Consider the following 70,160-nt stretch of genomic DNA (forward strand, 5'->3'; position numbering starts at 1 on the left):
GTACACATCAGGATCTAACTTTTGCAAAGCCTTTAAGCAGTGACACTGGAGATGTGGGTGCACAGATGAAGCTGGAAATAAGCTGAAAACTGAAATAAGACTTTGCGGAACACCTTTTGGGGACTGGTATGGAATTTGAACACGAGCCTGGTCTAAACTCAGCTTTCAGGTTTAAGGCCAGATGTTGGTTGTTTGAAAGCATGGGAGTATAATCAGGGAAGGTTTGAGCCAAACCCAGTTAACAACTGTGAGGCAACTGATCCTTTAGTTTCGCTTTTGATTTCCTTGAACAAGCCTTGGTAGCGTTGTTGTTGTTGTTATTGTTGTAATTATTGTTATTATCGTTATCGTTATTGTTGTTATTAACCTTTCTCATTACTGTGCAGACTTGTTTTCATAGGAGTTGCAAGGTTTCATACCATAATTATTTAAACAAACAAAAGCAAAGCCACAGAACCATCCAGCAACTCTGAAAGCAGTGTTATTGCTGGTGCTGGCTTATGTTTAATTTGCCCACTAGGTAGTGAAGTTATTGAAAAAATTAATGTGTTGGAAGTTGTACCACAGAGAGTGGGTTTTGCACTATGGAAATCAAGACTTAGCTGTGAGAGCCTCCAAGGTGAGTTGAGTGTTGGAGTGGTGTTCAGCCAGCATGAGCAGGGGAGGTGTGCAGTGCAGGGAGTGTTGTTAGCAGAGCAAGCTGAACAGGCAGGATGTTCATCAGCAAGCTTTGGATGTCCATAACATGCTGTAAGATGGGGAATGTCTCCTAGCTGTGTGCGCATGCACACACAGACCCACACCTGTTCTTTAGTTGAAGCCACATTTTAAACTCTTTTGATTAACAGCTTGATACAGAGAGAGCAGTGTAAGTTGTGTTTCTTTTTAGTGCCTGGTGTCTGAAGGTTTGGAGAGAGATGAATCCACATTTAAAAATTAAAGTCTCTGAATAATGCATTGTGCTGGAAGGACAAGTTCCTGGAGCTTGCTCCTGATTTTGAGTCTCTGAGATCTTTGGGGAATGTGGATACTTGGCACAGATAATGGATGCTTGACTTTTACAACAGGGCCTGCAATACCTAGAAAGATACTTGAAAAGCTGAATTCACATGGCTGCTACCAAGGCTGCTGAACGTGATGGTGTTTGTGGTGGTTGCCAAAGAATAGTACGAATTCAAAATATCCCTCAGAGCTGTTCTTGCTTTTTTGTATTTTCCCAAGGTTCTTTGGTGTGAACATGGCCATGTTGCTGCAGCAGCAGCAAGCCTCTGCATGTTAATCCAGTACATGAGCTACATTATGTTCCTAGTGTTTGCCACAAATCAAATATTGAAAACACCTTCTCCAGAGTGTCTGATGTAAGAACGGTTTAAGCTCCTTCCTTGGCTGAGCACAGATGAAATGGGGGATTGGTCTCTGAAGCAGTGTGATGTCACCTGATGCTTCAGGAAGGAGAATTGCTGAGGTTGTTGAGATTGTTGAGATCCCTCTGCTGAGTCCCCTGCAAAGCCTTCCACATCTCTGTCCTCTATGAGTCACGCTGAGCCTCACACGTGTTCCCAGGCGGCGTGATGAGGACTGTGCCCATCTGGGGGACAGCTCTGCCTCTGCAGAACTGCTGCCAAACTCAGACTCTCCAGATTTTGATCACTACTTCTGGACGTTTTTCTGTCACCAAATGACGTCTGCTCAGTCAAGCCGACTGTTGATGTTGTACCCTTTTCTCTAAGGTCTGCCCAGGTTGGTTGGTGTCCAACACAGCGAGCTGCCTGCAGCAGGGCTGGCTGTGGGTGCTCGGAGACTCCAGCAGAGGCACTGTGCCTTTCAGGTATGTGAGTGGGTGGTCCTTTGCGTTTCAACTTCAACATCTCATGTGTTGCATGGGGTTTTACCCTGCCCAGGGACAGTGACAGGAATTCTCCTGCAGGCATCTGTCCCAAGGTCTACTCACTTTGTTTTGATTTCTCCACTTTGATTTGGCATCAGGAGCTGCCCTACTTCTGAAATGCCTAAATTTGTATGTCTCTGATGGACCCTTCTGGTGGCTAAAATCAGTATTCTAGAGCTATATCTATGCTGTCTTCCACTGCTGAACAAGTACGCTGCCAGAATAAAACAACCAGCACCTTATTTTATATTTTGTTTATTTTCCTTTAACACCCCCCCCCTTTTTTTAATTTATTTTTTTAGGGAAAGCCTAAAAGCTACAGGTGCTGTAAAGGGTGTAGCTCATTTTATGGGCTTCACTATTGGAGTTCTAAACCCAATTTCTTTCCAGAACACCTTTTTGCAGGACTCATCATGTAAACAAGAAGCCAGCTCAGCCTGTGGGCCACTGTGCTATTTCCATGCCCCCTGGCTGGCTGGGCCCCGTGAGCAGGCTGAGGATGCCTGCTCCTCGGCGACTCCCCTGTGGGGGTAGACCACAAAACACAGCTTCTGGCCCCAGCAGGTGATGGACTCTGTCAAAAGCAAATGGGGGTGGTTAGTGGGGATGCTTGAACCCTTCCAAACCAAAGCACTGCCAAGGCACTGCCACCTTTGAGCCAATGTGGCCTGCCCCGAGGGGCACTTGGCCTGGCCACCCCCTCCGGCCGCCCCCTCCAGCTGCACAACAGCATTTGGAAGCAGCAGCAGGATAAGAGGTGACAGCTTTAGGGACACCCATCCAAAGCCCTTCCCCATGGCAGGCTGGCAGGGCCAGGGTGGGATGGCTGCCAGCCCTTCTGGCACTGGGTTGGCCCTGTGGCCATGGTGGAGCCTGCTGGTCTCAGGGAGCTGCTGGCAGCAGAGCCTGGCACAGCCCATGCAAACCCTCTGGTCAGAGCAAAGGGTTCATTTGAAAGTCCTCACCTCAGAGCAAAACAGTTGAAAGCCAAATACAGCCAGAACTAAAAGACTGAAGTGCAGTTTTCCCTGGGGGTGAGTGACAGTGCCAGGCTTTGTCTTGAGGCTGTGAGATAACTCAGCAGGCTATGCAGGGCTCCTGCATGGGATGTGGTGGCACAGTGGGAGGAAAGCAGGGCAAGAGGAAGGCAAAGCTCTCAGGCATTTGTCCTGTAGCTTATTTAGCCTTCCTGTGCTGGAAGTTACCCTGCTGAGTATGTGCTCCAGGACAGGCTGCTGTGAGCAGCTGTGAGGGAGCTCAGTAGACGGAGAGCTCCCCAACAGCAGGAGAGGAGGCAAACAAGGCAGGAGTGAGCAAAGCAGCTGCTCCAAGGCAAGTACTTTGTGTCCAGGTGCTGCTTTTGACAGAGAGCAGTGGTCAGGCTGGTGTGGGCAGTTTCCCAGCTGTTTTAGTGCCCATGTGACAGAGGCCCAGCATGTCACTGCAGCCCTGGGAACAGCCAGCAGCTCAGGGAGTGCTGCCTTACCTATTAGCCTATTTACACACTTTGGTTTATTTCTCCAGTAGACTCCAAGGAAGAACACTGGCACTCCAGTCAGAATGATAATGAGTCCAACTCCGCAGACGATCGGCTCGGAGTACAAGCTGAAGATCAGCAGAAATGCCCAGAATGCCAGGTAAGTGATGGGGATGAGGAGGTTCACCTACCAGGAGAAAGCAGAGCAGAGCATGACTGTGAAGAGCAATAGCAGTGGCTGAGCAGTGGCAGGGGGCTGTGGGGACTGCAGGCAGAACTGCAGCTGCAGGACCCCTGAGTGGGTCGTGCCCCCCTTCCCTTCCTCACTGTTGTCCTCTCTGCCCATGCTGGCAAGTTAAGAATGCCCGCATGTCCTGTAGTGGCACTTGGGGTGTGGTTTGGGGACTTCATACATCACCACTGCACCAAAAAATGAACTGTTCTTCAAAGCAGGAGGGTGGAGGGCTTGGTGTGCCTGCCCCACCCTGGCACTGCTGTTGCAGCCAAGAGATTTAGCTGTAACATTGTCACCTTGATGGGTCTGTAGAGTCTGGGTTTCCTCCAGCGCAGCACGATCAGGCCTATGATGGTGACTCCGTAGCAGAGGTAGTTAATGAATGACACGTAGTTGATGAGCGTGTAGGTGTCCCCAACCAGCATGATGACAAGAGTGGCCAAACACTGCAAAGGGAGAAGCTTCACGTGAGTCATTACCAGAGAAGGTAGCTTAAACCCAACAAAAGCGAGCAGAAAACCCATGGAAGCCTTTAAACTCCTTTTGTTTGTGGCCCCTGCTGGGTGTCTGCTGCCTTCCGCAGCTTGGTGGTGTCCTCGGTCTGTGCACTGGGTCTGGGGCTCAGTGGACATTCAAGGATTCCTCAGGGCATGCTGAGGCCAGAGCCCAGCAGGTCTGATTATAACACCTGGGGTGCTGGCAGAGGTGCCCCCTAGCAGGCAGGCAGGGCTGGGAGGACTGGCAGAGCTTTCTGGCTCCCCACTCCACCCCTTTCTGCTGCGTGCTTTAACAGCTATTGAAGGTGAAGACTTCAGACAAACGGAAGGTTTCCTGCAGCCTCACAGGGTGGGCTCAGTGCATGGCATCGTTGCAGGTGCCCTGTAGGAGCTCTGCCCTTTCCCCCCACTGGCCTGCAGCTTGTGGTGCAGATGACCATCACCATTCATCTTTTGAGCATGCCTTGGGTTTGAGCACTGGCAGGTAGGTGGTAGAAATTTCCAGGCCTGCACTCGTTTGTGCTGTGTTTCCGCTGAGCTCAGTAAAGCCAGGAGAGCTGGCTTGGGCACCATTGTGTTGTCCTCAGGTCCTGCACCACACCTGCCTGCCTGCCAGCACCCCAGGAGCTGAGCCCCTGCCGGTACTGGTCCTATGAATGTTGTCTGCCAGTGGCCACACCTTGCAGAAAGCTAAATATCCAAACGCCTCCAGAAAGCACTCAGGGTTTTGGTTGGTGTTCCTCCAGGCCCTCTTTTTGCTATGCCTCTTTTTCTTAATTAGCTTTTTCAGTGGCAAAGTCCTCTCGGGTGGGAGGGCTTCTGTACCACCACAGTCAAACAACCCTTTAGTTCCTCTCTTGTCCCTGGGGCTGCCCATCAGCAAAGCAGCTTCTGAAGCCAGTGAGTCCTTTCAGCTGATGGATCCTTAAGGACAAAGGAGTTCTGCTTCATGGGCACCAGCAGAGCACAGCTGCCCAGCTGGAGCCTGCCATGGGGTCAGTGCTCTCAGGCTGCTTGGAGCAGGACAGGCTTTGGGCAGTTTGCCCCAAAACTCTGCATGGATGGCATGTGAGGTGTTTGTGATGGGGTACTGAGGCCTGGACATGTCACAAAGTCTCAGATGGATCTGTAATCTGTCATAAAAGTGGAACATGCTAGGGGGCTGATTTGGTGGAATTTGGTCTGGGTGTATTGTGCCAGAGTTGTGGTTAGAGCTGGGAGACAGAAGTGTGCACTTCTGAGAGCATCTGTTTTGATATCAGTGGCAAAGCTGCACTTGGCAGCAGCTGATGCAGCTGAGATTTCAAGCAAATGCCCTTCAGGGAATTTGCTTTCTCAGGCCATGCAGCTGGGGATAGCAGTGCTGGGAGTCATTTTCCTCTTTAGTGTCCTCTATGCTACAGTAAAACCATCACATGTTCTAGCTCCACTACTGGAAAGTCTATGAAGCATCCTGCTTCAAACTGTCCCTTTTGTAAGTCCTTGAGATGGTGGAACTTTCTGCTGCATAAAAATGGAGAGAAATCTTTTCAGGTGACATCTTGTCTACCTGACATATCATTCAGGGTGCTGTAATCACTGCTCCTACTTAATTTTCTGGCCCACAGAAAAGACCCCTGGTCCTCAGAGCACTGCTCGATCATCTCTCACAAGATGTTTTGCTTACTGAGAGTAAGTGAATTTAGCAGTACTTTGTCCTCTCCCTGGGGTCTGCCCAAGTGGGGTCAGCAGTGACTGTGGGGATTTCCAAATGCTAGTGGAAAGCAGGCAGAATTGGTCAAAAGAAGTCATCTTGCCTTAAGTGAAGTATCTGTATCAAAAGCCAGTCTCTGCCTCTGCTGTGGGTAGGCCGTGTGGTAATGAGCTGAAACTGCAGCTGAAGTTGGGTAGGAGGGAAAGCCTCCAGGCATTGAGGGTGCTTGGGAGCAGCAGGGAGCCCGAGGGGTGCTCCTCTCAGGGGCTTCTGGAGCTGCTCAGCCAGCAGCAGCACTACAGGCAGACTCACTTCTCCTCTGGGCTAAAAGGTCCTCTCCGGGGTTTCTGCAGCTGCCCTCGCTGTGATTCGGCATTGCTGAGAGCAGGCTGGAGGGCAGCCAGCAGGGCAGGCAGGACTTACGCAGACCAGCAGGGCAGGGATGGGCGTGCAGCGCTTGACGTGGATCATGGCAAGCAGGCTGGGCAAGTGGCCTTCTCGGGCACCGGAGAAACACAGCCTAGCAATAAGAACAGCAGAGCTGAAAGCACTGGGTGTACAGCAGCCCCTTCAACACCTGGCTGTGTGCCAGCTCTAATCTCAACTGCCGTGGCAGGATGCTGCAGCCTCTGGCTGCTAGGCTGTGATGGGGAGGTGACCAGAGACTGCCTGCATAAGTAACTCTAACCAGAGCCTTCAGGAGGCCTTTTGTGGCTCATGTCATTGGTGAAAGGACCTGCTCTGAGGTGCTGTTACCTCTGAGGAGGAGAAGGACCCAAAGCTGTCCAGCCCCTGTCTGCTAGCCAGCATTACCTCCTTACCCAGGGTGGGATGAACACTGCGCAGTACTTGTGGTAATCAGCCATGCATAGCTAACGCATAGAACCCCTTGGAGATAACATTTACAATGTCAAAAGGGGTTTAGATGTTTAACATGCCTAAAGATTTCACTTTTAAGTACAAAACCTGTTACTTATGCACTCAGATCTGACACATCTCATTATACTCAAGAAAAGGGCTGGGTTAAATATCTTTCCCTAGGTACTTGAGTCGTTTCCTCAACAATTTAAAAATAATTTTTAAATTAAATTCAGGGATGTCAGTTAATATAAGTGGACTTTGTAGAATGCAATATAGTTGACTTTTCACATTCTGGCCCTACCAGCAGCAGAGTGTGTGCAAAGCATCCTGCCTGAAAGGAGTTTTTCCAGCACAGAAATAAAAATGTCTGTAGCTGGGAAGAGTACCAGGCCCTAAAGCTGCTCTTTGAGCAAAGCACAGTTTAGTTTGTAGCTTCTGGAACTGTACCAATGTAAAATTTGGTTCCACGCCGAAGCCATTTGGTACTCTGCATCTGCACTTTCCATAGCTTGTAAGGATTATTCTGCAAGAGGCTCCCTGATTCAACATTACATTTGCTGATTGGAAACAGAGCAGTTCACAACTAAATGTATCCAACACACCCAACACCAGCTCCTGCTGTACATCCAAAATGTCTAGCTAGCATTTCTTCAGTAAATGAAATTAAAACAGCCCCTCCCCAAATTAGATAATGGTCATAAAATTGTACTCCATCTAACCTGGATGAGGTAAAAAGGTATCCATTTATTCCTCCAAATGTAGATAGGGCCACTGAGACTGGCATAACCCAGGAAAAATAGCCCAGTAACTTTTCACCAAATGTCTAAAGCAACAGAAGGCAGAGAAACTGAAACACACTGCAAAGCACAGAACTGAAATCAAAGTGCAGTTTAGACATCCAGGGAATGGTTTACTTACTACCGCCACAGCGTTGGAGGACAAGAGCTCTTGGGGTGACATGGCAGTGAAATATGCAATGTTGGTGAACGTATACACAAATGTCACCAATGGGATGGATATGAATATGGCACGAGGTAGGTTCCTAATAAAAGAATTGGGAGGGTAGAGAAGAAATTATACTCATGCACAGTGAGACCACAACAACCTGGGGGGAGGTCACCCAGCTGGATGGGTTCATCTGGAGGGGAGCAGCACTTCTGCTTCCTCTTGGACCGGCTGCAAGCTGGAAGAGGCTAAAAGTGCTATGGAATGGCACCTCTGCAGGGGGGCTCCCTGGGACAAAAGTGCCATGTACTCCCCTTGGGCCTTGGGATATCCTGTGTTGAGCAGCATGCTGTTGAAACATGAAACAGGTGTTTTCTCAGAAGCCCTGGGCACCAGGGGGAGGATAAAATGCCTTGTTTTGTTTCAGCTTCACCTTCTCTGAACAGGCCCAGGGTCCTGTTGATCATGCTGGCTGCTTTGGCCCATGCCATGCTGTAAACCTGGTCTCACAAAACACTGTGCAGCTTACAGTGGCATAGCTGTGCTTGGCCAGCCATCCAGGGACCTCCTTAGAGGTCCACACCTGAGCTGCTCTGTGGCTAACACGATGTATTCTTCTCTCGGGGACAGCTTTGGAAAAAAGTTTTTAAAAACCTGTTTAGCCTTTGTGATTTTGAATAGATTTAGTAAAAATGGGAAGTGGTTTTGATTATCAAATTATTCTTTAATATTCTTGTTTCCCCTTACAGGCTGTAAAAATAATTTCTAAAAAAGGCCATTCACTCATCTTTCTCCTCCTTTCTCCACTAAGGCCAGCTGAGCCTTAAGTCATAAGGTTTCATTATTCAGCTTTGGAATTGTGGTGTTCCATTAAAATGTTGATGTTTTACTGGGGGAACACGTTACCACAGTTTGTTCGTTCCTGCCAAGACCGCTAGATGTGCCCTTTGCCACTCCCCAGTGTGGGGGCATGTGCAGAGCTACTCATAATGCTACAGCTTGAGTCCCTTCCCACCCAGCTTGTGTCACAGCTGCAGCTCCTCCCTGGTTAGCTTCTGTGTGCATTGGGTGCGTAGCAATAACCAATGCTCCAGGAGCTGCTCTTGGCAGTTGTCATTGCTTCATCAGATCAGAAATGTTGAAACATTTCAGCTTTGCTTTACTAGACTAAGATTCACTTTCCCTCCAGCTCTCCCAGCCTGCTCATGACAAGTCATTTTCAAGCCCCCTCCTGTACCCAGGACCAGCAGTTGCCCGATGTCGGTCGCCCTGGCAGGCAGATGCCTGAAGCTGCACCATGTAGCAGCTTTCTAATCTTCTCTTTCAGGTGTCTATGGAACATCCCCTTTGGGTGAAAAACCCGAGCAACTTCCAGCATAACTCCACCTTTCTAACAGAAGTGTTCTCCCTATAGGTGCTTATGTGGCATCTCATGGGTGGTTCCTTTGCTCCTACAGAAGCACTGTGTGACTGGGCAGTGCCATGAAGATCCTGCTTTCTCTGGAGGCTGCTTAGGTTCAGGTGATGCCTTGTGCAATATATTTTTAATTTCAGTAGTCCTTTAACTTGCCTGCTTTGTATTCTAAATAAAAAAAATATCTCTCTCTCCTTGGGAAAGAGTGATCCCACAGACATGGAAAGACGTTGCTGCAGCTCATTAAATGATTGCTGTTACCACATGGCTCCAGTGTTTCAGAATTTCAACAAAATGTGGATAGCATGGAAATGGATACTTGCCTGCAGGGATCAACCAGTTCTTCTGTTACATAGTTCAAGAAGTTCCAGCCACTGAATGCGAAGGACCCTTGAAGAAAAGCTAAGGCTAAATGCCCCACAGATGGAGTCATCCAAAAGTTGAATGCATTACTTGGTGTCAGCTCTTCATAGTTTCCTGCACAGAGAGCGCAAGCAAGAGGTTAAGCCCCCCCTACCTTTTGGAGGAATTGAGGTAAACTTTTGCTTTTGATTATTTTTTTTCTTTTGTTATTCCTTATTGGATTTGGGAGTTCATGTTCTTCTTGTTGCCATGGGCTGCCACTGCATTTGCAGTGCTGTCTGTGGAGGCAACTGGGCAGTGCACACAGGCATCCCTCACGGCCACCCGTGCTGCTGCACCGGTGTCACTGCTCTGAGTCGTGGGACCCTTAGCCAGCATGCACTGCCCAAGGACAGCTCCCTGGCAGGGTGAACTCCTGCCTGGGGTTTTCTTTCACAAAAGTTTATAAGGTATAAGCTGCTTGGAGGGCTGGAAGCATTATCAAGATGGTAGGGCTATTATCACAGAGAGAACAAGCTTCTGCTTTCTGTAGATGTCACATTTCATCTTCTTTGATCTGACTCATCATGCACACGATAAAAACTCTGAGCCTCCTGTGTTCCCTGCTTTCCATTATGTTGGTGAATCAGTGAGACTTTTTTTTGCCTACTTGAATGTTATAAGTGACTTTTTGTAGGAAATTTGACTAGTGCTCAAAATGAAGCAGGTGTCTTCATGCCCGGGGCAAAGCAGAGCTTATTTGTTTTACACCCAGAGAACTTCAGATGTAAGGAACATACAAGAGATTAAAAAAAAAAACCAGTAACTGGTCTGACACATCCACAGCTGCCTTTCTTCTTTCTATCAAAACTGACAAGGCAGGCCAGAAAAGGACTTGTTGGAGGAGATGCAGCTTATTTCCTGCTGTGCCATCCTTTCCATGGCTGTGTGAGTGTACAGCCCTGGCTAAACCCAGCACTCCTTTGGGCTGCTTTGTAAGGAGGAAATAGTGCAGTGAGTGCAAAAAATCAAGTCTTAGCAACAGTACCATCCCCGTGTTAGAGCTGTCTCAGAGTACCTTTAAAGATCTGTATGAAGCCCACAATAATGATAAGGGCCAGGGCTAAGAGCTTTCCTGCTGTGAATATATCCTGAATTCGTGTTGCCCATCGAACGCTGGAGCTGTTCACCCAGGTCAGGAGGACTGGAGAGCAAAAGACTGAGTTCAGTGAAATGAAATTATGTTTATTTAAGAAACACACAGTCAAGGCATTGGAAACAGATCGATGAGCAAGCTCCCTGTGGGGAGGTCTGGTGTGGCCAGGAGGGAGGGCGAGGAGGAGCGTTGCCTGTCTTGAGGAAACTCCCGGCTGCTGGGGCATCCCCGGCAGCCAGCAGCCTCCCTCGCTCCGGTCGGGGCTCGCCTCAGCTTTGCGCTGTGCCCGAGCCGCAGCTCCACGCCGAGCGCTGCGGTCCCCGCGGCTCTGCTTTGCCCTCGCAGGCTCCGTGAGCAGCGAGTGCAGAGCTGCCGCTGCACTGCTCTTCCTGGCACGCTGCGGCGGCTGAGCGTAAAAGAAGGGCTCAGATGGTGGTGGGCCATCCGTGCCAGGGCGTCACCTCCACTGGTGGGTGAGCCGTACTGGGCAGCCGCGGCTCTGCGGGCAGCACAGAACTGCCCCATCCCACCGGCTCAATGCTGCCGCTTCTCCCCGGACCCTCAAGGGGTCTGGACGCCGCTGTGCCCTGCTCCAGCCCATTGTGCTGGAAAGGGACTGAGTATCCTGCACCGGATATAGTGGCTGCCTGGGGACCGCCCCGGGCCTTTGGGGTTGTGGTCCCTCGAGAGGTCCCACATAAACCCAAAGCAAGCTCTGTGCGTGCGTGAGAAGCAAATACTCACGTAAACACACCATGGAGAGAATCCTTGAGGCATTGTAGGGGGGGATACAGTTAGGGAAGACAGGCTGCAGGACGTAATTGGAGAAGGTCAGTGCAATGACGGCCAGGCTGGTCGGGTACATGATGAGCACTGCGCTCCACAGCAGCAGAAACCTGGAAAGACAAGAGGAAACACAAGAAAGTTCTGGGGGTAGCACATGCTCAACTAGGCAGTGCTTTGGTAGAGCTCCTGAGGCATCCAGACCAAAAAGCTGAAAACATTCAGTGAGCAGAGTGACTCTGAAAACAATAATTTGGGCAAAATTGGTTCTTGCTTCTGTGTTGTAGTATGTAGTTCTGTGTTACAGCTGGTATTGGGTAGAATGTGGTTTAATGGCAACATGAATAATTCATTAGCTTTCTGACACTCAATTTGTTTCATGCTGGATTGAAATACGAGCAGGACTGATGGCACTAATTAAAGGAAATGCAGAATTTCAGCAGGGAGTGACAGAGTTGCACCGTCTGATGGGAAAATCATCCTTTGGCAGATGCACTACAGCTTTATATGCTGGACTTAATGTTCTTTGCTGTAGAAGGACTAAATCAGAAAAGGAAACAGGACTTTTGGAGAAGCAGGCTTTTTCCCCCTCAGGGGAAGCACAATGCAGGCTCCCAAGGGTCCCTTTCAGCTTGAAGCTCCACATTTGAGTGTCAGTGGGGAAATGGGCACTTCCCAAGTGGAAAACTGAAGGTGTTGGTGAGAGGTCCCTACTGCTTCAGACCTTAGGTGATGGCTCACCAAAGTGCAGCAAGGCACAATCTCAGCCTGGCTTTGCTGGAAGATAGGACTGAGTCCCACTACTTTGCACCAAAACCTGCCTGGAGGCCTCTTGCCTAAGGCAGCTCTTTGTCCTACAGGGCTTATTTTCTTGGGAGAAGAAATAAAGTGTCTTTGCAAAGCAAGAATGGGAGTGCTGCTTCCCTTCAGGTGACCACGTTGTGCTTTTGTGATAGTGCTTGTGCACTGCAAGCCAGCAGCTCACCAGCTGAGATGCTGCCACAGCTGAGCTGGGTGCTCTGGGAGAGGAGAGCATTGCTCTGCTCCCAGGGAATTGCTGGGTAGGGACCAGTCAGCAGGCGTGTGGCTTCTGACAGCAGTGGTGTCACCTGATGCTTTCTGGCACTCAGTGCAGGGTGAGCTGAGGAATGACCAAAGCCAGGTCCAGCTGTATTTCACTTCTCATGTGCTTTGTTTTCTCCCCTGGAAAGCATAATTATTTTGTTTTTATGTGGCTCTGATATGTCTGTCCTCCCTGACAGTGATGTTCCTGGGACAGCCTTTGTGCCCCCTGTGCATTTACAGCATTTGCTGCTCTGAACAGCTGCAGTAAGTGGTGCAGCACTGCCAGCAGCTCTGGTTTATGGCAAGAAGCTTCAGCCTGGCCTCCCTGGTGCGTGAAGCTCCTCAGTGGAGGGCACTGATCACTCATGGCTGGCAGAAGGAATGTCACTTGGACACAGCATCATTTACAGCATTGCTCCTTCCTGTCATGGGCTCGGTGAGTCAGAGAGGGAAGTGACAGAATCAGTGTCCTTTCCTTGGAAGGCAGCAGCAGCAGCTTCATAGGGGCTATTTGGTATTGCCAGTGGTAACAGAAAGAACGGTTTTGCAGAAGAGTTTGAGAACCCTTCCCTGTTTCTCAGGTGTCTTTTCCACACAAAACACTTCATGTAAATAGGTTTCCAAATGACTTTGTAGAGAGAGAGCACTTACCCTGCTAGCCCACCAAAAATCTCCATGACGTAGGAATAGTCCCCTCCGGATTTGGGGATGGTGACTCCCAGCTCAGCGTAACAGAGCGAGCCGAGGGCAGCCACCCCGCCGCCCAGCACCCAGATAATGAGGGCCAGTCCCACTGAGCCAGTGTGCTCCAGGACCCCTTTGGGTGAAATAAAGATCCCCGAGCCAATGATGTTACCTGGAAAGGACAGAGGGTTTGCAGTGAAGTAAAAGAACACGAGAAATGCACTTTATTAAAACCCCAGGCAAATGACCTCACAGTCCACGCTTGGCAAACAAGAACAGCCCCCACACCCCCTCTTACTGCTGCACTGTACTTTACTGTACTGGGGAGAGTGTTGCCATTTGTAGGCAGCCAGGGGCAGAGAGCTTGTGTTCAGCTCTCTGAAGGGCAGCAAGCCCTGGCTGAGCAGCTGAGGTTGCAGCCAGCAGTTTGTGGTGCAGGCTCAGCTTGCACAACTGCCTGCTGCCACCTGCCACGCCTCAGAATTTGGTCTGAAGGAATTAGAAGCATCTTTGCAATGAAGATTTTAATCTCTTCCTGAGAGGTATCTAAATGAGGCCCACCTTCAGTGGGTTTGGAAGGTCAAAACATCCTTCTCCATAGCATTATCTGTAATGTAGGAGCAAAGTGTGCACTTGACTCCAGGGCAGATTTAAAACTGTGCTTGAAAAAGTTATCTTTAAATTAATTGTTAATTAATGTTTTATATGTGCAGTATCTGTACTGATAGATACCCATAGATTTTAAAAGGCTATGGTGAGGTGGCTGGATTCTCACTCAGTGTGGACTTTGTCCTGCTGTGCTGATTTGGTTAATTAGCCTGCGAGCCAGGGCAGTGCTGGGTGTGGAAGGGGAGTGATGGTATCAGAAATGCTCTTTGCATGGGGCCGGGAGAAACCATTCTGCAGGAGGTACTTCATAGCTGCTCAGGGGTTTGAGGGAGAGGTTTTTATCAGTTTTGGGACTTCCTGAGCAATGTCTAAGCAGCACTTTTCCCGAAAGGCTGTGAAGACCCTGCTGTCATAGGGCTCTGCTGAAGGCTTCTTTTAGGAGCTGGCATAAAATGCTGATTTCTAAAGCTGACTCCATAAGCATTTCCTATCAGTGCAGTCACAACAATAAAACATTGGTTGCTGGTCACTAAAGAGGTACTGTTACCTACACCTGGGGTCTGCGTGTCATCAAAGCTCTCTTCTCCTCTGCTTTACACATGCTCTACAAATGCTGACATTATAGAGCAGATCCCTAAATGAACCCAGATTGTAACAGGGAGGTGTAAGAATGGTGGCAGCAGGGAGATTTGCAAGGGAAAGGGAGCAGCCAGCCCTGCCTGCGTGTGCTCTTCCCTCCTTCCTCTCCAGAGCCCATGGCCAGGTTGAGCTCAGTGGCTCCCAGTCCTGAGACTGTAAAATATGATGAGGGATGGAAGATTATTCTGGAAAGGAGTTGAACAAGAGAAGATAAGTCTGCAAATGCACAGACAGTGTTTGTAGGGAATAGATTTTATATATGCATGGGATGCTTCTTTTAATGTCCATGATGCACACATAAGGATAAGCCAGAAATAAATGGCTTTTAAGTGGTTATGGAGGAGATTGATGGCAGGGCTCAGGAAGATCTTGTCAGTGTTGAGATCTTTAGTCATGGAGGAAGTCCCCAGCAAGGACCAAGGCATCCTGTGACCTGCTATTATGGCTGGGATGGAGAGCCATCAGAACCAGCAGCACTTTCTATGCTTTAACAAAACAAAACAACAGCTGAGGAATGTGGGTGTTATCAAAACAAAATAATTCCAAAACAGCAATCCCATTAAATGTGTCCATCCGTTAGCTGAACTAGCACAGGGAGCCCTCAGCACTACTGCAGCATTAATCATGGCAGCTTGCACTGAAGAAATGGGTTTTGATGTGGGTGAGCTGCACAGTATTATTCATAGCACTACTAGATTTGTCCTGGGTCTTCCCTACTGCAAGGATGGCTAGAAGGGAGTGGTGAAATCTTTCAAGGAGATAGATGAGAAGTTAATCTATTGCTAAAGCATGCATGATACTTGATACAATTGAAGGGGCTTTTTGGTCTTAGTTTCTCCTGCTGGCTGAAGCGTTTCAAGGTATTTAAACCAAACAAGTTTCTCTGGAAGGATGCTCGTGCCCTGCTTGAGAACTGCAAAAGGAAATACCTGCCCTAGGAGCTGAGGCACCGTCTTGGCAGTCTGTGGTACTGCTGCAGCTGTTAGCAGCTATGCATTTGGAGGAAGGCCTTAAGCTATAAAAGACCTTTCCATGTGATCCTACCTACAGCTTCTTCTCACAGATGCATGTGCCTGAAATACCGCAGGCTGGGGAGGAGCCAGTGGCATCCTGGGGAGCATGTTGAGCTTTGGACATACCTATATATTTGAACCACAACAGATTTTAACTGGCTCAACATTCCTTCTGAGCAGCTCCCGAACTGGACAGACAGGGATGGCCCAGAGACGGGATAACCCATCTTTGAGTCCCCTGCTCCCCTCAGGCTTTCTCCTCCTGCTCAGAGCTCTTTTGCCTTAGCTCAGGTTTGCTGCTGTTTGTAACGTGGCAATGAGCTGGATGTGGACCAAGTTCAGTTTCTCCTACCAGCCACACTTTGTCTCCACTGACCCAGTGGAAGTGGGTCCCACAACAGGCTTTTGGCTGAACAGAATGCCTGAACTCCTCTGTCCTTTCCAATCTCCGGTGCTTTGCTGAGTTATGTTTGGGATCTTTTGTGTTTGTAATGTTTAGACTAAGACGTGGCCCTGGGGTGGGTTTCCCAGGCCAGCTGCTCACACGTGCAGTATGCAGCTTTGCTTCTAGATCGGTGCTTTGCGTAGAGTGAAACCATTCAGGAGCTGTGGTACCCACCTGAAAATTAGGGCTTGGGGCTTTCCTGACAAACCCAGAGTTTGCAGCTCACCTTTGGCTTTAGACCTAGCAGTGTGCATTTGTGGTCAGGCATTGATGCTATTCACCATAGCTATGGGAGATGAAACTCATCTTTTAAACAAAAGCTGAGTTCTCATTAAAACACTTCAAGAATTGCACTTTGAAGGCAACCAGTAAATATCATCATGCTTGTGAGAACATAAAGGGGCCTGGTAATACTTTGTATATTCACTTAGCATGCAAAGGCCTTAGAACATCTTTTAACTACCTGCAGCACACAATCCACAGGGACTGTAAATAATAATGCATTTTCAGCCTGTTGAAAATATTCAGCAGTTCTTCAGGAATGGCCTTTCTGTGACTGTATTTAGAGACCATACTTCTGAAAAAAGGAAGCAATTTCCTGTGTGGTTGGCAAAGATAAACCATCACTAAAGACTGCGTGTTTCTTTAAAGATCCCTTGTATGTCTGAAATTCCAAATGGCTCTGTAACATGGATAGTGTCTAAGCAGCTCCTTGCCCTCCTGAGTGAAATATTAACAACAAATTCCCTGCCTTTTCCTTTTTGGCTTCAGGCAGGTGAATCTCTTTGTGACCAGTGCAGTGAAGGACTGCAGCAGGTGACATTCCCAAAAAAAACATGCATGGTTCATGAGTGTAAATCCTGCCAGAGTCCTGCTTCCTATCTGCTGTCCTCTGGTGATGGTGCTCCAAAGTTTGTGGTGGGTCCTGTGGCACTCAGTGGCACACTGCAGGTGATGCCACGGGGAGATGCCCTGTTCCCAGGCAGGCTCTGGCAGGGCAAAGCCTATGCTGTCTGGGTGTCCTGCCTGCTCCAGCATCACTGCAGAGCTGTGGCCTGTTTGTTGAACCATGGCAGGAATTAGGAAGCCAGCAGTCAGCATCACCAAGGATGATATCCCCAGCTGTATGCTGGGTGTTTGGTTGCCACAGGTGTAACCCGTGCTCTGAGTGGGTGTCTGGGTAGCTATGAAGGACGAGGCCAGAGTTCTTTGAGTGCCAGTGAGGGGAGCAGAAGCCACTGCTTGTTGCTGTTTTATCAAGATGCAGAAAATGAGATTTTGATTTTTAAATGCAACATTTGAGACCATCCTGGTTTCAGCTGCAGCTTTCTCTTGGCGTACTGGTATACTGGGAGGCATTATACTGGTGTACTGGTCAGGCATTGGAGCAGGCTGCCCAGAGAGGTGGGGGAGTCAATATCCCTGGAGGTGTTCAAGAAATGTGTGGCCATGGCACCTGGGGACAGGGTTTAGTGGCCACGGTGGGGTTAGGCTGATGTTTGGACTTGATCTTAGAGGGCCTCTTCCAACTGAAACAGTTCTGTGATTCTGTGGTTTTATACTGTATCCTCAACAGCAGATATAGGCAACATTTCACTGACAGCTGGGAATAGAGTAACAATAAATTGTCAATTAATTAATTAATTAATTAAAAGTCTGACCATCCTCTCAGGGCTCCCATGTCTAAGCAGACATCATTTAGGCCCATGGGATGACAGTGTCATTGCTTAAACTAGCTCTCTGATAAGCTCATGCTGAAGTTTGCTTCCTTCCTAGGAGTTAGTAAATAAATATATCTTCTCTGAGTATGAGATACTGTAAAGATTTAAGATTAGTGTTTAACAATAACAACAGCAGCAGCTTAGTCAAAGGAATTGTGCTTTTCACATTGTTTAAGCCAAATTAAATATGAGGTGGATTATGTCACTAATGGTGATGGTGTAACTCATTGTGGATATTTATTGATATATTTATTTAGCAGAAAACTGCTCTTGGCTGAGCTCTGCCCTAGCCCAAACACTGGCAGTGCCTGCAGCATGAGAGCTGCTATCCACCAAAGCTGTGCAGTGGCACTGAACAGGGTGGAGAGGCATGAGGTGCTGCTCAGCTCCTCTCCATCTCATTAACACAAGTGTAGCAAGAGATTTTAAGTCATTGTCCCCCAGCCTTTAGAATACAAAGGGTAAAGGAAGTTGTGAATCAACAAAGCACTCAAGTCTAAAAGAGGACTGGACTGGAGGGACTCTGTTGAATGAAAAGCAGCACATACTGTAAGTGCAGTTTTTCTAACCTCCAGTCAAGCAGGAATTCAGGCTCTGTGGCAGTGTTTTAGGTATTTCACATAATAGCCTTGATTTTTTTTGCTTTTAAATAGTATTCTGAAAACTCTTAATGCAGAATGGATGAAGACTAAAAGAATCTATAGAGCTTTGCATTAAAATAATAGCCATTTAACTTTACACACGAGTAAAACCCAAAATTGCTGTAGCAGTGGAGTATGAATGATGGCAAAAGAGAAAGGGCTATAAAAATGACAGTGGTAATGTCTACAAGGATTAGCATTTAACAAAATTAAATGGTCTTAAAATTTGACTTCAGTTCAAATATTTATGTTAAAACCCCTAGCAAGAAAGAACATGACCAGTCATTATAAACTGCAATTCCAGCATTCCAAGTGGATTTCACTGAGCTAAGAATTTATAATCTGATTATGCTACACCCAACTCTAAAGATTTAAAAAAATCAGGCTACTTAAAATACTGACAAAAGTATTTTCTTTAACAGATTTAGCATGACATTATTTGCTGTTTGAGCACTAAAGTACAGGTGCAGTCCACAAGGACTTGAAGAACCAAGTTTTTCTAACACTGCAGTTGTGGCAGAGCAGAAAATAGTCAAATAACTGTTTCAGGTAGAAGCTCACCACTAACTGACTGCTGGGGTCTGGCAGAGGCTGGCATGAGCTGTTTCCATCCGGCTGTTAGGGTTTGCGATTGAATAAGGTACTGTGGGAATTTTCGAACCATTTCCCTATGTGTATATTAAAGTTTAGTAGCTGTGCGCTGACCGGAGCTGCGGGATCCGCAGAAGGATGCTTACTGCGGGGCTTTTACCGACTCGAGGTCCGGGCTCGGTGTCCCGCAGAACCGCTGCGTGGAGGGAACACAGCCGGACGGTAACCCCGGCCCGTGCCCCCCCGGTGCGTTCGGCCAGCGCCTGTCCCTGGGCCGGGCCGGGCCGGGCCGAGCTGGGGCGGCAGGAGCGGTCGGCCGGGGCAGTGCCCCCAGCTGGGGAGCAGCAGGCACGGAAAGCGGCGTGGTCTGCCTGGCGGGGCCCTGGGGAGCGGTGTCGCGGCTGGCACCTCCCGTTTGCCACTCTCGCCAGTGTCAGTCCCAGCCTGCCCTCACGGCACGGGCAGCCCCTGGCCCGGGAGCAGAAGCCCCGCTCCTGGCTGGAGCAGGCTTGACTGAGCCGATGGGCAGCGCTGGGGAGCGGGCAGCCCTGGCAGCGCCGGCTGTAGGGGGTCATTCGGCGGGTGCGGGGCAGCCCTGTGGCAATTCTGTCAAAAAATCCCAATCCAAGCAAATTTGTGAGACTTGCTGACTTCGGCCTTCCCGGGACCTTTAATACACCTGGGGCCGTTTGAAAAGTTCCCTAAAACGTGAGCTGCTGGTCTGGCTCTGGTTGAAGGTGCACAAGGGGTGCAAAGGTGGGGGGTGGGGGGTTTGGAACCCCTTCCCTGGCCGTGGAGAGCAGCCCCAGCGGCACCCAGCACCCTCCGAGCCTGCACAGGGGCCACAGAGGTTTGGTGCTGAGCCGGTGCCTGCCGCTTACCACACTAGGTGGCCTGTGCTCAGACTGCTGCAGCCCAGCTTCTACCAATGTGCTCAGTAGGTTCAAAACAGAAAATGTGTTGGTTTAAAACTTCTACCTTTCTGAAAAGGGATGCTTTTTTATCTTCTCTTTGTAAAACTGGTGATCGTTTGTCAATTGCTCTTCTTCTACAGAAGGCTAACCCAGAGAGACTTAATGAAGAAAGCTTTTAAGCCTCTGTTTTGGTATTGTGATCACCACAAAATAATTTGCCACTTGAACAGCACTCAGAAGAGGTGGCACTGGCAGGTTCTGACTACCTGTAAGAGGGGCACATCTGCACTACAGAGGCTTCACTGCAAAATGTGAGGTGGGACATTCTCAATACAGTACTTGAGCAAAATGCAAATGCTCCCTTAACCAAAACCAGCACCATAAACTCTGCTCTGATGCTCTGGCTCACAGGCATCACACAAGAGCTCTCCCAAGCGTGCAGCTGGGCACACACTGGGTGTGACTGATTAACTCACAGATCTCTCTGTTCAAAGCTGCAGAGCCCAGTGGAACACCTGGAGGGAGACATGGCTGTCCCCAGCCCAACAGGGCACTTGGAAGGAGACATGGCTGTCCTCAGCATCCAGGACTGGTCCCCACCTCTGCAATGCCTCCCTGTGCTGGAGACTAAAAGTGTGGATGATGTGTGCAGTGGACAAACCTGCACTAAGGTAGATAAGTGGTGAGGGGGTGCTGCTGCTCAGGCCTCTCTGGAGCATGTGAAATAATGAAGTCAGAGGTCTGCAAGTGCATGGCTTGGTTCTGTTTGTTTGAGTGGCACTGCTGCAGTATGTGTGCATCAGAGCAGAAGGTAGAGCCTGCGTGATAGCATTCTTCTTGATGCTTCAAATTAAAAAATCCTTTTGTCCTGCTAATCCTTTCATTGGCTGCAGGCTCTGTCTGCTCTTTTCAGGCACACAATCTACTGCTTTATTTCCTGTTCCTTGTTCTGACTCTGGTACTTGGTCTGATTTCTCTATTTCCTTAACTTCTGACTTGTTCTTTCTCCTCTTCCCTTGCCAGTGTTAGGATGTGTGGGCTGCATTTCATTACCATGGAGAGCAAGCCTCAGCTGCCAGGACCCTTCTCTATGTGCTGCAAAGAATACCACAGATAAGAAAGAAATACTGGAAAAAGCCTTCTTGGAGGGTCTAGGAGGTACTTTCCTTGGTGTCTTCTCAGAGGAGGAATGATGAGTAAGTTCCTGCACACTGACAGTAGCATGTGTGGTAGTAAGGCTGCATGTCCAGGTGGGGATTGCTACCATCCCCCTCTATTGAGGTTCATATTGCACGCTCCCCTTTCCTGCCTTCTTCCCTGACACCAGGGACCTTGAATAGGGTTTATGGCAGGGTAGTGCTGCCAGCTGAAGTTATGAGGGTCCCAACAGAGCTGGGGAGCAGTTCTTTTTGGTAGGTCCCATTGCATTGCCACTGACAATGGCATGGGGCTGTAGGGAACAGGGGCTCAAACTGCTCCCTGGACTGTAGGGCTTCAGCATGTGAAGGAGCTACTGAGACCCTTGATGCCCAGCTCTCCTGTGGTGTTAGAGAAGGCTTCAGACCTTCCACTAATTTCCAAAGAGAAACTAAATGCCAAAGAGAAACTAATGGTGATCTAAGAGGGATGTACATGAAACCTCTCTAATGTTCCTGAAATCCCTGGGCTGCTCTAGTTAGAAAGTGCAGCACTGCACACTGCTCTGTAAATGGTGCAGCTTTATGCAGTATCAGCCCCTGGTACCAGCCTGACATCTGTTTTCTGTGCTCTCTGCACCTCAGTATCCTGAGTTGGAATTTTACCTGAAACAGCAGAAAGGTGTCATTAACCCACCCCCCCCAGGCAGAAGTGGGCAGTTTCCATGCAGGACTCCTGCCCTGCCTGCATGCTGGAAGAGGTGGAGGTCTTCTCTAGGATACTGTGTGACTCGTTATTACCAGACAAATCCTGACTTTAAGGAAAGCACCTGAGAGTGGAGCAAGGTCCCCAGCACCATGATTTAAGAAGCAGATGCCAGCCCATGCAGCTGATTTAATGTTGGTTCCTTGGCTGAGAAATCCTGCCCGTGACAGCTGTGCCCCTGGGATGGCTCTCACAGTGCCTTCTGCACCTGCAGTTATTTTCACTATTTAGCAAAAAGAAAAGCAATCACAAAATGCTGTTCTAAAGCTCCCCACCCTAGCTTTAGTTACAGCCAAAGAGTTCAGCTGTGTTGGGGAATGCCTTGGGTCAGACAAAGTGTGACAGATACAGCTTTTTGGCAGCCCAGGCTCCTCAGCCCTGCTCATGGCAATGGCAGGGACCCTTGCACCATTTTTGAAGCACAATTTGTTTCATAGAAAATGCTGGGGGGAGGGTGTTATATATTTTTTCCTTCCTCTAGTTCTATTACTCTTGATCATTGTGACTGAGCACAATAAACAGATGACTTCAGTAGTCTGGAAAGTTTATCAGCAACTGCTGCCCGGTGGGAAAGCCTCTTCCCATCCATTCCTGAAAGCTGTCAGTCCTTGTGGGAGTGTCACCATTTGCCTCATTAAAAAGATGCATTAGAACTGCAGTATGCACAGTATGCTAATACAAATGCACAGGGGAATCTGGTTTACTTAGAGAACTCGAGACTCTAGTGGAAAAAAAAAACAGCCTGGAAGCTACCACTGTCCCCCTGACCTCCAGCCTGCTCTCCAGCTGCTGTGGCACCTCCCTGCTTACCTTGCACAGCATCACTCTGCAGCTTTTTGTTCTTCCTTGAGAATTACCAACTCTGTTTGCATGCACTGGGGCCCTTTCAGTGCTCAGCTGTGGCTACCAGCACCCACATGTGAGCCACCTTTGTCCCAAGGCCCTGCAGCAGCAAAGGGACACGCAGGGACTCACAGGGCAGCATTACAGGAGTGAGTGGGTCTGGACGAAAGACACTTCGAACTGATTTGCTCAACTGTAAGTAAGGCAAAACTTAATTTTCACCCTCACCCCTGGTTTTCTCTCAAATTCTTGAGTTTTATGCCTCCTGTTGGGACTCCACTAAGATGAGCTCTGCCAAAGTGTACTCAAATTCAGGCCAATTGGTCAATTTTTGGACTGTGCTTACGTAGCTTCTGCAGAACTGTGACAATATTATAACCTGGGATCCATACAGAAGAGCATCTCTAAACCAGACACCAATTGATCCTTAAGCCCTGAAGAGATTTAAGCATGTTAAACTTTAAGGTAAAGCTCAGCCTTCAATGGTGTCCTGAGCAGTAAAGGAGTTAAATGCTGACAGCACCTTCCTGAATGGGAAATCCAGGCAATAGATTTAAATCAAAGCAGTATGACCAGAGCAGTAACAGCCGTCCCAAGACACCAACTGTTGTGCTAGAGCTCAGGTTACACCACTGGGAAGAAAGATGGATCAGGAATTTGCTGTGAGCTCTGCTGCCACTGCCTGGTGCCTTACACGAGCCTTGTTTTGGAGGCAGATGCAAACAAGGCAGGAGCTCTTCAGCAAAGTCTGCTGCTCTCGCAGGTTTCACAGCTCTGTGATGGGAAAGAGTCCCTCCTTGCCCCTGGATGGAAACATTTGCTTACCCAATGTCTGGAGCACACAGCAGCATGAAGGAGCTGAATTAGCTAACCTGCCAAACACAGGTTCATGCAGACCTGAGCTGCCTGCCATGGCCATGCAAGGGGCCTTCGTGATGTGATGCTCCCTAATCCACTCCTGCCACCGATCAGAGAGGTTTGATTGCTCCTGTCACTAACACCAACAGACTTCTATGATTCACTTCACTGTGATCCTGCAAAGTAGGTTTTTTTAATAAATGTCACTTTGCAGAAGTTTTTCTGTTTGCTTGGGTTTTTTTCAGTCCTGGTGCTTTTGAGCAGCTAAATTGCAGCCAAGAAGTCCCAGGACTACCTCAGAAGGCAACAAAGGGAAAGGCAGAGGTTTCAATAGATGCTGTTCTCAGAGACCTGTTCTCAGAGACCTGTTTTCAGAGACCTGTCTTCAGGGAGGTCCTCTGAGTTGGTGCCTGGAAGTGAACTTGCTCATCTTGGCCTTTGCGTGCTGCTCTTCCTGTCTCTGAAACTGAGAGGACAATCCCTGCCCACTGCAAAGGGAGCTGGGCTGCCTGAGAAGCTTCTGTGCCCTGCCCATGTTTTTGGTGAAGTATTCTTGTTACCAGATTTGTACTAACAGAGACTGGCCCCCATCACTTTGATTACTGAGAACACAGCACACTTGTCCTGAAAGCTGCAGGGTCTGTTCAGACTCGGCTTCTGCCAGCCCCACCATTCTGCAGGCAATAATGGACCAAGCTGCCTTAACTGAACTTAGGGCCTGATCCTATGAGGCAGTAAAGTCTTCTGCTCTTGCTCAGTAGGATTTGAGAGACTTGGGACCTGTTAAGAAAAGGGACTTTAATCTGCTGCTGGGAGGCTGATGGTGCAGAGTGCAGCTCCTCCTCCTGCATGCACTCCTGGTGCATACAGGATTTGGGTACCTTTTGTAAGTCTGCTTAACCCTTGCTGTGTTGCTGGGCAACTGGTGGTGCCCACAGCCAGCAGACCTGCAGACATTCTGTCCTACTGCTCTCTGGCACAGTTTACTGTAAGAAATGGCTTTACTGCAACAGGATATACTAGTGGTAGTACAAAAAAAGTACTTTGTCAGCTTTTTAAAATTATATCTGTTTTAATTTTGTCATACAAGCAGAAATCCTTTCTGAGCTGAAGGTTAGGCATGTGGGGGCACCACCCAGAATCAAATACTTCTTCTTACTTATTCTTTAAAATATTGATTCAGCTATTTTTTTAATTTACTTGAGTCTAAGTACAGTGTTTGGCAGCTTATGGAGCTTGGATAATTTCTGCACTCTTGTACTACCTAATGTTATTACTCATTTCAAGGCACTGGTGAAAAGGGCTCCTTATTTATGTTTCCAAAGTGTGTGGCTTTTCATGTTTTCAGGCTGCATTCAAGAGTATCAGAAACAATGAAACCTTGATGTTTATGGAGTCCTAGAATGCCAGCTCTGAAGAGGTTTCCTCTCCCTTTCATGGACACCACAAGTGTCTGCATTGTTTTAAATCAGTGATAAAACAATGCTTGACACCCCAGCTACCACAGAAGTGAGTCTGCTGTCAAAACAGGACAAAACCTGAGCAGCAGTGATTGTGTGACTTGGAGCTCATGCAGCACAAGCACCGTGTCTGTGAGTTGCCCAGTCGCAGAGGTGACCTAGAGGGTTTGTGGCATCTGTTAGCAAAGATCACATTGTGATTTTTAGTCCTCTGACCTGGTGTATTCAATAGAATGAGATTCTTCCTTAATTTGATTCTTCCTGGCTTTTGAGACTCTTAAGTAAGGTTATTCTATTGTTCAAACCTAATTTTTGTGGTACATCATACTAAGGCATTTGGCCTGATCTAGGTTATGTGGCTTCATGTAGCTGATGAAGGAGCTCTTGGTTTTCACAGCAGAACTGCTACTTGTCCAGGTCACAGACCTGTTTCTTGGAGTCAGAAGTAACCTTTCTGAAGTCTTCCTGATTTTCATGCTGTGTTTTACACTATTGATCTTGAAGCCCCACGTTTGAAGTGTGATTACAACAGTGCTTAAAGGTTAGGTAAGAATTTTCAACTTAGTTTTGAGATGCAGAAAGATTTTCTGTAAGTTCTGGTACTATTCTAAAGCAACTGTTGAGTGAGTGGAAGTGATTCAGCCATGGGGGTCACTCCATTAGTCAATGAGACAGAGATTCCTCAGGCTCAAGCATCACCAGTAGATTCCTTCCCACTTTTCTTTCTCTGAGAGCCAGTGGACTTTGTCTCCATTGTCTGGAATAGATGATGAACCATGTCCAGGAGCAAGAACTTAGCTGCCTCACCCTAACACTATGTTGGGCCATTTATTACCCTGATATCAGAAAGACAGAACTTCTCCATTCCTGAAGATGGGGACAATTTGTAGATAACCACTCGTCTAATACGGCTTTTCAGCCCTGACTTGCAGAGGCCAGTGCCAGAAGAACATGTCAGGAGAATGAACTAACACTGCCTAAAGAGATTTTATGGAGGCTGGCCTGTGAAGAAATGTGTTTACCTTTAGATATGGCTCTCCTCTGCGTGAGAACAGGGCCTGCCTATTCTCTGAGCTTTTTCACTATACAGAGAGCATTTAAAAAGGAATTAGGATGCTAAGATGCTCAGTCCATGATGGACTGCTGGCTCCCTGCTCATTGCTGTGGAACATCTGCTAAAGAACTCTCTCAGAGACTTCTGGGTGTTTCAGGAGCAGCAGTAAAAAACAGCACTGTTAGGATGTTTTATATCTAGGGCACTTTGGCCCTGACAAATGCCTTCTCATTTTATTGTGCTGTATCAAAATGACAAAAAGTGTGGCAGCTAGTAGAAACTCCCCCCACAGCCCAACAAAAAGCAGGGGCTTGAAAGGAAAAGTTTGGCACACAAAAAGCTCCAAACACAAAAAAGCTAAACCTCTACCAAACCATTTCTGCTTGCTGTGAGCCTGCCAAAGCAGAGCAGACTTTCACAACAGAAAAGGCTACATTATGCTAGAAGGAAATGAGCTGCAAAGCACAGGAAAAGAGAACACGAGTGGAGATTTATGGGACTGCTGAAAGCAGGCACTGTACTGCCAGGCCAGGAGGGAGACACCACCAAAGGATGCTACCTTTGTGCTTTCAGCTATCAAGGAAGGAGAGGTTTGGCTGCAGAGTGTCTAAACTCCTAACACCCACTGCAGGCAGACCAACTTCAGTCTTCTGAGTCACTGCTGTGTCCCAAGCAGAATTTTTTACTTTATAAGAAGGTGAAGAGGAAGAAAAGCCAAGAAGCAAAATGCATACAAACTAAACCCACCCGAACAAAACTGGCTGGGAACAGAATTGTGTGACAAACACTGCAAGTTCTGCTCAAGTGTCACTAACTTTATATAAAGTACAAGTTGATTGTTTTTGCCAAACATCAGGCTACAGGCTAGGGACAGAGTGGCTGGAGAGCAGCCAGACAGAAAGGGACCTGGGGGTGCTGGTCGATAGTAGGCTGAACATGAGCCAGCAGTGTGCCCAGGAGAGCCAATGGCATCCTGGCCTGGATCAGGAATAGTGTGGCCAGCAGGACAAGGGAGGTTATTCTTCCCCTGTACTCAGCTCTGGTCAGGCCACACCTTGAGTCCTGTGTCCAGTTCTGGGCTCCTCAATTTGAGAGAGATGTTGAGGTACTGGAACATGTCCAGAGAAGGGCAATGAAGCTGGGGAGGGGTCTGGAACACAAACCCTATGAGGAGAGGCTGAGGGAGCTGGGGGTGTTTAGCCTGGTGAAGAGGAGGCTCAGGGTGACCTCATTGCTGTCTACAACTACCTGAGGGGAGGTTGTAGCCAGGTGGAGGTTGGTCTCTTCTCCCAGGCAACCAGCAGCAGAACAAGAGCACACAGTCTCAAGTTGTGCCAGGGGAGGTATAGGCTGGATGTTAGGAGGAAGTTCTTCACAGAGAGGGTGATTGCCCATTGGAATGTGCTGCCCAGGGAGGTGGTGGAGTCACCGTCCCTGGAGATGTTCAAGGGAAGACTGGATGAGGCACTTAGTGCCATGGTCTAGTTGATTGGATAGAGCTGGGTGATAGGTTGGACTGGATGATCTTGGCGGTATCTTCCAACCTGGCTGATTCTATGATTGTGTCCTGCTGCTCTTCCTGCAGATCACAAGGGAAGGAGCTGTTCATGTTCCTGTTGACATATTTTACATTAGGGTTTTTTGTTTGGGCTTTTGCTCTCTGTATGTGAGGGACTCCATGTGCTGAATCCTCCTGGACACAGACTGCACATCTGTGGACAAACAAAACCCTTTCTATGTCCAGAAAGACTCAATTAAGAAAACCAGAGAGTTAATGCACTTTTTTTTCTTCCTTTCTCCCTTTTCTCTCTTTTTCCCTTTCTTTCTTTCTTTCTCCTTTTCTTTCTTTCTTTCTCATTTACTTTCTTTCTACTTTACTTTCTTTCTTTCTCCTTTTCTTTCTTTCTTTCTCCTTTTCTTTCTTTCTTTCTCCTTTTCTTTCTTTCTCCTTTTATTTCTTTCATTCTCCTTTTCTTTCTTTCATTCTCCTTTTCTTTCTTTCTTTCTCATTTTCTTTCTTTCTCCTTTTCTTTCTTTCTTTATCCTTTTCTTTATTTCTTTCTTTTTCTTTCTTTCTTTCTCCTTTTCTTTCTTTCTCCTTTTCTTTCTTTCTCATTTTCTTTCTTTCTCCTTTTCTTTCTTTCTTTCTCCTTTTCTTTCTTTCTTTCTCCTTTTCTTTCTTTCTTTCTCCTTTTCTTTCTTTCTTCTCCTTTCTCCTTTCTCTTTCTTTCTTTCCTCCTTTTCTTTCTTTCTTCTTTCTCCTTTCTTCCTTTCTTTCTTTCTCCTTTTCTTTCTTTCTTTCTCCTTTTCTTTCTTTCTCCTTTTCTTTCTTTCTCCTTTTCTTTCTTTCTCCTTTTCTTTCTTTCTCCTTTTCTTTCTTTCTCCTTTTCTTTCTTTCTCCTTTTCTTTCTCCTTTTCTTTCTTTCTCCTTTTCTTTCTTTCTCCTTTTCTTTCTTTCTCCTTTTCTTTCTTTCTCCTTTTCTTTCTTTCTCCTTTTCTTTCTCCTTTTCTTTCTTTCTCCTTTTCTTTCTTTCTCCTTTTCTTTCTTTCTTTCTCCTTTTCTTTCTTCTTCTCCTTTTCTTTCTTTCTCCTTTTCCTTTCTTCTCCTTTTCTTTCTTTCTTCCTTTCTTCTCCTTTCTCCTTTTCTTTCTTTCTTCTCCTTTTCTTTCTTTCTTTCTCCCTTTTCTTTCTTTCTTTCTTCCTTTTCCCTTTCTTTCCTTTCTTTCCTCCTTTTCTTTCCTTTCCTTCCTCCTTCCTTCCTTTCCTTTCTTTCCTCCTTCCTTCCTCCTTCCTTCTCCTCCTTTCCTTTCCTTTCCTTTCTCCTCCTTTCTTTCTTTCCTCCTTTCCTTTCTCCTTTCCTCCTTTTCCTTTCCTTTCCTCCTTTTCTTTCCTTTCTTTCTCCCTTTCCTTCTTTCCCTTTCTTTCTTACTTTTTCCCTTTCTTTTTCCTTTTCTTTCTCCCTTTTCTTTCTCCCTTTTCTTCCTCCCTTCCTTCCTCCCTTCCTTCCTCCCTTCCTTCCTCCCTTCCTTCCTCCCTTCCTTCCTCCCTTCCTTCCTCCCTCCCTTCCTCCCTTCCCTTCCTCCCTCCCTTCCTCCCTCCCTTCCCTTCCTCCCTTCCCTTCCTCCCTCCCTCCTCCTTTCTTCCTTTCCTTCCTCCCTCCCTTCCTCCCTCTCCCTCCCTCCCTCCCTTCCTTCCTTCCTTCCTTCCTTCCTTCCTTCCTTCCTTCCTTCCTTCCTTTCCTTCCTTCCTTCCTTCCTTCCTTCCTTCCTTCCTTCCTTTCCTTCCTTTCCTTCCTTTCCTTCCTTTCCTTCCTTCCTTCCTTTCCTTCCTTTCCTTCCTTCCTTCCTTTCCTTCCTTTCCTTCCTTTCCTTCCTTTCCTTCCTTTCCTTCCTTTCCTTCCTTTCTTTCCTTCCTTTCCTTCCTTTCCTTCCGTCCTTTCCGTCCTTCCTTTCCTTCCTTTCCTTCCTTCCTTTCCTTCCTTCCTTTCCTTCCTTCCTTTCCTTCCTTCCTTTCCTTCCTTCCTTTCCTTCCTTCCTTCCTTCCTTTCCCTCCTTCCTTCCTTTCCTTCCTTCCTTTCCTTCCTTCCTTCCTTCCTTCCTTTCCTTCCTTCCTTTCCTTCCTTCCTTTCCCTCCTTCCTTCCTTTCCTTCCTTCCTTCCTTTCCTTCCTTCCTTTCCTTCCTTCCTTCCTTCCTTCCTTTCCTTCCTTCCTTTCCTTCCTTCCTTTCCTTCCTTCCTTTCCTTCCTTCCTTTCCTTCCTTCCTTTCCTTCCTTCCTTCCTTCCTTCCTTCCTTCCTTCCTTCCTTCCTTCCTTTCCTTCCTTCCTTTCCTTCCTTCCTTCCTTCCTTCCTTCCTTCCTTCCTTCCTTCCTTCCTTCCTTCCTTCCTTCCTTCCTTCCTTCCTTCCTTCCCTTCCTTCCTTCCTCCCTTCCTTCCTCCCTTCCTTCCCTTCCTCCTTCCTCCCTTCCTCCCTCCCTTCCTCCCTCCCTTCCTCCCTTCCTCCCTTTCTCCCTTCCTCCCTTCTCCCTTCCTCCCTTTCTCCCTTCCTCCCTTCCCCTTTCTCCCTTCCTCCCTTTCTCCCTTCCTCCCTTTCTCCCTTCCTCCCTTTCTCCCTTCCTCCCTTTCTCCCTTCCTCCCTTTCTCCCTTCCTCCCTTTCTCCCTTCCTCCCTTTCTCCCTTCCTCCCTTTCTCCCTTCCTCCCTTTCTCCCTTCCTCCCTTTCTCCCTTCCTCCCTTTCCTCCCTTCCTCCCTTCCTCCCTTCCTCCCTTCCTCCCTTCCTCCCTTCCTCCCTTCCTCCCTTCCTCCCTTTCCTCCCTTCCTCCCTTCCTCCCTTCCTCCCTTCCTCCCTTCCTCCCTTCCTCCCTTTCTCCCTTCCTCCCTTTCCTCCCTTCCTCCCTTTCTCCCTTCCTCCCTTTCCTCCCTTCCTCCCTTTCTCCCTTCCTCCCTTCCTTCCTTTTTTCCTGCCAGGAATTTCCAAGTAGAGCTCCTTTTGGCCTCCCTCTGTGCATTCAGTCTCAGAGGTAAGCCACTAACCAAGAAGCTGCAGGATCTCCCTAGATTTTTACCAAGCTTAATTTGAATTTTGCCACGTTTTTTACTTGCAAGTGAAGCTGCAACTTGTTTTCAGCTCCCTGAACTCAGGTGAAAGACTCTCCTGATGATTCTCATGGGTAGCTGCAGGCTCTCACAGCCTTGACGGCCAGAACAGTCCTGAACCCTATCGTACCATAACTGTTACCTGCACAGTGTGCTCTGGGTGGGCATCCATGGACTGCCTCCTTTCAGGGTTTGGACCTTTGCCAGTGGTGTGCACCTCTTTTCCATCCTGGGTACCCAACTACTGACACCCCTCAGCTTTGGTGGAGGGAAGGACCTTGGACATGGCATTTTCTGTAGTTTTGAACCTGAGCCTAAGCTTCTGGAGTGAACGGGAAAAAAAATTCACCAGTGTCTCAGAAGTGTCTTTGTGGTTGCTCAGAAGTAAGACTGCTGTGCCAGTTAGCTTGACCGAAATCAGACTGCTGCCTACCTTTAACCATAACCTGCATTTCTAAGAGGACAAGATGCTGAATTACATTTCTGTACAATCCAGAGCTGGCTTCCGAACTATTGCCCTGAAAAAGCCTAGTGGTGTCTGTGTAACTACTTTGTGTGTTCTGTCAGCAGGTGCCATGTAGAACTAAATACTCAAAATACCAGTTAGCAAGGTATGACAGCTAAGGAAGCCTCCTTCTAGAAACACTTCCTTGGAGAGAACCGCTGAAGCAATCTGTATTACTCTCACAAGTCAGTGAACAAAAGTGTGCCCTGAGACCTCAGCAAGCTATAGACGTGAAATGCTCCGAGAGAGGGAGAAGAGCCTTGCTGCAGCACCACTGCTTGCTGTGCCCTGGGGCAGGAGCAAAGGAGTCAGCAGGAAACACCTAGAGATGGGGGTGGTTTTATTCTGTCTTTCTCATCCATGTTTCTGTCTGCTGCAGATCTGTAACTTGGGTACTACTGCAGCAAGGTCTATTGGGCTCAAACACGAACAACCTCCTAATGATTTGATACGTCACTTGATAAAGAGATGGATCTGATGGGTGCCAGCTGATTCAATGACTGATAACCAGTCCCTTAAGCAGTGGTGGCAGAGAGAGTGCATTAAGAATTGGCATTAATGCCTTTCCATTCCCACTTCAGTTCTTGTGTCTGAGGAAGATGAGTATGGAGGCTGTTCCCAGGTTTATGTGTTCTCCTTCCCCAGTGTTAAGCTAGCAGGAGATGTGGGCAGTAATCTGCAGAGCATACTGGGACAGCCCTGAGGTGAGGAAGCATCGCCAGTGTGAGGAGGCTTTTCAGCTGAATGCATCCTGCTAGGGGGTGGCTGGCTGGCACCAGCTGTGAGAGAGAGGCAGTGTGTGCTCGTTTCTGGCTGGTGTGGACAGTCCAAGGCCAGAAAGCTACTTCAGAAGCAGAAATCACTGAACATCCTGCTCACTGGCAACCTGAACACAGTTTTGATGGTGTCACTGGATTTGAACTGGGAAGCAATTTATAAGGGATCTTATACCAAGCTTGCATGTGAGTAGAATAAGTACTGCAAGCATTTTTCTAAGCCATGCCAGGTCAGCTGACACAGATAACTTGACTGCCTGTGCTCAGGAAAATAAGAAGATGGCTGTACTGTTAACTGACATTCTCCTGTGCCTCAGTTTGTAGTCTTCTAGTGGATCTTATGCAGCCCATAAAATCCCTGGTGGGTACAACAGACTGACTGCAATGCAAGCAGAGCCCTAGGGCTGCTTCCGGGCAGTTTTACAAGAGGCACAGTGTTGTAAGAGATGTTTGACTGTTTGGTATAAAGCTACTTGATCTGTACTGAACAGCCAAACATCCCCTGTTCAATGTCTGACACATGCAATGTGTGTTTGTGCCCCGTCAGAATGGTGCTGTGCTGCTCAGACCGAAGAATCCAGCTGGCAGCAGAGGTTAATCAGGCTGCTGCTTCTAATTCTTGTGCTTTTCTAAAGAGCTCTGGAATGTGGCAGAAACTACACAGAGCCAAGCCATGGAGCTTCTTACATCGTTTTGCATCTGCAGCTGCAGAGCTCTGGTTGAAGGGACTGAGTAAGAGTTACTGTGCATAGCTCAGTGGCCTGTGCTCACACACGTGCAATAACCTTAATTACACAGCTCTGCAAGTGAGACACAAAGCCAGCTGTGCAGGAGGTGCATCCAATGACTGTTTAATTAAACACAGCACAGATTTCCATGTCTGAATAAATACTAATCTGGGTTTCAAGCAATTATATAGTATCTGTAAGTAATTGTCTTGTAGCTAATAAAGCACATACGTTACTCCTTTTAAAGCCGTATCACTTCATATGAGTAGTGGCAAGCTTAATTTGCAGTGTAATTGAGTATATTACAAGATTAGGAATGGCTGGAGCCTGTGAAAGATTTGTTTTCACTGTACATAACCATGTCTGAGCCAGAGCTGTTCAGGTACTCCTACAGCAAGGCTTGGGCGCTTTCCAAAACCGTGGCAGAGATCAATTGCCAGAAAGATTTTTTACAACTACTAAATGTTGTGCTCGGTTTTACAGTCATTAAGAATCAGTCTCTTTTTAGCATTAAAACAAAAAGGGCTTGTATTTAGTACCTGCATTTATAAGAGGATACTCTGAGGAGGGGTCTTCTGCCTCAACATGAAACAATCTTTGCAATTAGGCTTGTTTGCACATAAGTTTAAACTAGATAAACAATGGAATCATGAAGGGCAGTCTTCTGTGTTGTGAGAAAGCTGGGCTGCTGGGAGAAACCAGGAGGGCATCCTGGGGGTGGCTATTGTATTCCTAACCTGAGGTACTGTGCTCTGCTCGTTTTTTCTTAGGGTTGTCTGTTAGATGAAGTGGCATTTCTTGCAGCAAAGCCTTTCAAACCTCTGTAAAAGAGGATAAAAATCTGCAGGGCTGAGTTTGTGAGAGCACTGGGATGGCACAGCAACTCATGATGCTGACGTATCTCAGCTGGAAGAGTAGCAAGAATATTGTCCTGTACTTCAAAGCATGGAAAGAGGACTGAAAAGGAACAGCTGTTTTGCAGGCTGCAGGAGCTTCAAGGCAGGATGAGGGCTGCCTCTGCCACCCCATAACAGAGTCACTGCTGCCTGAACCAGTAGGTGCCCTGTTCTCACAGGGCAGGCTGGGCACCTCCTGAGCTCTAACAGCAGGAAGCCTGCAATGTTTAAGCTTGATGAAGCACTGTGACTGCACCTGGAGGTACTTGCACCTCCTTCCTCAGAAACTTCATGAGGTCCTAATGGACTATGAAGTATTGAGAGACCCTGACATTGCTGGAATACTCTCAAACATACCAGATAACTTTGTGCTCCCACCTCCAAGCTTTCTCTTTCACCTCATTTCATTGTGCTAGGGAGCACTCAAAAATTTGATTTTTTTCCCCTCCAATTCAAACCATGCAATGCTTTATTTTAAACGAGCAGAAGTGGTACATAGAAGGCAACCATGACCTTATTAATCCTATATTTATAGGCTCCTACTTACAGTGTTTTCCAACTACTCCCTCATGTTTCCTCTTTCTGATACTAATTACTGGATTATAATTCTCCACATCCATCCTGCAGCTGACTAGAATTGCAGAGCAGTCAGCCAAAGCAGAGCATTTGGTGCAACGCTGGCAGATCACAGCACTAAAATTCTCTTTGATAATGCAGAAATATCCTTTCACCTTTGCTGTACCTGCAGCACTTTAAAATAGTATTTGAATAAAGATAACCAACAGGAACATTCAAAGAAACAGGGAGAGCAGAACCTTTCTTCAGCTCCGTGCAGAGCTACACGAGTTTTTTTTTTCACAGTGATGCCTTTCCTCTTGGTGTTCTCAAGCAATATGACTTTGCCACAGGACACACCAGAATGTGAAGGCTAAACCATTGAAAAGGGTTTCACTACCCCACTCAGAAATAGGAAATCTGTTGTGGTGGTTGTCACAGAGTCCTGTTGCTGCACCCATTTGTTCCCAGCATTCAGTTGCTTTGCCCTCCTACATTTTTACCATGCAGAGACTCTCTGAACCAGCTGTTGCCTAACGCCAGTTCAGATCCAGCAGTTTAGTGGTTTGCTGAAAGACTCTTAAATAAGATTTCTCCCATTTAACTCCGGTAAGGGCCTGCAAGCTGGTCTGGTGGAACTTAGGATCCTGGTTACAGGCTGTCCTGGTCTCTGCAGTGACATCCACAGAGCTGTGCTTACTCCCTTCCTGTGCATCCCTGCGTTCCTGAAGGCTCTGGAATAGGTGACCTGACCTCACACACCTGCACACAAACAAATCAATCCCCAAAACAGGATCCTGGGGTTGTTTTTCCAACTGCTGGTATCAAAATGTGTGTGAATTTGCAGCAAAACTATTACGCTTCCCTTGGCACTGCAGACTGCTTGCTCCCATATGTGAACTGCTCAGCAGCACTGACCCAAATTGCCCCAAATGGCAATCTTCTCCCCCACTCAGATGTCTTGATTCTGTTTCACAGAATTTATTTCCTACAAGGGCTATGTAAATGCATTCTGCTTGCAATGTGTTGCAAATGAGTCAGGTTGATGAAAGGTTGACTAGGAAGGGATCTGGGAGAGCAGGGCAGCAGTCCCAAGACACGATTATCAAATACCAGGACTAACAAATGACTTAGATGCCATAAATTTTCCCTGTGGCCAGCAGCAACTCAGGTAATACCTGACCCTAGCTGTGCCTTGCTTACAGCCCTGTGCTCCACTCTTACACCAGGTCATCTGTGCTCCAGTGAGATCCAGAAGCTAGATTTTTTTTTTTTCCCCTTACATGTGCCAAGGAGTAGGATCGCAGTAGGATCATGTAATAACCTACAGGAAGTGTGCAGTAAAGTCTTTCTTGTTCAAGCTTGGGGACATCACTCATGCCAACACAAAGGGGTATCCCAGCCAATTCTGCTACCGTTGTGCCCACTGCCACCTCCCCAGGCTGCCATGGACCATGCCCCAGCTGTCCTTGCAAGTCTTTCCAACTGCTCATGGTGGAGAAGGTAATGCCTGGGTCTTTCCACGAGTTTTTGGGTGCTCACTGTATTCATCCAGGCTGCTCGTATATGGCTGAGAACCTGTTGCGAACCTGCTCTTCCCAGGCTGCTCCCAGCCCAGCTGCTGCGGCAAGGGCACGCTGTGGGAGGGTGCTGAGCACCGCCCGCCCCGGGGCTCGGGTTTGGCTCTGATGGAGAAGGCGAAGGCTCTGCCCCGCTGGCCGCTCTGAAACGCGAACCGACTCTGTCGGGCATGGCTCCGCCTGGCAGCGGCTCTGCCAGCGACCGGCGGGCGGGGGGCGCGGAGAGCCATCCGCCGTGCCGCCAACTCCCGCGGGCCCCGGCTGCCACCTTCATTCAGAAGAGCCCCAATCTCGGATAAAAGAATCAACTTTTGGTTTAGTCTTAGGAGTCCGCGCCGCATCAGCCGTGCCAGCTCCAAAGGCCATGGGGAAAACACTTTGGCAAATGCTCACTGCTGCGCTCAGCTGCCGGGAGGGCTTTCGCTCGCACTTTGCTGGCACCTCCAGGACCGTGCATTACAGCCGATACCGAAACGCCGTCCCGACCGCGGCTCCCCCTCCGCCAGCTCGCCGCTGTCACAGAATCATAGTCACAGAACCACAGACTCATAGAATGGGTTGGGTTGAAAGGGACCTTAAAGACCATCCGGTTCTACCCCGTCCCCCCCTCCCCGTCACGGGCAGGGACACCTGTCCCACGCAGCGCTGCAAGGTAACTTTTCCGGCAGCAGCACCGGGCGGGGAACTCGCGCCCCGTGCACCTGCCCGCGGGTGCGCTGCGGTTCCCGCCACGCTCAGCCGCGCTGCCGCGGGCCCTTACCGATGATGATGGCACAGGCACTGAGCAGCCCGATCTCCTTCTTCAGCGCCACCCGCCCGGCGCCGCGCTGTTCCCCGCCGGCCATCGCTGCCCGCCGCTCGGCCCCGCCGCGCATGCTCCGCCCGTGGCCGGGGGCGTGCGGCGGGCAGGGGCCGGGGGCCGTCCCGAGGTGTGGCACGAGGGGCAGTGCCTGGCCGTCCCCGCGGGCCCCTGCAGCGCTGCGTATGCCGGGTGTGGCGGCCACCCCTGAGAAACTTCAGAACGCGGTGACGCCAAAGTCGGCACAGCTCGGTAAGTGCCGGGCGACCCCTTGGCAGTTTGGTTCGAAAGGCAGCAGGCTGTAGCCTCCCCCGGCAGCCTGCGTGCCCACAGCTCATTTTGGATGACTTTGGAGAGCTCCTTACCCGGCTCCTTGCACGGCTGGCTTTCGGCGCTGTCTCTGCGGAACTCGGCGGGGCGCACCTGCTGCGGCGCTCTGGTAGCTGCGGCAGTGCAGTGGTTTGAAGGGAAATCCCCAGCGCTTATTGCTGTGACCGTCACTGGCAGCGTGTGGCCAGGCAGGCACAGCCAACCTTTGCAGGTTATGCCCCAGTGCTGGCTGCTTGGTTTCTGCCTTCTACCGTTAGTTTCATCTCTTCCCCTTCCCACTTTGTTCCAAACCTCTCTGGAAGGACTTAAGACCACCAGCTCCCGTGGGCCCTGTGGAACCTGCATCTGAGGGTGCTCCCCCAGCGGCACTTTCAATTGCCCCAGGTGCCTCCCAGGGCAGGCAGCTGGCTGTCCATAAGCTGCAGCTGGGGTCATCGTTGGCAAGGTTAAGGAAATAATATTTACTTTCCTCACACAGGAGCTGGAGCACAAATGCTGGGATGCTTCCCTGCAGTGGGAACAGAGGAGTGCCAAGGCACCTGTAAGGTAATGTCCTGGGTTAACACAGCCTGCTCTCACAAGCCCCCTGTCCTCCACACAGGTGGGAGGGAAAGGAACACAACAACACATGGCACACACAGGCCACAGGGAAACCATAGTGTACGTTGTGGTGTATACCTCCCAGGTTCTGTCCCTTGGACAGGCGAGCGCCTGCTCCTCATGGCTGAAACACAGGACAGTACAGGTGGGGAGCAGGACAGGTCTGCTTGATTCACTCTACCTCCCAGGACAGTTCCTTCACAGGCTGAGACAGAGGAAGAGAGACTTCCCTGGCATTGCCAGGGCCTGCTACTCATTTCATCCACCATTTGCCTTTGGCCATTTTCTAAAGCCAGAGAGTAAGACCAAGTGACCACCTCTGGCTCTTCCTCCTGCTCCATGATGCCCTTGATTCTTCCTCATCCTTTGCCATACAGAGGTAGTGGATTCTGGCACAGGCTGGTTCTCTACCTTGCCTGTTGGTCCTTCGCTTGGCCCTGAGCACTCTGAACACTGATGAGAAGGGTTAGGTTTAAAAAAATGTTCTGGACAGTTTTGGGGGCTTTGCTAGGGAGAATGCTGAGTACTCATACACCTGTGCATGCCTGCTGATAAACTGGTTCTGTAATTGTTCCTTCTTGATGAAAGTCACAAGACACAACTGGGTGCTTTTACTGTTATCTTTCCAATTAGAATTAGAAAGAAAACACCTAACAGAAAAGCACCAGAAAACTCTTAGGAGAGGTAGCCAACAAGCAATTAAAACTGAACCAAGTGAGGAACCTTGAGAGTGTTGTCTTCCTATCCAGCTTCACATCAGGGGCATTTTGAACAGGACTAAAAGAAGAGAGCTGGCCCAGGAGAGCTGTGGGGTGAAATTTTGGCTTCATCCCAAGAAAACCTCTTGCAGCAGAAACATTCATGAACTGGCACACTTTCCTGTGGCTCAGCAGGGATATTGTCTGTTTCAGCTTAGTTTTGGCACCAGATCCTATTTTGTGAGTTTCATCCTTGAGGGCAGCATCCAAGCCTTTGCTTTTGGTGGAGCTGTTCCCAGGAGGAATAGGCAACCTTTGTGTCTGGGCATCCTGTTCTGCCCTGGGCCAGGAGAGTGGCCTCCAACAGTGGAGACTCAACTCCTTGGCTGCCCACCCCATAGGGGTATGACAAATGTCAAAAGAGACCTGTGCCCATGCCCTGGGAGGTGAAGATGGAGGCATATGATTTGCTCGGGGTCAGCAGCGATGTTTTAGTAGGTGTTTATTTGTGGTGTGTCTGCCAGAATGTGCCTCCTGGTGCAGGCAATGAGCTGGTGAGCAGCTCAGCCTGCTTACCATGGGCTGGGTGCAGCTGCCTGGTGCTGGAGGAGGCTGGTGGCTGTGCAGCAGCGGAGCTTCTTCCTGCCACACAGAGCTGTGTGCTTGGTGTGTGGGGTGAGGGTATAGAGCCAGAAAATTCATGTTGGTAACTTAGGGTTGTGGTCCCAGACCCTTGTAGAGTACTTTGTTTTTATTTGTCCTTGGAAGGAGGACAAATCCGTATGCAGAACATTGGTTTACTGATTCTTTCACCAGTGAGTGCATTCTAAATTACTTCCCTTGTCAAAGCTTGCAGTGTTTTGCCCTTGCTGAGGGAGTAATCAGGTGGATGCTTACCACCTGAGCTTTGGGTGTGCCCACATCCACAGGGAAACACAAGAGTGTAAACCAGCAGTGGGCCAGTGAGCTGCTGGGAAAGACAGCAGTGCTAAAGGCTGCCTGCAGGAGCTGCCAAAAAGGGGCTTTGTGGATTTTTTTTTCCTTTTCAAAAACATTTTCAGACTGTGTGCCTGCCTGTTTCAAAGTGCTCCTTGCATGAGGGTGAAGAGAGGACTTTTTGTGGTAGTGTTGGCTGCTTATTTAGGTTGCATATTCTGTCCTGTCATCAATATAGTTCCAAAAGGAGCAGGTCAGAGGGCATGTAAGTTCTAATCAATAGTTATCTGAGACAGCTCTCAGAGCATAGGCTGCTTTGCCATTGCTTTGGCTCTGAACATGCTGTATGTCCTTGAATGACAAAATGTTAGTAAGCAAAAAAGCCAAAGTTCTTTGTAGGAAGGCAATTGCTGCGTAGCAACTGCACAGAGAGGATGCAATGAAGCTTGCATGTGTCCTCTTTTGTTGCTATTTTTGTCTTTGTTTTCTCCATGTTCTGAAAAGTTATTACAGTTGCTGGAACCAGTTATTCCATTCACTGCTGCTAATGCTCTGAGAAAGAGAAGAGTAGGGTTTGCCATGTTGGGCAGTGTCTGTAGGAAGCCTTCTATGTCCATACAAAATACGGGAATCTGGTCTGAGCTGCCCTTACAAATGTGTCCTGCACAAAGCCGAGGGCAGCTAATGGCTCCCTGGGAGCTGTGGGGTGCCACTGCAGTAGGGTTGCTCTTCCTCTGTGCTGCTTCACCTTTCTGTAGCAGGACAGAAGTTTGTAGGGCATGAGGATTAAGAGCAAGAACACATGCAAGAAGGCTGCCTCTTTACTGGGAGGTGACACCAGTGAGTGGGAACCTTCTGAAGCCTTTCCTCTGCAATGTGAGTCCCAACAGGCAACCCTAAATGCAGGCAGGGGCAGGTAGATGAGTCACTTGTTGGAAGCATCCTTTTCTCTTCTGTCTTGCTCTAGCATGGTCAGTCTGTATATGATAAAGATGGGGAAACCGTGTTCTTTGTGCCTCTAGTAACATGATCCTGTGACTCTGTGTTTATGGATAGCTGTAGTAGAGGATGTGTTAGTGTGTGACCCCCCAGTATCTAAACAAGACAATGGGGGGGACAGTCAAAAAGGGAAGGCAGCATATTTACCTGTAGTCCAATAAAGGAGGAAATTGTCCAGAGCAGTTTTTTTTTTGGGGGTAGTGAGTCTTCTCTGCAATAGTGGCAACAGGAAAGAGGTTCCTGCAAGCATCCATCAGTCCTGGAATAGGCCAAAGAGGCTCATGCAAAGTAGCTAAGTGTGTTAACCAGGTGAAAGTAATTGCTGTGATTAAATATAATCTTAACAGTTTATTGCTTCTGTTTCTGTCATCCTCCTTGGTTCCTGCAATTTCATTCACAATAGATATTTCTGAGCAGTGACTTTTATGTTTGTGCCTTGCCAGATGAGTGTGTGTGAGCTGAGTGCCTGGAACATGTGAGTTAATCTCTACAGCAGGGATGAATATCCTCCGTGCCCTTCACTGCCTTGCCCTGCACTGCTCTGCAGGACATTTTCAACATGGTGTGCCAGGGGGCAGGTGGAGTTTTCTTTCACTGATCCATGAGGATCAGCAGGTGCTGGGAATGCAGGGTTGTACATGGAAGGCAAGCAAGCCTCTTGAACCCCAAATGCCCTATGGTGCTCAGTGAGGCAGTGGAAGGTCTGTGTTTGGCATGAACCATTCAGGTTCAGCCCTGCTCAATTTGCTGTTTACAAATAGAGAAGGGCTGGAGGGAGATGTGGTGGTGGGAGGCTGCCTGGGGTCCAATGACCAAGAAATAATTGAGTTTTCAATATACAGTGAAACCAGGAGGGGCAGCACCAAAACCTCCACCCTGGACTTCTGAAGGGCAGACTTTGGCTTATTCGAGGAACTAACTCGGAAAGTTCCTTGGGAAACAGCCCTTAAAAACAAAGGGGTCCAGGAAGGCTGGACTTAGTTCAAGAAAGAACTCTTGAAGGCACAGGAACAAGGATGTGCCCATGTGCCAGAAGAGGGGCCGACGAGGGAGACAACCGGACTGGATGAGCAAGGAGCTTCTAAAGGAATTAAGGGAAAAAAGAGGGTGTATCACCTTTGGAAAAAAAGGGGAGATATCCCAGGATGAGTTTAAGGACATTGCTAAGTCTTGTAGGAAAAAAATTAGAGAGGCAAAAGCCCATTTAGAACATAGACTGGCCATGGCCGTAAAGGAGAATAAAAATATTTCTACAAATATATTAATGGCAAAAGAAGAGGCAAGGACAACCTCCACTCCTTATTGGATGTGGAGGGGAATATAGTAACAAAAGATGAGGATAAGGCAGAGGTACTTAACACCTTCTTTGCCTCAGTCTTCAATAGTGGGACAGGCTGTCTTCAGGACAACTGGCCTCCTGAACAGGCAGATGGAGTCGGGGACCAGTATAGTCCCCCTGTAATCCAGGAGGAAGCAGTAAGGGACCTGCTGACCCACTTGGATCCTCACAAGTCCATGGGACCTGATGGGATCCATCCTAGGGTGCTGAGAGCCACTCTCCATTTATCAGCAGTCCTGGCTCACAGGTGAGGTCCCTGATGACTGGAGGCTGGCCAATGTGATGCCCATCCACAAAAAGGGCCTGAAGGAGGAACCAGGGAATTACAGACCTGTCAGCCTGACCTCAGTGCCAGGCAAGGTTATGGAACAGGTCATCCTGAGTACAATCCCACAGAACCTACAAGATGGTCAGGGATCAGGCCCAGCCAGCATGGATTCAGGAGGGGCAGGTCCTGTCTGGCCAACCTGATCTGCTTTTATGGTCAGGTTACTGCCTGGTGAATGCAGGGCAGGCTGTGGATGTAGTCTACCTGGACTTCAGCAAAGCCTTTGACACTGTCTGCCACGAGAAGCTCCTGGCAAAGCTGGCAGCTCGTGGTTTGGACAGATTCACTCTGAAATGGGTCAAGAACTGGCTGGAGGGCTGGGCCCAGAGAGTGGTGGTGAAGGGTGCCACATCCAGCTGGCAGCCTGTCACTAGTGGTGTCCCCCAGGGATCAGTGCTGGGCCCCATCCTGTTCAATATCTTTACTGATGATGTAGATGAAGGAATTGAGTCCATCATCAGTAAGTTTGCAGATGACCCCAAGTTAGGAGCAGGTGTCGATCTGTTGGAGAGTAGGAGGGCCCTGCAGAGGGACCTTGGCAGGCTGGATGGGTGGGCAGAGGCCAATGGGATGAGATTGAACAAGGCTAAGTGCAGGGTTCTACACTTTGGCCACAACAACCCCAAGCAGCGCTACAGGCTGGGGACAGAGTGGCTGAAGAGAAGCCAGACAGAAAGGGACCTGGGGGTGCTGGTTGATAGTAGGCTGAACATGAGCCAGCAGTGTGCCCAGGTGGCCAGGGGAGCCAATGGCATCCTGGCCTGGATCAGGAATAGTGTGGCCAGCAGGACAAGGGAGGTTCTTCTTTCCCCTGTGCTCAGCACTGGTCAGGCCACACCTTCAGTCCTGTGTCCAGTTCTGGGCTCCTCAATTCAAGAGAGATGTTGAGGTAGTGGAACGTGTCCAGAGGCAAGAAAGCTGGTGAGGGGTCCGGAGCACAGGCCTGTGAGGAGAGGCTGAGGGAGCTGGGGATGTTTAGCCTGGAGAAGAGGAGGCTCAGGGGAGACCTCATTGCTGTCTACAACTACCTGAGGGGAGGTTGTAGCCAGGTGGGGGTTGGTCTCTTCTTCCAGACAACCAGCAGCAGAACGAGGGGACAAACTGTGCCAGGGGAGGTCTAGGCTGGATGTTAGGAGGAAGTTCTTCACAGAGAGAGTGATTGCCCATTGGAATGTGCTGCCCAGCAAGGTGGTGGAGTCATCATCGCTGGAGATGTTCAAGAGAAGCCTGGATGAGGCACTTAGTGCCATAGTCTAGTTGATTGGATAGGGCTAGGTGATAGGTTGGACTGGATGATCTTGGAGGTCTCTTCCAACCTGGTTGATTCTATGATTCTAATATTGGCTCTGCTTTTGTTGCAAGGTTTTGGGAAGAGTCCCTTTCATGACAGTGAGAAGCAGAAATGCAACCAAGTGCTGGAGCTGGCAAATGCATGACCTTCAGGCTTCCAACAGTGGCTTCTGAGCAGGCTGAGCTTAAAGAGCCCATTCCAGGCTTGGTGAATGGGGACCTGGGTGAGATAATTGGAAAAGCAGGCTGAGAAAGCCTGCTTCAGCCAAGCTCTCTGAACTGAGCTGTTTCTGGCAGTGAAGTCTGTCTTCTGCATCCTGCAATCTGTTGCAGTCATTGGGCACTGGGAAGAGCCTTAGCAGGTAACACTGCTTGGGCTGGCTGAGGCCACACTTTCATGGTCCTCTGCACACTCTGGGAACTCTAATCCCATGATTTAAGAAGCTCAGGAGATTCTTCAGGAAATATCACTGTGTTTGGAGCTCCTCTAGGAGGAATGAGGCTCTTGGACGCAGCAGAGGCTTGCCCAGTATTAATAGCTCCCTCCACAGCCTCTACAAAGGGCAGTATCTTGGCAATGTGCAGGAGAGTCAGGGCCAGGTCCTTCACTGCACTTACATCTCCCTTTGAGCTGTAGATTCTGGTGGCCAGAATGTTTGCTGTCTTTTAGGTAAATTATTCACAGATATGAAGAGCTGAGGTCATCCTGAATTTTATTCTGCACCTCTGTATCTGCAATTGTTCTCAGCTTGGTGCACCCATAAGTCCTTAATCTCACTTTGGCCATTTGAAATGAATAGTATTGGTTCTTGGAAGGATTTTGGGGGCCTCATCTTGAAGTCTCTCTCCAGCTGGTCAGTGCACTGTGAGTAAATTATCTGGAGGGGGATAGGATTTTTTTTTTTTTTAACCAGTTACACAAGTAACATGCAGTTGTCACTTGGCTCTTATTTCTTACTGTCTTGCTTATGAAGCTGACAGCTTGTGCAGAGTTAAAAGCTCTACTTGGAAGGAAATTAGTTTATATCTACCACTTCTCCTTTCTGCTGAAACAAATTCCTTGTCGGACACAAACCCCACATCTGGAGCCACCCTCCTCGCTCTTGTCGTCCTCTGGGATGCTCAGTAGATGGCACTCTGGGTCTGCGGCTCAGCGTTTGGAACTCAAACTGGGCACAGCCGCCGCCGGTGCTGCTTGTTTAAACGCTTCTCAAAACTTGGCATCTCACCTTAAGATTAAAATTGCCATAACAGTAAAAGTCCTGTTATAGTGCTTTTGAGTTCCAGTTTAGCTTGAAAGAAAATAAGCCATGTAACGATCCTTTAACATGTGTTTGCAAAGCACAGTTTGTTTAGTGCCCCAGTGAGGGAGTGAGCACCTGCGAGGGCGGCTGGAGCACCTTTCAGTGCTGGCCACGTGATGCTCCTGGATATCAGTGCCCGGGGCGTGGAGAAGCAAACCAGGAAGAAGGGAAGCCACAGGTTGGTTCTGTTGTGTCCTCACACAACCATTACCATCATCATCCACTGGCCATAGAAAAGGTACAGTTTGTTCTCAGGACTTCAAGTGCAGTAGTTCTGCTAATGGCTTGGCTCTGGCATTCTGTTTCTGTGTTGGAGCAGCCTGAACTCACACCAAGTGCTTCACTTGACAGCAGCTCATGGCTGCAGCTGGGCCCTGCTGGCTGTGCTCTCGCTGAGTGTCCTGTATGGCTGGCTGGCTGTGTCAGTATGTCCTTAGCCCGCACTCAAGATGCTGGGGCTGACCAGCTCTCTGGTTGTAGAGGGTAAATCAGTTGCCAGAGGATGTCTCCAGGATGCCCAAAGATTTCCCACTGAGACATGATGGGGCAGGCTTCTGCCCCTTGCCCTTTCAATACTGTCTTCCTGATAATCACTTGTGTCAAGGTAAAGTCAGTGGTGTTGAGCCTAATCTGCTCTGGCTTTGCCTTTGAAAGGATGCCAGTCAGCTCTGTTCATCCAGGAGTTTGGAGCTCTCTCTCAACTCTTCCTGACCTGTGAGCACTCTTGAATTTTCCGGGACAAAATAAAACAAGTTAGCTGAGCCACCTGGCAGTAGTTTGAACCAACTTGTTTGACTTTGCCCCAGAAGTGCTTACACAGCCAGTTGCTGGGTCTCAGCTGGGAGGTGTTAGCCAGCAGGTGAGCAGCAGAAAGGCTTTCTAGATGGGCTGTGAACAGTGTGCCCTGGGTGAGGGGATTGGCATGGGTTTTGAGCTTCCCCCAAAGAGAGAGAAGTGCTCCTCTGGTTCCAGTGGAGGACTGCTGTGAGAAGCTGTCCTGTCTCAGGTATTTTCCTGCACTGACCTGCTCCCTGTGTGCAGCACAGGTGGGGCTGCTGTGCCTGCAGGTGTGCAACAGAGCTGCATGCTGAGCTTCACAGGGCTGCTGCCAGCAGCTCCAGGGGGAGACTCCACAGCAGAGCCTTCTCTGTTGTGTAGCCCAGAGAATGGGGAAGCCACTTCGGCACACCAGGTTGTCTAACAATCTTTGAGATACAAAGCAGCTCTTTTCCCTTTTCTGTTAGTGAGCTGGTGTGTCTCTTGTGTCATGGAGCAGTAGGGAAATGCCAGCACTGCTGAGCCGTGCAGGATTGCTGCACTACAGCATGCATCATGCTCTTCACTTCATGTGTTGGCAAATATCTGCACAGAGAGACAAAAATAAAGTAGATGATTCTGTTTTCCAGGGGCAAACTGATCCATGCAAGATGAGGAGCTGCACTGCAGACAGAAATGTGTGTTTGGTTTAAGTACTTTGTGCCTGGAGTTCATGCACATCCCCTCCAGTACTCACCTATTAAAGTTCACAGAAACTGCACTGTAAACCCTCTGGAACAATTTTTATTAAATAATTTTCTCTGGTAAACAGGGAAAACAGAGCTGCAAGGTGGTTAAAGTCTGGGCTTGGCTTCCCCACTAATGACAAAGGCCCCAGAATTTGCTGAGGCAGGTGACAGGTTGTGGCAAGCAGGGCAGCCCTGCACCCCTCCTCTCTGCTTGCTGCAGGCTGCAGGTGCACTCAGAGCATTGAGCTGCATTTGGGCTTTTCTCACGCACAGGGCAGAGCCAGAGGGAGGAGTGGGTAGTGCTGCACACCTGTCCTATCAATGCACCAGGGTAGCACCACCAAACCCTTCTTTGCTTGCACAGCTTGGAGAATGCAGACTAAGATTCCTGCAGCATGTGGTTGGTTTTCTTGCAGTTCTGGGTGGCCATTTGCAGTCTGCCATCCTTGGCTGGTTCCCAGTCAGAATGATGTGTGCTTGAAGGAAAGCTGTGGGAGTAGGGGTGCCAAGGGTAGGTGGGCTTGCCAGTGAGCCCCTTCACTCTGTGCCCCAGTCAAGGAAACACTGAGTGATGCTCAGACACTGGTGCTCAGTGTGATCTTGGGCAAGTTTCTTCCCTCTCTGGACTGGGTTGCCCATCTCTAAAGCAGATGTTTCCTTCCTGTGGCAATCTGCCTGCTGACCTGTAGCCTTCTCTGTTGTGTCATCCTTTGGCATTCTCACTGCTGGGCTTTTCCAAGGAGAGGAGGGCCAGGATGCCTTTCCTTTATATCAGGCTTTGACAGTATCATCACAGGGCTATGGCATGTGCTGCGCGGTGAAGCATCCCAAACATTTTGGATGATTTTTCTCCTACTTGCCTTTTCCCCTAGGATTAGGCTCATCAGGTGTTGCCTGATAAAAGTCAGGAGGGGTGTGTGTGCAGTGAGACTTTCTGGTTGTGGCTCTCTGTAGGGTTACCAAGAGTGCAGAGGGCCCTTGATCCAAACAAGGAGCAGCCTGCACGAAAGCAAGCAGAAGATTCTCCAAGGCAGCAACTTGCCAGCAAAGGAGGAGATTGCTGTTGGAAAGCATCTGGGATGTTCTCTGTGTGTGCAGCCGGCCAAGCATCCTTCATGTGAACACATCAACGTCTTGGAAAGATGCAGTTTAAGACAGGTGTTGGCATTCACTCACTGTCTGCACATCACAATAAGAACATGACAGAGGAATTTGTAGGCAAGTGAAAGGCTCTCTCTCAAACAGGGAAGAGAACCAGAACCTGCTGCTCACTCTGGTAGTCTCCATCAGTGTTCTGCATGTTCACAAAACAAATGTTGCTGTAGGATGCCTTCATGTCCCTAACTTCTCTGGTTTCTTTCTGCCTCCTGTCAGTACTCTGCCCAATGTCCCTTCAATGGCCCTCTGCATGTGCTTCCATGCATTCTGATCATCTTCCTTCTTTCAAACTTGGGAGACAGGGGCAAATGTACCTTTAGCATGGCTACAAACCCTCATGTTCTTGGGAAGCCTTGCTCAAAAGAGCAAAGTGCCCAACTGCTGGCAGTTCTAAGGGACTGAAGTACAGAAGCCCAGCATTAGATAGTGTGTAGTGCTGAAAGTAGTGATAATCTGGGCACTGCATCACCTGGGGCACTGCAGGATAGCAGACTGTTCAGCAAGTGCCTTTCATGTGATGTGCTTAAGTGCTTTGTGGAACTGGAACCGTGGCATGTGGAATATTTTCAGCTGGAAAGTCTCACAATTGTTGAGTCGAGTCCTGTAAATGTCTCAGGAAGAGCTCGGGGGGCTGCTGGCAGCTCAGACACATTGGTGTTTTTCCACCTGAATTGTTGGCTGTTCGAGCTGAGCTGAAAGCAAATCTCTGGAGCTCTGTGGAAGCCAGAGAACCTATGGCTGAGTGCTGCACTTCCCTGGGAGGCTTGGTGTACTCCTGTGATTCACAAACATCTGCTTCTCCTCCCTGACAATTCCTATGATGACCTCTTGAAGTAAGGGGAGCAAGCATCATCTTCTGACCTGCTGGTGCTTCCCAGGGGAGTGCTGGCAGGTGTGTGCAGAAGACCAGAGCCAGGTGTGCTGGATGGACACCTGTCATGGCTTTGTGTGCTCTGCTGCTTACCCAGCAGGGATTGCTGGTGGCACCACGTGGTGCCTGGGTTTCAGGGTACTCAGCCTCCTAAAGTCTAAAAGGCATGAAATGCTCTGCAAGGACTAGGACCCAGCAGGCATGAGGGTGTTCTCTCTGGTACCTGATGTTAAGCGTTACCAATACTGAACACCCTCTGGAGCGAAGTCCTCCAACTTCTGCTGGTCTCTAGTCACAGCCTTGTCCATCTTCACTTACACATCTCCTGTCTGTGCCTCCCATGTACCCACCATGCCTCACGCACGTTTTAGCTGTGTGGACAAGGCACACACAGAGCTGGACAGGAGTTTTGTTTGACCAGGGGCTTCCTGTAAACTGCAGCCAGAGGGCTTAGCTCATCCCTGTGGCACAAGCTTTTAAAGTCCTATTACTGCTCTGAATCACACCTTTGTCTCCACACCCTGAGTCACATATTAAAATAAAACTGTGGGAAATAATAAACCCCAGTTAGATGAATGTGTTTTTTGTTATAAGAGTTCTTAAGGGTTTTTTATTACTGCTTTGAGGCCAACTCATCATCTTTTGTTATGTTCATTGCAAAAGGCTTTGCTCCAATCCCTGTTCACTTGAAGGGAAAGGAACTCAGTGCACAGAGAAAAGAGCAGCTCCTTGCTGGTATCCATTCTCTTGTTCTCAGCAAGCCTCACAGTCCTTACCACAGCTGCTCTACAAGAGCCCTCTGGGAGGGGTGGTGTTGACCAGGCAAGTTTGCAGAAGGAAGCTCACATATCGGGGGGGGGATCAGGGACAGTTCTCTTTAAGTCTCATGCCTGGCACTTGAGCTTGTGGTCTCTTATGGCTCTAGGTGCTCCTCATAGGAGCTCCTGTCCTTTGTCAAGCAGGTAGGAAGCAGTCTGCAGCATTGCCAATGTCCCAGCTTTTATCCCCAGTAGTGAGGAGTCCTTCTCAGTCTTGAAGGAGTAGAGATTGGAAAGGGGAGGGAGGCGTAGGTGGGGGAAGAAAGTAGGAATCAGAAGGCTTGTTTGTATCTGCTAATTAGAAAAGTACGTTCAAAAAGCAATTATCTGCGAGACCATGTTCCTGCTAAGTATTTAGGCTTTGGAGATTGGGAATGGGTGGAGCTCTTTCCCCTTAAGTAGGAAATTACTTTGCATCTTCAGTTTTAGATCCTACTTGTTGACCACACTGGTTCCAGGGCTCCTGACCTCTTGATCAAGTATCATCCATGCAGTTTTCTTTCACCCTCCAAAGCAGCTGAATGCACAGAAGCTAACAGTGTCCTACCAGTGTTTCACTGAAGCTTGGAGTCATACCTAAATAAAATAACTCCTCTGTGCATCTCTGGCCTCCATTTCCAAACCATTTTTAACTTTTCTCACCATGTCTCTGCTTTCTCAGAGAATAGCACAAGCCTTAGCCTGTGCTTTGGGAGTAGTCTGGTACTTGAGATCTTCCTCTGTTGCAGGTTATGCTGCTTTCTGCCCCCCCTCCCCCCCCCCCCCCCCTGCTGCACACTTAGCTAGGTCATCTGAACTTCTTTTGGCTATTTGAAGAGCAGGTACTGCTAGGACTGCAGCTTGGAGCTGTGGCAGAGCAGGGGAGTCAGAAGTTGGCTACCCTGGTAACTGTGTGGGGAGAGGATGATGAAGACTTCATCTCAGATTTGCTGCATCTTTTTTTCTGAAGCTTCTCACAGAGGCGCTACTCTAAAGAGTGGGGTTCTTTCTGGGTGTGGACTTCTAATCATCCAAAATTTTGCTGCTACCAAACCTTCAGCTCATAGGGCATCCGACAACTGTCTGATGTTGAGGGATTGCAGTGCTGAATGACTTCTCAGTAGTCTCTCATATATCTGCTTCTGTCTGTTTCTGGATATGCATTAAGTGTTCCCTGACTGACCATCCACAAATCCTTTTAATACCATTTTTGCTTTATTGAATGTCTTTTGTGATGTGTATTATTCTTTCCTTGATAAACCATTGTGGCATCCTCTTGATCTCTGAGGATGGCATGTGTTCTTAAAACAATTTTGAGCTGTAGGCTCGTTAAATCATGAGGCCTTTTCTGCTTCACTGCTAGGAAATAAATAGAAGTTCCTGTCAAGTAATCAGAATCCCAGCAGACCAAGAAACTGGTCCCTGAAAGACACAATAGATCATCAGGAAAGCCCCATGTGACCCAAGTGGCTGGAAAGTGGGCATCATCTGAAAATAATGTACCCAATGGCTGGACCCTCTGGGCACGGCTGTGAAACCCTGACGGTGTTTTATTGTTCCCCAGTAATTCAGGTGACTGCAGAGCTCCCACGGAAATCAGACCTAATGACAGGGAAAATTACAGCTGAGGAGAAGCACAAAAGCTTCTAATCCATGAGATCTAGCAGATCTGTTGAGGATACTGAGCAATGGGTTTGCTCCTTGTACAAGCACAAAGGTTGTCACAGGCACCTTTCCCTGACTGGCATTCCGAAACGCTTCACGCAGGCTCGGCTGTCCCTCTTGTGACACTGAGCTATGGCACTAGGCTGTATTGTCAGTCTGAAACTGGCTGCTTCACCCTTCCCGTGGCTTGCCAGAGCTGCTGCCTTTCTGAAGAGAAGGGTGCTTTTAAGGGGAGAAAAGGATAGCTTTGAACTTGGGTGTTCCCCTCTGGGGTAGCTGTTCATGGTACTTTTTGTCTGGGGAGGAACAGGTCCAGTGCTGGGCACACAGCAGCAAATGTTCTGCATCCAGCCACTGAGTGAGTGACTCAGATCCATGGCAGTGGTGCCTGTGGCTCAGGACACCTGAGCAGTTCAGCTCTTGTGAATCTCAGAGGTGTGATGCAGTGTGAAGCTGCCACGTTAACATGCACTGGGCTGTCTTGTCATTGGTTTGATGTGCAGCAGCCTGTCTCAGAGGGTGCTATAAAGCTTCGTTCCAACATGGATAATTCTAACCCAAATTTTGCTTAATTTTTATGTGGTTTCATGAAACTAAAACTAGAGTGGATTTGCATTTACCTCTCTTGCCAGAGTTCCAAGCAGGTGCAGAAGTAATAAGACTGAATTTCATTTAATAGCAAAGATTCAGCAATGTTTGTCCCTGCAAGTGAACTGACAACCAGACCTAGAGATGCATGATCACCAGCTCCAGCTGCTTGGACTTTCTTGGCCTCCTTTCTCCATGTCTCCAGAGTCTCTCAGGAGAGCAGGTGGCCAGGTGCTGCTTTAGTCGTGAGACAGCACCCCCAGAGATGTTTGGCACCCAGAGATGTCTGTGCTCTGGCTCTCCCCATGGAGTTTTCAGTTCACCATTGTTCCCCTGCAAACTGCTCCCTTGATTTCCAGGCTCTTTTCCTTCCTCCGTCCCTTTCAGTGGAAGGGGTTCTCATGTTGACTTTGTGACTTAAATTCTTTTCTTCATGTTTTCCATCCTCCTGACAAAGAGATGAGAAGGTGGAAAAGCCCTGAGAGGACTAAAGCCATGATACACTTGGGTTCAGAGTGAGCAGACACACAGCTTCTCCCTTCCTGATGGCTGCAGCAGGACAGCTGCTGGGGCCGTCCTTGTGTTCCCATGCTGACCCCTTGCAGAGCAACAAGCTTTTGTATGAGTAGTTATGTTCTTTCCTTGCAACAGTTCCCAGGGAAGAGGTAGCTCAGAACTCAGCAGAGGAGCCCTGTGGCATACCAGGCCGTACTCAAACCTGTGGCCCATTTGTATGGTGCCTAGACTAGAGGAAAGAGCAGCCTCAGAAGGGGACCAAGAGCAGAACAGTGCCCACCCTAATGATTTGTTCTGCTGTGTTCTGTCTGAAAGGTGAAGCAGCTTGGAGTGGCAAACCTGTCCCACAGAGCTGCCCTGAGAAAGCATTCTGAGCTCTCCTGTTGCATCTTTCCTTGTGGTATGTGTGTTCTCCGGTGCTCAGAGGAGTGAAGCTCTGCTCTCTGACCCAGAAAGACCAGTGCCTACCTGGCTGCTTTTTTGGGTTTTTGTTAATTCCATGTGAAATCGCTCACTTTAGGCTGGCTTCTTGCCTATCTCCTTGCTAGCCTCTGTCTGCCATCCTCAGTGTATCACTTGAAGGAGTAGAATTTCCAGGCTGGGGGCTCAATCCCTGCCTGGATTTTCAGCTTCTTGGTTCACATCAGCAGAGTTTTGGGTTTATTGCAGTCTGGAGAACTGATAACCAGACACAGTTCATGCTCTTTATGAAGAGGTAGAAGCCCTGGGACAGCTCTGGAGGAGGTTTCCACACAGAATTCTTGCTATGCATTCTGGCAGTACCACAGATGTGTCTTTCCTTGGTGCTTTGGGTTTGTGTCTGTCCAGCTTAGCCTGGCTGATACTGTTCTGGGGCTCAGGCCTGCAAAGCAATGAGCCTGCAGCTTTCCGTGGGGATTTAGGCTCCCTAGCACAGAGGCTAAGAAAGCAGAGGGTCTGGCAGACAGCTGGCTTCACTTTGCACTTGTGTTTCCTTGTCACCATGTGCTCTCTTTAGTGTCAAATGTGTTCTTGGTGCTGGAAACAGCACTAGGTTTACCTTTCAGGTAGGCAATGAGATCTCTCTGAGATCACAGATTTGGTTACTAGGGTTGTATGAGAACCAAGCCAGTTCCATGTCCAGAGCAAGGGTGGCAAACCTGTAACTGCATTTAGCCTGTGCTTCACCCTGCTGGGGAAATAAAATTGAGCAGGCTTGGGTTTACTCCTAGCCTGCTCTCATGCCAGTAATGGAATTCAGGATGTTGGCCTGGTTTCTGTTCATTCTCTTTCTAGAGACTGGAAATCCTCTCATCTCTCTTTCTCAGCATTAAAATGAGGATCATCTTACACCACTCTTTCCTTGTGAGAGATGTGACATCTGTGCCAAGGTGATTCTGGTCAGACAGCTGGGAATGAGGAAGCCACCTTGGCAACCACCACATGCAGGCAGTGCAGGCAGAAGTGGCTGCTTTGTGCATCTGTACTGTAAGAGCTTCTTGCATTAGGGACCATAAAGCCAAATTCCTTTGAGATTGGCAGAAGAGACAAAGTAACCCCACAGCCCTGAGCAGGTACCATATACACACAGCTGGTACCCTGCACCAGCAGGCTGCAGCTATGGCTGGCAAGCAGCAGCTATGGCTGGCAAGCAGCATCCAGTGTTGATGTGGTGAAGTGGGATAAATTCTGAACAGAGATTTTAAGTGATGAGCACTAGAAATGAGTCTTAAATCCTTTAACAATTAGGTACTCCTAATTAATAACTGTGTTCTGATTTTAGTGGTAATGACAAGCAGCTCACCCTGGCTAACTTGAGAGGCAAGGCACAAATAGCCATATTTTGCCAGGGCTCTGGAACTGTGACAGGAACCATGGAAGTCTCTTAGGAGATGGGCTGGATTGGAGCCTGTCCTCCTTGTGATGCTTGGGTGCATCTTCTGCTGGGATGGCAAGAGAAGAGCTGGCCTCTTCCTCTCTTCTGGCTGCCTGTGCCACAGACTGAGGCAGAAAATTATCAGGAGAGGCAGAAGGAACATTGCACGCATTCTTTCCCCTCTGCTCAGAAGCAAGCTAAGGTCAGTGCTTTGCTCTCTGAGACAGTTTGCATTGTTCTCCTATGCTCTTCCAAGGATGTCTTTAGGCCCACCAGACAAAAAGAACCCAGACAAGCCCCCAGCACTCTGCCCTGTCCCTCCCTAAGCCCCCACCCCACAAAACAAAAACACCACCACAAAGCAACCAACCCAAACCAACAGCCAGCCCCACGTTTGCCTAAAGCAGGCTTGTTTCTGTTCTGTGTATGAGATGCTGGGGTGCTCTTGATAATGCAGCTGAATAAATCTGCCTGCTTTCCATTGTTTATTCCTCCATGGTAACCCAGCATTCCAGTGGGATTTTGGCTACCTTTACAGCACTCTTCACTGGAATCAACCCCTCCCCTGTATTTCCCTGGGAAAGGAGGATAATCTGGGTATGGCACATTCAAAGGGAGCCTTTCCTACCTTTTTTTTCCTTAAGACATTGTTTTTGATCTGGTTCTCCTACAGGAGCTCACAGGAGCCAGAAAATCTGTTTTGCTTCAAAGACAAAGGCAGATAAAGTTTGATTACAGGAGAGCCATTTGAGCTCTTCTGCTACCAGCCCTGCTGCAGGATTTGCAGAGGACAATGCAGACCTTCAGCCTCTTCAGCTTTGAAAGCTTTAGTGCTGTGAAAGTGCAAATTGTTCAGTTCACTCAGTGGGCTCACATTTGGGGATTTCTCAGCTGTTGTGGGTTGTGTGCTAATGAAAATTGTCGATTTCAGTTTTAACTTGTCAGTAGCACCTTGGATGGAAAGTTCAGCATCTGCAAAGCTTTTAGTGCTAGAAGAAAATGCAGTAAGGAATGGGCAGGTGAATGTAAGCGTGGATGGAAGTCATTGCCAGCAGCTTTGAAGTATGAAACCCCCTAGATAAGGTTAACTGGAAACTTGTTTTGGGCCCAATGACTGCCAGTGAAGGATCAGGTTTGTAAATGGTGCTTACTGCCTTGAGATGCTGGCAAGCTGAGCACTGCTCTCAGTGAGGTGCATGTGAAGTACTGGGCTCCAAAGAAGCTGCTCTGGTTTCATCTTGAGCTGTGGGTGAGTCGGTGTATGCTGCATGACAGCAAGGCTGCTGTAGTAATTATTCATTAGCTTTAAATAATAGGGTAATTATGAAGGTAAAATTCATATACCCCAACACACCCTGTTTTGCTAGCTTTTCAATTTCTGAAGAGTGCCTGCAGCCCTCTGCTTTGTGCTGCAGAGCAGGGCACTGCCCCTAGTCATACCAGGTTGTTTCTTTGCTTTTGTGTGCTCCTTGCAAAAAACCTGAGCTGGGGTGAAAAGGTGAATCATGGAGGCAGGCACCTGGGAGAACAAAACTCAGACTCTCCTGTCTCCAAGGATAATGAGGGTCCCTCTGTTGCCCATGGACACCCATGCAGCACTACTGTCTCCCTGAAGAGCAGTAAATTATCTCTTTCTCCAGTTTCTCTTCACTTCCGGGGCAAAAAGCAGCTGGCAGAATAGAGATGAAGAGAAAAAGTGGCAATAGTGTGGGAAGACAAGACCCAGATTGGGAATCTCTATCCCAGATACCTAACCAACAGGCACTTCTGGGTGGCATGGCATGGGCGGACAACTTGTATGGCATGGGCAGTATAGGCAGAGTTGAATGCTTCTGGATCAGCTGATTCCTGGATCTGAGCTTTTGTCTCCAGCAGACTGAACATAATCCTCACTGTTCAGAGTCTCCAAGCCTACAAGAACTCCTCTGCCTTTGTACCTGTAACGTGGGACTGTTGCCCATGGCACACTGCGGCTGTGCTTCCCAGGGCCTGTGCAGCAGCTGCTGTTCGCTGCACCCCTGCAGAACTGCTGCAGCGCATGGTGCAGGGAGTCCTGCATGCACCGTGTGCTGCACCGCCAGCTGTGAGCGCAGCAGCCGTGAGGGCCTCTGCACCCTCGTGGTGCTCTGCAGCCCCACGGTGCTCTGCACCCTCGTGGTCCTGTGCACAACACAGACTAGCACAGTTTCACCCTGCGCTGTTGTGCTGCATGCCCCATACCCGCACCTCAGACACTTGATGGGTGACTGGGCACAGGCAGCATGCTCAGCAGCACTGTGCCCACCGGCCTGCCAAGGATAGGCTGCTGCTGCCAGTGTCTTTCACTGGAGCTGCTCAGTCTGGCTGCCCCTGCAGCCACTGCCAGGGGCTCTGTCTCTGTTCCCTGCACTGTGAGTAGCTGCTGCGAGTACCTGGTGGGGCAGAACAGAGCCCCCAAGGGCATGCAGAGCTCAGGCCTTCACACAGGGCACATACCAGGGGTGTCTGTGCTTTGCAGATTAATTCTCAGAGCTCTGGTCTGTTGGGGCAGAGGGGTTACCAACAGCACCATGCTTCTGTCTGCAGGTGTGCCTTCTTCAAGGCTCACCTGGTGGTCTGCTCTGGGATCTGAGAGAACTTTCCAAATGAAATCAACCAGAGGATGCTGAGTTTGTGATCTCAGGTGTGTCTTAGATACGAGAGCAAATCTCATGCTTAGTGCTCTTGCAGATGGAGTGGGGATTTTTAACACCAGATAACATTCATGACGTAGTGGCAGTGGTGAGGAGCAAAGCACTAACAAGGAGTAAGTAATAACAGGTTTTGGGCCAGCCATGTGATGCATTAGGCAAGCACCTAAGATCTTGTGTGGAAATCACCCATCATGCTTTCCTGTTCTAGTTGATAGGATGCGAATGAAGACTGTAGTCTAAAAAGACCCATAGGGAGCATGATTCTGGAGTGCTCTGAACTTGAGAGCTGAAAAGGTTTCTACGGTGGTAACAGGAAGGTACCCCTTCCACAGCAGCTGAAACACGGGGGAGACTGAGAGACTGACAGCCCTGTGGTAAGAGAAGAAAGACACTGTCAGAAGCTTCAGCTTTGGGAAGGAAACTGTTGCCCTCCTGGCTGGTGTGGAGCGCAAGTCTGTGAGAGCAACATCTTGAAACCAAAATGGTTATTAGAGAGCTAATTGTTGGAGTCTAATGGAGGCTTTTGACAGGAGGCTTTTTGTGGCTGTAGTGTCTGGGTGCTCCAGCCCTGCTCTGGAGCCCCTTCTGTTATTCTGAGGTATCCTGTGATGCTGTAAGCTCTAGTTTTAAGAAAAACCTGGAAAAGAGTCCTGCGTGAGCTATTGGATGTCCTTGTGGGCAACAAATGGTCTTCATGTTAACAAAGTCCAGATCAGATCCACACAGCACCCCCAACCCAAACCCCCACAAAAAGTCCCTTTGATGGTCACCCTATAAAAGCATCAATAGCAGGAGCCTAGGCCTCTGAGCAGGGGGAGAGGTCCTAAGCAAGCAGCCTGCACAGGCTGACTCTTCTTTGTTAGTGGAACCCTCTCACTGCCTCCTCTTGCTCTTTGCTCTCAAAGCAGCACTGCTATTTTAAAACACCCTGGTAGCTTGGAAAAAAATCTTACTGGGTTGTCCCAGTACCTGTCACCCTCTGTCCCACCTGCTCCACTATGCCCTCCAGCAGATATGGAGCACTCCTGCCACGAAGTACGATATGAAGCTGTGTAGGGGGCTGGGCAACAGCTCAGCATGGGGTATCACAAGAGAAGTAAGCTGGGATCCCTGTGAGAAAGACATTAAATAACATGAGGAAAACCAGAAGGTCAAAACCAGCACTGCCTTTGATTGCACAACACTGTGAGCTGTGTGCATGTGTAAGATAGAAACAAACACAGACATTGCTCTTCTCTGCTCTCCTTGGGCTGCGCACTATCATTTCACACATAGTCTGGAGGTGCCCATTGTATTCAGCCTTTGGTTATTTTTATTTCATAACACTGAGGCGTTTTTTGTTTCAATAGCACTCATCTGAGAAGAGCTGAGAGCTGAGCAGCTCTTTAAAGGGCAGCATGTTTGCCTCTGGTAGTGGATTACTTCGCCAGTGGGCTCTGGTCTCATCCTAGCACCACAGAAACACCAAGCCATACTGAGAGGCACCTCAGCACCAGAAACACAACTTCTAAGTCCTAGGCACTGAGGTCTTCGTGTTTTCAAAGCAGCTCTTCCATATTTGAATAGCTGGCAGCTGGCTTTGGACCCTGATGGTCACTCGGCACAATGACCAATGCAGTCTCCACAGCAAGCGTTGGTGCTCAGTACCTCTGGCAGTCTGGCAGGCCAGGTGCCTGGGGCAGGACACCATCAGCTAATGCTGCTGAGCATCCCAGCCTCACAGGGATCACATCTGGCTCCAATACTTACGGGCTGACAAAGTATCAGGCAAGAACAGGACTTTTCCTGTTGCCTCTCAGTGCTGTGTTAACCACAGAGTCCTTCTTGTGTTGCTCTAATGGAACTATTGCCATGTCAGTCCATCACCTCAGGGGCTGATGGCTACATGGAAGGTGACACAGCAGCCCTTGTGGCAAAGCAGAAACCTCTGACACAGTTTTCTCTCTGATCCCCTGGGTTTTGACAGCTCACATGGAGAGATGAAACCAGCTCTTCATTCTTTGGTTTCTCTTAGTGGCACTGGGCAGTGAGCCCTGGGATTTTTCCCGCAGAGTTAATCCAATTGTTTTGTTCCTTTTCCTTTTTACTTGTTGTTTCATTTATTTTTTTCTGTTTTAAAAACATAATGTGTGGAAGTGGAATTATTTTGTAGATGGAAATGAATAAAAATTATATTACAGACTCTGAGAAAACTGGGGTTGTAAAAGCAGGACTCTTATAAAATGAGTGTCTGCTTATTAAATAGGATTAGCCCTGCCATGCCAGTGTTCAGGTGTAGTGAGCACAAGCAGAAAGCACCTGATGGGCTCACCTCTAGAGAAAAGTGTCCTGTCCTGTCCTTTATGGTGCTCTGTGCCAGTGTAACAGCTTCAGTTAAAAGCTCACTTAAAAACCAAACCACTCCCTGCCTACTCCCCTGCAACGCTTTGCGTAGAGAATGAACAACAATGCAGGAAAAGCTGCTGCTAAAGGAAAAGATTAACAAAAAGGAGGAAGGTTTCTTGCTAAATTAGGAAGTGGAAGTTGATGTGGAAGACATTTTCCTGAGGAAAAGGTTGGTAAGTGTGAGGCAAGGTGATCTGCTCTTGCACTGCAGCTCCTGGCTCTTGTGCTCCCTGGCACACAGCTCCTGCAGCATCACCTGGCAGCTGTGTGCATCACAGACCTGGTACCCACCAATGACAGCAGGGAGGGAGGCTCTGCATGCAGCTCTGGGCAGCCACATGCCTGGCACTAGTGACAGCTAAGGGCTATCGAAGCTCTTCTTAGCTCTGGGGATTTTTTGGGCTCCACTTTCCTTTCTCAGGGGATTGGGAACAAGCTGCAGGAATCTGTGTCACTGTGCAGTCCAGATCTGTTCTATGCAGATAGTAATTCATTGGGAATGTTTCAGTGCTCATTCAAAAAGAGCTTTGGTAGGAAGTTTTAGGGGTAGATGGCAACCACATAAACCCTTGTACTTTCCTATTCTGCTGCTCTGTCACTTTGCAGTGCTCCTTACAGTTATCAAAGCAACAAAAGGACAAGGTCAATCGTTGCATGTTGTACCAAGACATGTCAACTAAATATGAGGACATTTCCACCAGGAGGATGGTCCAACACTGGCACAGGATGCCCAGAGAGACTGCAGACTTTCCTTCTTGGGCATGTTCAGAAGCTGAGCCTTGATCAACCTGCTCTAGTTGGCTCTGTTCTGAGCACAGGAGTTGGTCTAGAGGCCTCCAGAAGTCTTGGCCAGCCTCAGCCATTCTGTGATTCATGGTTCTGTGGATCTTAGCTCCATAGATGATTTTTTTGTAGGCCACATTGCTCCATGCTGTGATGCAAACATAGGAGCTGTCTTCTCCTGACCATGATAGGTAATGTCTGTGAGTAAATGGGTGAGTTCAGCACAGGTGTGTTTAAATAGACTCAGTCTTAGGTGTTACGTGTTTAAATTATTGTAAGCATAAGGCTTTATCCTGTCTCTTGTCATTCCCTTGACCTTTCATGGATGGCTGCAATCAGATTTATAATTTTCTGTCCTGTTTCCCTTCATGTAGGAAGGACCAACAGTGAGAAGCTGTGAATTAGTAACGGCTTTCTCCTTGTTTCCCAAATGTCCACATCTAGGTACCAAAATCTTTCTGAAAATCAGTTACATTTGGAAGGACATCATTAAGACTGAGGAATCAGTATTCAGACTGGTTGGTTCTTGTAGATTGTCTTCTCTTTCATGACCTGCAAATAATTGCTGTGATTGTTATATTTGCTAACAAGCTTCAAATAATAGATCTGAGGCACATTTAACAAGTTTCACTGGGTGAAAAAGGCTTTTTGCTTACATTATAATTATTTCGTAAGCTAACAAAAAAGGTTGAACAGCTCTTTTGCAGCTGTTACATCTCTGGAGACGTGAAATGTTACTCTAATGCTGTAGGAAGTGTTTATCTTTAGTCTAAGCAATTATCTGATGGGCACTTTCCTTCTTTTTCATCCCCCACTATCTTGTCTCTTGTCTGGCTTCTTCATTTTTCCTCCTTCTTTCCTGAGAGCTGAAGAATACTTAAAAAAGAAGTCTCATTAAGATGCAGTTAGTTAGCTATGTATGTCTTAACAATTATGTCTAATAGAAAGCTGTGCTTGCAAAGGCTGCTGCTATTATGTCTGCTTTGAAATAATTCTAGATCTGGAAAATGCATCTTGTGTGGACAGACAAAACCTTTCCCTTCCAGAGGTAATTTCTATCCTGACAGTGCTTGATTCAACATGCTTGGACTGCATATGGGATGGAAAGCTGGGGGATGGAGAACCATATGTAGAGCCTGGAGAAAATAGTCAGTTATTAAAACAAGCTTGCCATTAAATCTCACAATTTTGGAATATAAATAGGCTGCTGTTCCCTTTGCCTCCCCTGTCATTTCATTAGAGCAGAAAGCTCAGTGTGGAGCAGCAGCGGCAGGGCAGCCTAGCAGTCAGAGCAGAGCTCGAAGCCAGGCTCTTGAGTTCTGGTCTGGCTGCAGCAGCGCCAAGCTGCATCATCCTCTGCAGCTTAGCAGCACTCTGCGTCTCGCTGGCCGCTCTGTGAGTGCCGGGTAGCTACACGGGGTGCTGAGAGGCTTAATTTGAGTTAATTGTAGCTTTTCAAGTGCTGTGTCTCTCAGATGAAACGTGCTGTGCAAGTGCTCGGTGTAATGACACCGCTGTGTCGGTGTGTGTCTGATACATTGTTACTGAGCCTTTATTAACCATCTTTGGAGGCCCCCCGGTCCCGACTGCTGCAAAGCTTCGTTTGAGTGGTTTAAAGCTAGGCCCTATGAGCACTAAGTAATTAACACTAGCACTGAGGTGTGGGGTTTTTCATTTGAGAATGAATGGCTGCTAGTAGGTTGTCACCAAATATCCGGCTGCTTTGATGCTTTGACCACCTTGAATCACGCGGTTAAGTGTAAGGTTATTTTGAACTGCGGTGGAGAAGCCAAGCAGCAGCAGCCTGCAGAAGCCCTGCTGATAGCTTCCTTGTAGCTGGTCAGGCCTGACCCAGACGGCATCATGAAGCAATTGGTTAGAAAATTGTCCTGGTAATCGGTGCCTACTGCCTCCTTAACCAGTCTGGTCAGGAGCTGAGCTAACTGCTTCCTACAACAGGCCACTGCCTGCTTCTCCAGCTTTTTTCATCTGAAACACTGGAGTCTGGGGCAAGCCAAGATACCAGGGATGACACGTAGCACATGGAAGCACACATGCTCCTTGGGTTGGAGATAATTGTGTTGTTTCCAGATGGAATCACTGCTACATGAGAAATAAAAATAACTGATTGTAGCAGAAACTTCGTGTCCCAAGGACATAATAATTCAGAAGGTGTTGAATTCTAAACTGTGCTTGTACTTTACCATGGATTTGAGCATGTGCTTAGGCTTTTCTCCTCGCTGAGCATTCATGAGCCTGAAATAGAAAGGCAGCATTAGCAAACTAGATCAGATAATTTTGGGATAATGACCTGCTTTTAATAAGGTTATTGTTATGCAGGCAGGTCACACTCTTTGTGTCCTCACTTGCCATGTCCTATAGAGTGTGACCATGCAATATTGTAACCTGCACTGTAAATGCGTCTGGAGAGAGTCTGCCAGTCAGTGCCGTGCCACAGGTGGGATGAGGCTGCCTGACCTCACCGTTAGACCTGCTGTCTGGAGAGTTGCTTGAGCTGCTTCACTGCCCTCCTGTTAGAGAGCAGGTCAGAGCATAAGTTAGAGCAAAGTCCCTACGAGTGGCCATCTTTCTGCTGTGTCCTAACTATTGAGCACCATTTGATGATCCTGATAGATGCAGGATAGGGTTGGCCAAGGAGAGCTTTGTCAGCCTTATTCAATAGACTCCTTTGCTATCACAGACCAGATGTTAGCTGCAAGATCCCAGACTTACACAGAAAGTGTTTTCTAAATGCATCCTGGTGAAGGTCCATTAACATGGGAACTGCAGGCTGCCAGCAAGGTGCCACATGCTAGCTGGCTGCTCTTTTCAAGTAGGCATCCTTGTCTTTGGCATCTGTGTACTTGTTTGCTAGGATGCCAAAGAAGAGGGTGCATACATTTTGCAAGAGTTGCTGGCTGTAAAGTGTTATTTGAGGCACGTTTCTGTTATCAGGAGTGGAGTGGTGCTGGAAGGTTCTCAGAGCAGCACAGATACATGCATTTGATGATCGCAGCAGTTTCTTGTTTCTCCCCTGCTGTCAGCCTGTGATGCCTTGGTTAATACCTAGGATTTGAGACTGGATCACAAAGCAAACCCTGATTGTGCTTTAAGGTCTGATGGGCACTTGGGTGCCTGAGGTCTGATGGCAGGTGATGAGGTCTGGGCAGACAGCAGTTTGCTGTCCAGCAGATCTCTGTTGCCCTTTGAAAAGTAATTGATCCTGCATGTGAATCTTGCTGAGCCGTTAACAGAGACTCCCAGGGCAGTGCAGAGCCTGACAGGATGAAAGGGAATGCAGATGGGTGCTACACTTCTGCAAGTGCTGAAGTCTGTGGCTGGGAAATATACAGAATGAAGGGGTCAGAGAAAGATAGTGAGCTGTGCTGGCTCTGCCTTTTGGAGCTCAGGATCAAAAAGAAAGAAGGAGGAATATGTCACATTGCAAGTAATTAAGGATTCATCAGGAAATAAGGAACACTTGGACCCTCTCATAGCTCTGAGGACAAAAGGTGAAGGGTATCTGGTATAATATCTTCCATATGTGGCCTGATAATTGGGGGGGACAGAAATGAGGGATTTGAAAGCTGAATCTCAGATAAATGGGAATTCCTTTTGCTTGGTGAGTTTGCTGGTAGGCTCAGTGCTTTAACGCTTGGGAAATAAGCAAAGGGTTTGATATGTTTGTAAATGAGGGCTGGCCAACCTGCCCAGTTAGCCCCAGAGATTTAATAATCTATACAGGAAGAATTATGGGGTTTTCCCTATAAAGTGGGGGCTGAAGCTGCTGAAGACCAGGGCTGCTTTTGAGGATGAAAAGGCATCGCCGCGGCTCGGCGCTGACGGACGGCCCTGGACCGGTCAGAACGGGCCCCTGTGTGCAGGTGGGTCAGCCAGGACAGAGGCCACCCGGGCGGCGCCGTGCCTCACACCCTGGGCCGCAGAGGACGGCGCCTGGCCATGGCGGGGCCCAGCGTGGGACGCCCGGGGGAGGCGCTGCGCCCGGCGGCCGCCAGGTGGCACCAGAGGCTCATCGCTGGGCGCGGCGGGGCCCGGGGCAGCGCCCGGGGGGCCGTGCGGCGGGGCTGGGCTGGGGCCGCGGCGGGCTTGGAGCGCACGGCCGGGCTCCTGCCGCTCTTGGCTGCACGGAAAGGGTGTGCTTGGTTTCTGCACTGTGGAGCCCTCACCTCCTTGGGGAGGGGGAGTAGCACAGTCAGCAGCAAGCAGAGAACGCTTGGCACGGTGACCTCTGGCAGAACCACGGCCAGAAGAGCCCCAGTTGGGCAGGGAGCGGAGCCCCAGCCAAAGCTGCTGAAGTTAGTGGGGGTGTCTTAGCTTTGTGATTTTTGCCCTGTTTCCACGTAGATCTACCAAACGAGTGTGTCCTCTTCAGCACTGTGCTTTATGTGCATGTCACACCTCCTGCAGTTGCCAAAAAAAAAAAATTCCAATGTGAGGTAATTAAGTTGAATTTCTATTTTTGTCCTAATTAGAGTTTGAAACAATATAATTTTCTCCTGTGTGTAATTTCTTCTGAATGAAGGGGAGGGACACCTATGCTGAGTCCTGTCTCGATGTGTTTCAGTGAAGTTCTAGTTCACTGCAGAGTGTCACAGGCTGGGCTGCCCTAGCATGTCCCCAGGACCCTTGCTAGCAGCTGCTCCTGGCCTTACAGAATGCCATAGCTGGCAGAATTTGGGCGAAAGCCACTATGGAGTCAGTCCTGCTTCTCTGCCAAGAGCTGCTCCAGTGCTGGCAATGCTAATCTTAGAGATAACTGATGTGAAGTACTGGAAATGACTCTGTGCTCCATAATCAGGACAGAATTCCCAATGGATTCAGTGGGAATCCTGCCTGGGTAAGCCCTCAGGTATTGTGTGCATTATAAGATTGCGTGCAAAGGAAGATCACTCCTATAAACTAACTTTATGGCCTGGTTAAAACAAAAATCTATGTAAAGATTAATGGAAATAGCTGCTCTGATTACACCACTGCTTTGTGCTTATTTGAGCAACTTTCAATAGATAAGGGAATAGGAGTTTCAATCTGTGCCTGGTGCCCCAGAGTAGCTGGAACTCCCCTTTGCTGCAGCAGTGCTGGCTATGAGCACTGCAGAGCAGAACAGCCTCTGTTGGTGTGCTTGCAGGATTCTGGGTTTGTCTGTCAAAGTTTATTCTCTCTACTCAGACAACTTCAGTGCAGTTTTTTTTTTTCTTATTTTAAAAGACAGGCTTCATCTTTTTATCACAGAAGCACAGCAGATGGAAAAGGGAAGATCAGCATAGCCCTTAGGTAAGTCACAGCTGGATTCAGGCAGCTCTGCACTGGGTTGAGCTGAGGGACACCAGGTTCCTAATGATCAGCAGTGACGGTGACACATTGGACACAAAGAAGGCTTTCATCTCACTCTGTTTCGCTGAGTGGATTTTGCATCCCTGGAAGACTCAGTTTACTTCTCAAAGATGTTGCACTGTAACTCTGAGGAAGGATCAAGTTAACACCTTTGTGTCATTTCTGCTACATGAGCTCAGGCACCAAGAGCCTGATTCCGACCCTGCAAGTGGCCTGCCCTCTCTTGTAGGGCTGCCCTGTGTGGCCTGTGGTGAGAGCAGAGCCCCACATCAGCTCCCTGTGGAGGGCTCTGGGTCTCTGGTGGGCATACACAGGCAGGCAGTTCAGTGAGCCCATACATAGCGCAAACCACCTTCCTGGGGGCAGCTGGCTCCTGTTTTTTCAAAGAATTAAGCAAAAGTAACTTGTTTTAAAGGCGGTTTTACTCTTGTATATAGTAGCTCAGCCAATGTTCATTGCTTCCTCAGGTGGGAGAGTCTCCAGCCTGCATCTTCCTCCCCTCAGGAGAGCTGTGTCAACTGCCTGGAAGAAGAAACACAAGACTGGTGAGAGAGGCTCAGTGCAAGAGAAGGAAGGAATCTCTCTGTAGATAAAGAATTCATTAGAAATCAGTGCAGTCCCAGTTCCAAACAGCTCCCAGATGAGTTCTCTGAGCACCTGGCTAGGGAGGCAGGTCTATGTTGGCTTCCCTCTTTCTGGTCCAGTGAATTCTGAATTCCTTGCTGCCCATGAGCACATCAACAGAGTGTGCATTGCTCTCTGAGTACGTTTTAAAGAGTGGAGGCCTTCTAATTGCTGTCAGGCAGGTCAGGAGGCTTTGATGGGTAGGCAATGAATTCTTGCGTCCTGATCTGGGCTAGCAGTTGTGTAGGTGCTGAGCAGAACTCAAGGAAGGTGATGGTTTGGTAAAAATGAGTGGCTTCTCTGGAATTAGGTCGTCTCTAAATGAGCTATCAGGGGGTTGTAGCACATTTTTTTACCTTTCTCCTAAAGGATACTGTAAAATGCCTACATCTCTCCCACGGTCTCATGCTTGGATCCCTACACATTGCTGTAAGTCACGGTGGCTGTCACTCAGAATGCTCTCATCTGCTGCTGTCATTGGCTTCAGTTGCATTCGGATGTGCATGGGACACATACCGCCTCATCCATTCAGTTTCACAGCCCTGCAGAGCCCAAAGTGACAGGCCATATCAAACAGGGAGTGTGAAAAAACAGAGGGTGACTGTGCCTGGAAACTGGCTGTCAGGATCCTGAGGGAAGCATCCCTTCAATTGCTGTACAAGGCAGCACCTTAACGTCATTCCACTGCTGCTGAAGGATAAAGGCTGCAGGGTTTCTTGTAGTGTCTGCATTGATATGGGACTCTGCAGAACTGAAACATACAGAATAAGTTACTGTGAGACTGGTTTAGCATGAATGAGGTGCTATGACAAATCCTGCAAATAAAGCATGGAAGGTTTAATTTTGCTGGCAAGAGGAGACCTGAGCAGAGCAAAGGCCCAGCAGGATGGTGTGATAGCTGCTGGAGAATCCTTGGTCAGAGAGGAGCGATGTGCTGATTCATGCTCTGGCACTCTGGACAGTTGTGCTGCTTGTTGGGAATCACTTCATTGTATCAGTGGGACTGAGGTGGGAACAGTCTAAGAATTCCTTCTGGCTCTTCATTAGACTTCATGGCTCCTGGCTGTATTTTCCATTGCAGTATCTTTCTACTGCCAGAGAAGGTTTGAAAGAACCATGTGGCAACGTTCCCTTCCAGCAGGGAGCTTGATATTAGATTGCTGGTGGGCTTCTATCCCATCTCCTCAAAAACACAGCTGACCTTCAGTTCCCCTTTCTTTAGTAATCCAGGCAAGTTAATGGTTGCTGCTGGAGGTTAATTAAAAGGTGGAAAGATGCCCAGAGAATGGCAGGAATGTAGTTCCAGTGAATAAGGTGAACAGGAAATGTGAGAAGACCTGGATTCCAGTACCAGCTCTTTGCAGAGCTGGTGTCTGGTGAGTGCCTCTTTTTGCTTGTCTGTGGCATAGAGCTGGGAGCCTTGCCTCTGGTTTGGAGCACTGGAGTTTGTGGATGGAAAAGTCTGCACAAGTGCTGAGCCAGTCTGACACCTGGGACCATCTCACTTCACTTACAAGCTCTGAAAGTCCTTCATGTTTCAGGTGCAGTTCTGTGGGAAGGAGTGGCAGATGAAGTAGAGCTGTAAGAGCATTACAGTGCTGCAGTGGCTCAGTTCCTCAGCTAGTCTGCAAATGACACCAATCTGTGTGGTACAGTTCACACACTGGAGGGAAGGGATCCATCCAGAGGGACCTGGGCAGGCTGCAGAGCTGGGCCCAAGTCATCCTCATGAAGCTCAACAAGGCCAAGTGCAAGGTCCTGCACCTGTGTCAGGGCAAGTAAATAAATCTCAAATGCTGTGAATTCTGTGACACATCCTCCAAGTCCCAGCTGGGAGTGTGTCAGGAGGAAAGAGATCAGACACCAGGGTTTGTAAACCAGCACTCAAATAGATCAAATCATGTCTCAGCTGTCAGCTTCGTTGTCCTCCAGGTAAAGGTTTTCTGGGCTATATATGATGATGAGTGCAGGCAATCCCTCCTCAGTGGCTTGGAGCTGCTGTGTCACATCAGTCCTGTGACTGCTGGTGTCATGGAGGAGGTTCTTGAGCTCTGGAGCTAGCATGTCCCATGCCATCTGAGAGCTATTTTAACTTTTCCTCTATTTCATCATAGAAATAGAATGGTTTGGGTTGGAAGGGACCTCCAAAGGTCATACAGTCTGACCCCACTGCAGTGAACAGGGACGTCCTCCACTAGATCAGGTTGCTCAGAGCCTTTCTGAGACTGACCTTGAATATCTCCAGGGATGGGGCCTCAGCTACCTCTCTGGGCAACCTGTTGCAGTGTTCCAGCACCCTCATGGTGCTGAACTTGTTCCTCACATCCAAACTAAATCTGCTCTGCTCTCATTTCAAACCACTGCTCCAGGTCTTGCAGGCCTTTGCAGACAGTCCCTCTGCAGCCTTCTTGTAGCCCTTTCAGGTACTGGCAGGTTGCTGTTAGGTCTCCCTGGAACCTTCTCTTCCCCAGCTCCCTCAGGCTGTCCTTGTAGCAGAGACTGAACCTGTCGAAGTTCCAGCTGAGGGCCAATGTGGGACAAGCATCCACTGAGAAATACACTCTAGATCCTTGCTGATCACATTCTGTGCTGCTGATTTTCCTTTGCTGAGGTGAAAGGATTCCATATCAGGTTTGGCTTGTCTTGAGCCAGGCTCCCTAGGCCAGCTGCATTCAGTGCTCATTCACAGCATCCTTCACCTCCAACTCCGTGTTTAGATGTTTTTAATTTATTGTTTTTAAACTTTTGAGACTTGCCTCCATTGAAAGTGCTAATAACTCAGTCTCCAGTGTTTTAAATGCTCATTTTCCTCTTTCACAGTAAATTCCTGGAAGATCATTTTGACTAAATTATTAGAGTGAAGAAAGACATGAAGAATTCAGTAGGTTAATAGTACGTGCAATAACTATGTTGAAGGAGCTGTACCTGTGAGTTTCTGCTGCCAGCATTGTGTAAGTGTGAATTGGGCACTCTGTGTATCTTTGTGGACCTGCCTGTGCAAGTACCCTGATGGTGCCTGTCCCTGCAAGTAACCTGATCCATGTGCAGCACTCATCTCTGCCAGCTCCTGTGCACGGAAAGCATTCCTCAGCGTCTGGAAACGGTGCCCAAACTGCACTCTCCCTCTTAATGCTTTTGTTGAGGGAAAGTGAAAGGTAAAGAATTGCTCCAGGAATTCATATTCAGAAAGTGCACTAAGATGCAGACAAAACTTCTTGTGGCTGTGTTTGGAGAGAAGAAAGTCTCAGCTGTGGAAGCCAGAAGGCAAGCATCATCTGTTCAGGAGGACAGTGCTGGGCTGCTATGGAAGGTGCACATCTGGCCAGCTGGAGAGCAAAATTGCAGCCAGTGCCAGCAGTGTGAGGACAGGGCACAGATCTCAGCTAGCAGAGCTGTGCTGTTCCAACACGTTCAGCAGGTCTGTGCCTCCCTGGGTAACACAGCACTTGCCTCTGCAGGCTTCCTGCTCACATTGTCCCATGCCCTCCAGGCCAGTCCTTGGTGGGTGTGTGGCCAAGCTGAGCTGGGCTACCCCCAGACAGCATCAACAAAAGGGATCTGGTTCTGCAGAGCATGCAACAACAGCTGTCATGTTGCAGAAGGTGACCCAAATGTGTTTCAAGTCTTCTGTGCTGAAGAGATTTATCCACCCTAATTTAGCAGTCAGTAGTGATAAGCTCCCCAAAGGGAGGCTGGCTGTAATCAGATGACTGGTGTTCTTGCAGGGGTGGGTAGGACCTGATCTGCTTGTATCTATCGTGGGTTGCTTATGCCAGCACCATGACTGACTTCAGGCAAGAAGGGTCACCCTTTGGCACCGCTATGATTCTTAAATCTCACATAAGGTCCATGCAGAGAGTTTCAGTGAGACTAGAGCAGTGTGTGAGGCTTGCCAAGAGCTTTTGTGCTGCAGGAGTAGGGGTTGGCAGGAGCAGCCCTAACACATTAAGTGCTGTTTTTGATATTATTATTGCTCTGTGAATTCATTTCCCACAGAGGCAGGCTGGGGATGCAGTGTTGGGATCCAAAGTTCCTCAGTGCTCTGGGAGGTAGAGCTGGGCCTGTGGCAGGGCTCTCGCTGCTGATGGCACCATGTGTGCAGGCTGTGCGGGGAGCTGTGTGGAGAGCAGGGAGCTGTGTGGAGAGGTGTGCAGGGAGCAAGAAGCTGTGTGGAGAGCTGAGCAGGGAGCTGTGTGGAGAGCTGAGCAGGGAGCTGTGTGGAGAGCTGTGCAGGGAGCAGGGAGCTGTGCAGGGAGTGGGGAGCTGTGTGGGGTGCAGGGAGCTGTGCAGGGAGCAGGGAGCTGTGTGAGGAGCAGGGAGCTGAGTGGGGAGCTGTGCAGGGAGCAGGGAGCTGTGTGCGGAGCAGGGAGCTGAGTGGGGAGCTGTGTGGGGAGCAGGGAGCTGTGCAGGGAGCAGGGAGCTGAGTGGGGAGCTGTGCAGGGAGCAGGGATGTGCGGGGAGCTGTGCAGAGCGTGCACACAGCTGAGTGTGCAAAGACAAGGAGAACATCCCTGTCCAGAACCAGTGTGCCTAGGTAGGAGATGTTATTTGCATGGTGGGGATTCATGTCAGTACACTCTGAGCGAGCTGCTTAGCTGAACTTGCTCTCTAGCTGCCAAGACGGAAGTGTGCAAGAGGAGCCAGTGAGAGCTGCTGGCTGCACCACAGCCTTGCCTCACGTAACCATTGGAGCCCTCTGTGGCCTGCTTCCGCGGGCCTCTGCTGCTCCACTGCTGCCACACTGCTTGCTGTGGCACTTGGGGGATGCTTTGTGGGGCTGCAGCCAGCCAGCAGACCTGGGATCACAGGAGATTTGCAGCGTGCAGAAGGAACATTTCCAGCCGCTGCTCTCTCCCCAGCTTCCCAGCATAGCCAGCTGTGGGGGGTTAAGCACTTCCTTATACCCCTGCTGCTCATGTTGGCGTGCAGTGACCACTGCTCCCACCCTGCTTTCTCAGCACATCGTGGAGAAATCAATAATCCTGCATGGGAGAGAAAGAGGCTGACTTTTCAGTTTCTCCTTGGTCTCACAGTTACAGAAGGGATGTAGGTTCCAAGCCTGTTCCTTGCCATTGAAGAACAGCAGCTGATAACCATTTGCAGTATGCCTGGCAACTTCGACCTCAGGACAGGTGGCAGTCTTTCCTTGCAGTCCAGCCTTCCTGCTGGCATCAGCAGGACTTGGCTGTTTTGTGGTATCAGGATAGGCTCTTCCCAAATCACTTCAGGCCATGCTGAGAATGAAATGCATCGTTCAGACAAGTTACTTGACAAGTTACTCCTTTCAGATGCGCACTGCCTACAAAATAGCACAGAGTGCAGAATGATCGAGAAGAACAATTCAGGTTCCTTCCTCTCTGCAGTTTGCCGATTTCTGATGATGCTACAAGTATCTGACCCAGG

The 70,160-nt window shown here is 48.8% G+C and overlaps 1 protein-coding gene across 1 annotated transcript; it reads right to left on the minus strand.

Moving 5' to 3' along the window:
* Window positions 1-2,340: 2,340 nt before the first annotated feature.
* On the minus strand, window positions 2,341-36,208 carry SLC7A10 (solute carrier family 7 member 10). Its single transcript, XM_054389477.1, has 11 exons — window positions 36,124-36,208; window positions 13,008-13,212; window positions 11,253-11,404; window positions 10,431-10,556; window positions 9,334-9,487; window positions 7,570-7,693; window positions 7,371-7,474; window positions 6,214-6,310; window positions 3,897-4,046; window positions 3,375-3,552; window positions 2,341-2,462 (listed from the first exon to the last, which is right to left on the minus strand). Exons 1-11 carry the CDS (start codon window positions 36,206-36,208, stop codon window positions 2,341-2,343), a joined length of 1,497 nt encoding a protein of 498 aa, XP_054245452.1.
* Between the last annotated feature and the right edge of the window lie 33,952 nt (window positions 36,209-70,160).

This window comes from Indicator indicator, chromosome 19 (genome assembly GCF_027791375.1).
Source record: "Indicator indicator isolate 239-I01 chromosome 19, UM_Iind_1.1, whole genome shotgun sequence".
In the NCBI taxonomy this organism is placed as follows: domain Eukaryota; kingdom Metazoa; phylum Chordata; class Aves; order Piciformes; family Indicatoridae; genus Indicator; species Indicator indicator.

What these genes read in the sequence shown, in the direction of transcription:
- SLC7A10 (XM_054389477.1), bottom strand. Translation starts at nt 36,208, where the DNA reads ATGGCCGGCGGGGAACAGCGCGGCGCCGGGCGGGTGGCGCTGAAGAAG. An exon ending in CTTCATACAGATCTTTAAAG is followed by an intron (nt 9,488 to 10,430) that starts GTACTCTGAGAC and finishes CTCTCTGTGCAG; the next exon opens with GAAACTATGAAGAGCTGACA. An exon ending in GAACTGGTTGATCCCTGCAG is followed by an intron (nt 7,694 to 9,333) that starts GCAAGTATCCAT and finishes TTCTTTTATTAG; the next exon opens with GAACCTACCTCGTGCCATAT.